The sequence below is a fragment of the Peromyscus maniculatus genome, chromosome 4 (genome assembly GCF_049852395.1).
Source record: "Peromyscus maniculatus bairdii isolate BWxNUB_F1_BW_parent chromosome 4, HU_Pman_BW_mat_3.1, whole genome shotgun sequence".
Taxonomy (NCBI): domain Eukaryota; kingdom Metazoa; phylum Chordata; class Mammalia; order Rodentia; family Cricetidae; genus Peromyscus; species Peromyscus maniculatus.
The window spans coordinates 3,415,260-3,487,348 of NC_134855.1; the positions used below are offsets into that span (position 1 = coordinate 3,415,260).

General features: G+C 39.8%; 2 protein-coding genes and 2 pseudogenes across 2 annotated transcripts; 1 reads left to right on the forward strand and 3 right to left on the reverse strand.

Annotated features, from left to right (window-relative positions):
* The first annotated feature begins 10,027 nt into the window (after positions 1 to 10,027).
* On the forward strand, positions 10,028 to 10,969 carry LOC102925667 (olfactory receptor 1J1). The gene has a single exon (XM_006996826.4). It carries the CDS (start codon positions 10,028 to 10,030, stop codon positions 10,967 to 10,969), a length of 942 nt encoding a protein of 313 aa, XP_006996888.1.
* Positions 10,970 to 28,176: 17,207 nt separating this feature from the next.
* On the reverse strand, positions 28,177 to 29,108 carry LOC102902881 (olfactory receptor 1J21-like; annotated as a pseudogene).
* Positions 29,109 to 34,359: 5,251 nt separating this feature from the next.
* On the reverse strand, positions 34,360 to 38,904 carry LOC102925349 (olfactory receptor 1J21-like). The gene is made up of 2 exons (XM_076568619.1): positions 38,736 to 38,904; positions 34,360 to 36,651 (listed from the first exon to the last, which is right to left on the reverse strand). Exon 2 carries the CDS (start codon positions 36,643 to 36,645, stop codon positions 35,704 to 35,706), a length of 942 nt encoding a protein of 313 aa, XP_076424734.1. The 5' UTR covers positions 36,646 to 36,651; positions 38,736 to 38,904; the 3' UTR covers positions 34,360 to 35,703.
* A 1,194-nt stretch (positions 38,905 to 40,098) lies between these two features.
* LOC102925046 (Y-box-binding protein 1-like) lies at positions 40,099 to 41,452 on the reverse strand (annotated as a pseudogene).
* Between the last annotated feature and the right edge of the window lie 30,637 nt (positions 41,453 to 72,089).

Here is a 72,089-nt window from a genome sequence, read left to right on the forward strand (position 1 = left end):
AATAGCCAAAGAGATCAGAGAACTAGTGAAGAGCCTTATCTTACCACCTCATCGGTTTCGCTTCCCCAGAGAGAACTTCTTACTGTGTAACCTGTGTTTTTATTGCCTTTCTGTTCTGCTGTCTTATTTACTCTAAGCCCAGCCACACGACTTCCTCATCACTGCCTGTCTATACAGACCTCCAGGTCTCTATGGTTAGTACTGGGATTAAAGGCTCATGTCATCATGCTTGGCTGGGTCCTTGACCACACAGAGACTCTGCCTGCCATGTGATTGGACTAAGGGCATGGGCTACCACTGCCTGACTTCTGTTTCTGGCTTGCTGACCTCTGATCTCCAGGCAACTTTATTAACATACAAATAAAATCACATTTCAGCACAATTAAAATATCACCACACTCTCCCACTCTGTCCCTGTTCTAGCTCAAAACTCCCATTCCCCTATGTTGTCATCACCAATCCCTTCCTGTCCATTACCCTCCCATCCCCAGTTTGCTCATGTAGTTCTCATCTATTTCTTTTTTACTAGGCAATTCTTGCCTCCTTCCTAGGGTTCAGTCTGCTAGCTAGCTTTTCTGGAGCTATGGGTCACAGTCTGGTTATCTTTTGCTTTACCTCAAGTATCTACTTATGAGTGAGTACACACCATGTTTGTCCTTTGAGTCTGGGTTACCTCAATCAGGATGATATTTTCTAGTTCCATTCATCTGCCTGCAAACCTCATGATGTCACTGTTTTTCTCTGCTCAGTAGTATTCCATTGTGTATATGTACCATATTTTCTTTATGCATTTTTTTTGTTTGAGGGGCATCTAGGTTTTTTTCAGGTTCTGGCCATTATGAACAATGCTGCTATAAACATAGTTGAGCATGTGTCCTTGTATTTTGATTGAGCATTCCTTGGGTATATTCCCAAGAGTGATATAGCTGGGTCTTGAGGAAGATTGATTCCCAACTTTCTGAGAAATGACCATACTGATTTTCAAAGTGGCTGTATAAGTTTGCACTCCCACTAACACTGTTGGAGTGTTTCCCTTGCTCCATATCCTCTCCAACACAAGCTGTGTTTAGTGTTTTTGATCTTAGTCATTCTGACACCTGTAAAATGGTATCTCAGAGTCATTTTGATTTGCATTTCCCTGATGACTAAGGATATTGAACAATTCCTTCAACATCTTTCAGCAATTTGATATTCTTTCATTGAGAATTTTCTGGATAGCTTTGTAGCCCATTTTTTAACTGTATTGTTCAGTATTTGATGTCTAGTTTCTTGAATTCTTTATATATTTTGGAGATCAGCCCTTTGTTAAATGTGGGGTTGGTGAAGATCTTTTCCTATTCTGTACGTGGTCATTTTGTCTTACTGACTGTGTCCTTTGTCCTACAAAAGCTTCTCAGTTTTAGGAGGTCCCATTTTTAATTGTTGCTCTAATTGTCTGTGCTACTGGTGTTATATTTAGGAAGTGGTCTCCTGTGCCAATGCATTCAAGACTACTTCCTATTTTCTCTTCTATCAAGTTCAATGTAATTGGATTTATGTTGAGGTCTTTGATCCACTTCGACTTGAGTTTTGTGCTTGGTGACATTATAGATCTATTTATAATCTTCTACATGTTGACATCCAGTTATGCCAGCACCATTTGTTGAAGATGCTTTCTCTTATTCTATTCTATAGTTTGGCTTCTTGGTCAAAAATCAGGTGTTCCTATGTGCATAGATTAATGTCAGGTTCTTCAATTTGATACCATTGGTACACATGTTGGTTTTTGTGCTAGTATCAAGCTGTTTTTATTACTGTAGCTCTACAGTAAAGCTTGAGGTCAGGGATCCTGATGCCTCCAGAGGTTTTGCTATTGTACAGGATTCTTTTAGCTATGCTGGGTTTTTTGTTTTTCCATATAAAGTTCAGTATTGTTCTTTCCAAGTCTGTGAAGAATTGTGTTGGGATTTTGATGGGGATTGCATTGAATCTGTAGTTTGCTTTTGGTTAGATTATCATTTTTACTATGTTAATCCTACTTACCATGTGCATGGGAGATCTTTCCATTTTCTGATATCTTCTTCAATTTCTTTCTTCAGAGACTTAAAGTTCTTATCAAACAGGTCCTTTACTTCCTCAGTTAGAGTCACCCCAAGATATTTTATATTATTTGTGGCTATTGTAAAGGGTGGTGTTTCTCTGATTTCTTACTGGGCCCACTTATCATTTGTATATAGGAGGGCAACTGATTTTTTTTTAGTTAATGTTGTATCCTGCCACATTACTGAAGGAGTTTATCAGCTATAGAAGTTCCCTGATAGAATTTTTGGGTTCACTTATATATACTATCATATCTGCAAATAGTGAAAGTATGACTTCTTCCTTTCCAATTTCTATCTCTTTGATCTCTTTTTGTTGTCTTATTGCTCTAGCTAGATCTTCAAGTACTGTGTTGAATAAATATGGGGAGAACAGACAGCCTTGTCTTGTTCCTGATTTTAGTGGAATTGCTTTTAGTTTCTCTCCATTTAATTTTATGTTGGCTGTCAGCTTGCTGTAAATTGCCTTTATTATGTTTAGGTATGTTTTTTGTATTCCTGATCTCTCTAGGACTTTTATTATGAAGGGGTGTTGGATTTTGTCAAAGGCTTTTTCAGCATCTAATGAGATGATCATGTGGTTTTTTTCCTTTCAGTTTGTTCATTTGGTGTATTGCATTAACAGATTTTTGTATATTGAACCATCCTTGCATCCCTGGAATAAAGCCTACTTGGTCATGGTGGATAATTTTTTGATGTGTTCTTGGATTCAGTTTGCCAATATTTTATTGAGTATTTGTGTATCAATGTTCATGAGGGAGATTGATCTATAGTTCTCTTTCTTTGTTGCATCTTTGTGTGGCTTGGGTATCAGGGCAACTGTAGCCTCATAAAAAGGGTTTGGTAACATTCCTTCTGTTTTTATTGTGTGGAACTATTTGAAGAGTATTGGTATTAGCTCTTCTTTAAAACTCTGGTAGAATTCTGCGCTGAATCTGGTCCTGGGCTTTTATTTTTATTTTTTGATTGGGAGACTTTTAATGACTGTTTCTATTTCCTTAAGGGTTATCGGTCTATTTACATAATTTATCTGGTTTTGATTTAACTTGAGTATGTGGTACTTATCCAGAAAATTGTCTGGTTCTTTTAGATTTTCCAATTTTGTGGAGTACAGATTTTTGAACCTGATGATTGTCTGGATTTCCTTGTTGTCTGTTGTTATGTCTCCCTTTTCATTTCTGATTTTGTTAATTTGGATGCTTTCAAGTTGAGGTGTGTTTCTTGTATGAAGCAGAAGGATGGATCTTGTTTTCATATGCATTCTGTTAGCCTGTGTCTTTTTATAGGTGAATTGAGACCATTAATATTAATGGATATAATGACCAGTAATTGTTAATTCTTGTTAATTTTGTTGGTGGTGTTGTGTGCTTCCCTTCTTTGGTAGTTGTTGGTGTGGGATTATCTATGGCCTTTGCTTTTATGGGTGTATGTCACTTCCTTAGGTTGGATTTTTTCCTTCTAGTACTTTCTATAGGGCTAGATTTGTAGATAGGTATTGTATAAATCTGTTTCTTTCATGAAACATTTTGTTTACTCTATCTATGCCAATTGAGAGTTTTGCTAGGTATAATAGTCTGGGTTGGCATCCATGGTCTCTTAGAGTCTGCATATCATCTGTCCAGGACCTTCTGGCTTTTAGAGTCTCCATTGAGAAGTCAGGTATTATTCTTATGGGTCTGCCTTTATATGCTACTTGGCCTTTTTCCTTTGCAGCTCTCAATATTTTTTCTTTATTCTGTATCTTTAGTGGTCTGATTATTATGTGATGAGGGGACTTTTTTGGATACAGTCTATGTGGTATTCTGTAATCTTCTTGTATCTTTATAGGCATTTCATTTTTTAGGTTGGGAAAGTTTTCTTCTATGATTTTGCTGAATATAGTTTCTGTGTCTTTGAGTTGATATTCTTCTTCTTCTATCCCTATTATCCTTAGGTTTGATCTTTTCATGTTGTGCCAAATTTCTTGGATGTTTCATGTTATGACTTTGTTAGCTTTAGCATTTTCTTTGACTAATGAATCTATTTCCTCAATGGTATCTTCAATGCCAGAGATTCTCTCTTCTATCTCTTGCATTCTGTTGGTTGTACTTGCATCTGTAGTTCCTTTCCATTTACTCAGATTTTCCATTTCCATCATTCCCTCAGTTTGTGTGTTTTTTATTGCCTCTATTTCATTTTTCAAATCTTGAACTGTTTCCTTCACCTGTTTAATTGCCTTTTCTTGGCTTTTAAACAGGGATTTAATGATTTCTTTCAATTTTTCATTTGTCTTTTCCTAGATTTCTTTTAAGGAATTTTTCATTTTCTCTTTAAAAGTCTCTATCATCTTCTTATAGTCATTTTATGGTCATTTCTTCTGCTTTTTCTATGTTGGGATGTTCAGGTCTTGCTGGTGTAGAAAGACTAGGTTCTTTTTGTGCCATGTTTGTCTTTATGTTGTTGACTATATTTTTGCATTGGCATCTACCCATCTCTTTCTCCACTCAGTGCAAGCTATTTCTATGTCTGAGGGAGCCTCTCTTGGTCTGACTGATACTCTTGGTCCAATGGGAGCTCTTGGTCCAATCATTGCTGATGGACTCGTGTGTCAGGGAGCATTTCTTAATCCAATTGGAGCTAGTGGGCTCTGTCTCAGGGAGCAACTATTCTCTTGGTGCAGAGTGGGCTTATGACTCAGGTTGTCACTGTTTCCAATCACTGCAGGGTGGGCTTATGACCTTTGGTGGGCTTATGGTCACTGTTGCTGCAGGGATGGTTGTCTTGGTGAGGCGTGGGGGAAAGGCAGCTGCCCAGTCCCTGAGGCTCCAATCGCTTGGTGGAGGGACACAGAATGTGCCCCCTGGGGCCTAGGGGCTAGAGACATAGTCTACAAAGTCTGGAGATGGCGCCTTCCCTGTTCCCAATTGGTGCAGTGTATGCTTATGGCTCTGGTGCTCACTGGTGTTGCAGGGGATGGTTGTCTTGGTGAGGGGGCAGGGGCTTATGCAACAATTTCTAAAAATATAGTAATACTATATACATCATTAAAATATGTTAAAGATGAAAGATTAAAAATAGTTTTTACATATATTCATCTTTCTGTAGTAAGAAAAGATTCTATTCCTCGGCACACATTTGTGTTCCCCTATGACTAGTAGAAGCTTTCCTCTCAGTTCCAAACTGAGTATAGAAGGAAGAATCCCATAGGCAACAAAGCCCACCTTTATAAGGGAGATATCACAGTATAAATGCACCTACATTTTCAATGTGAAGTTGATGCATCTGGATGTGAACTCACTTGAGAATTTTTTTTGACCATTCTCAAGCTTATTAAGCTGGACAAATATTACCAACCTCATTGTTATGATGTATAAATAAGCATATGGTTATAAAAATTTTAATAAGTGAATGAATCTAAAAATGATTACAAATACATACATGTGCTCCCAAAGGAGCTAGCTGTCTTTGTATCTAGCAAATGTTGTGTCCACAGGGAATATTAAGGATACAGTGATGACTCCCTAATTGTCTCTCACCAGAAACTGTGTCTCCTGGGTTTACAACCTCACTGATAAAGAAGAATCCTTCTCTTACTGCCTTGGAGCTGGTGAAGCAGAAAGTGTGGCTCTTCCTCGAGTTAGGCATGGTATTATGACTTCTCTCTCTGTTTGACTTTAAGTCTTTTTGAGGAACATGGATAACAAGTTCATGGAACTGGCAATATTTGAGTATCTCTCCCTGAGCTTGGTAAGGGCAGTATTTGTAGGGTTTTATCCAAGAACCTCTCTCTCTCTCTCTCTCTCTCTCTCTCTCTCTCTCTCTCTCTCTATCTATCTCTTTCTCTCTCTCTCTCTTTGTGTGTGTGTGTGTGTCTGTCTGTCTTCTGTCTCTCTGTGTGTGTCTATGTGCTTTCTTTTTTAATTTAATTTATTTTATTTTTAAATAAATTTTTTATTAAGAGATTGCCTATTCATTTTACATACCAACCACAGATTCCCCTGTCCTCCCTCCTCCCACCCCCAGCCTTTTCCCCCAACCCACCCCCCATTCCCACCTCCTCCAAGGCAAGGTCTCCCATGGAGAGTTAGCAGAGCCTGGTACATTCAGTCTGTGTGTTTTCTATAGCTGGTCCTAAAGGCCTAGGGAAGAAGTTGGGGGTAGAGAGATAGATCAGTGGTTCAGATCATAACCATTTGTAACTCCATGTGAGTGTGTTAATAGTCAGTTATAAAATCTTGCAGATGATTAATATAAGTGCACAAGGAAAATGTTCTCAATCTCACTTAACCCCAGTAAGCATAATAATAATTCTTTGTAGCTTATATTTTTCTGTCTAGTAAAGTTTTATACCTTTTTCCCACTTGTTATTGAATATTTGGTCTGAATCCCAGCTGTAAGAGCTTCAAAAATTAATAATCTGCTTTTTGTGAGTAGTTAAAACATACCTATATATAATGTTCTACAACATACTTTTTCTACAACTTTTCACATATTTATCTTATTGGCTACATATTACTTCCACTGGATTTATATTGGTCTTAAACTTCCCCCTTTTTACTGGAAACTAGATAGCCCATTGAGAAAATTGGGCAAAAGGCTGGAGAGGTGGTTCTGGAGTTAAGAGCACTTGCTGATCTTCCAGAGGACTAGAGTTTGGATCCCAGTACCCACATCAGGTGGCTCACAGCCACCTGTAATTTCAGCTCCACAGGACCCAACACCTTCTTCTTACTCTCATAGGCACTGTGCTTATGTGACATACATACAAACAGATGCACATACACAAATAAAAATAAATATTTTATTGATTGACCAGGAAATTTCAGTTTTCAGTCAGCTATCTTTGTAAGTCAGGTAGTGGACATCTTACACTCTCTGTTTATCACAGTGGGCTTATTAAAAATTTGGGAAATGTATCAATCCAATGGCTTTATAATGAGGAGTCTATTATATCCCTGTATGCTCTTCTAGAAGGGATCAAGCATGATGGTTGGGAGCGTGAATTTGTACTTAGACTAGTCTGGGATTAAATGCCCTCCCATCATTTTCAAGGCACATGGGCTTAGGTAAATTACTTAGACTCTTTCAGCCTAGTTTTCAGTTGGTTAAGCTAAAATCGTGTATTCAAAATTTTTTGTATTTTATTTTATGTGTGTGGGTCTTTTGCCTGCATGTATGTTAATTCACTACTTGCATGCCTGGTGCCCAAAGAGGCTGAAAAAATAGTGTTGTGTCCCATGAAACTAGAGTTACAGACAGTTGTGAGTCTCCATGTAGATACTGGAACTCAAACCCAGTTACTCTGAAAGAGCAGCCAGTACTTTTACCCTCTGGAACATGTCTTTTTTTGTAGTCATGTTAAGCTATGATAGAAACTGTATGTCATAGAGGTGGTCTATATTATGCAACAGAGTATATAATTAATAAATAGTTACTAAACTAATTTATTTGTATTATTAATTCCATCATCAAGGCACAAATTTTGAGTTCACAGATTTAACTGAACCTTAAATTCTCTGAACATTTCCTGGAAATCTTGAGTGTTATCAGGCAGCAATTGTGATCTTACTTGAGGATGCAGTTGCTGAAGGCTTTCTATGGGAAGACAGACAGTCCTGGGATTGAGCCATAGGTTCACTACAGGCTAATGCTGTAATATCATGAAAGGAAAATGTCCCAGTTTTTTTTCTGGAATGAGGCTTATAATGCCTGACGAGATTTGAATAACAAGTGAGTAGAACTTTAATAGAACCTGGTGTAAATTAAGTGTTTGTTATATTTTATCACCAGTGCAGCTGTTTCCACAGCTCAGTTCTGTGGCAATCATCTGAGCCAAACTAAGAAGATGGTAATATTGTCCTTACTCTCTGTGGCCTCTACTTTAATTTTTCCAATAACCCCTGCCTCTCTCTCCACTCTGCTGCTTACTTTTTGAAAGGCATTTCCATTGTTCTTCCATCCAAACCTGGCTCCACAAATGTACCATTCTCATCTATTCCATCTCAGTAGCAATGTGGTTCATCAGCCTGTCTCTCTCTAAAGGATATTTCCTTTAAACTTAACCTTTACTTGGAACATTAATTTTTTTTTCTTTTGCTGAAAGAATTTTGTATAACACCATCTTCCTGGTGAAGATGGTATTTGGGGCTGGGATATGAAAAACTCAAAGCTGCAATGGAAATTACACTACACAGGTGTGGTTTTGCATGTCTCCTTGAGGGAGAAAAACTGACTCAGATAGTCTGAAGAATTGAAAGAAGTAGGAAGAATGCTCCATTATTCATTTTCTATAATCAGTTAAAATTCCAGAGTCAGATTTGGATCCAAGATTTGAGAATCTGTGTAGAAAGCCTCAGCCTTGAGGCCAAAGTAACAAGACTCTGTCACTAACACGTTTCCAGGGGAGTAAATTGGAATGTTCGTGCATATTCTGACTTTGCCTCCATATGGCTTGTGGAACCAGTTGGCCACTTGAATGCAGTCACTGGAACTTTCTATTTTGACATGACTTTTCACTAACTGGACTATGTTGGCTCATAGCTCCACCCTTCCCTTCATTCAGACATAGCCCAGGGATCCAGGCTGCTTTTGAGTCCAGTTGACAAAGTAATGGCAGGGCCTCTGATCCTCTGAAATCTTGCTTCTCTAACTAACGTTTTCACCTATCTGGGGTTTTTATGTGGTGTGAGGTACATGTACCCCATCTGTATGCTGTGGATAGCCAACTGCCTCAGAACCACCTACCATGGAGTCTGTCCTTTATTTACATACTGACCTATAATGCTGCTTTTATCCATTGTGAATTCTTTACTGTAAGCTTATCTGTGCTTATGCTATCTTTCCCTCCACTGACTTATTGGTTTGCTTTTTTAAAAAATATTTATTTTTCTGTGCATTAATGTTTTGCCTGCATGTGTGTCCTGGAACTGGAGTTATAGACAGTTGTGAGCTGCCATATCATTGCTGAAGATTGAACCCAAGACCTATGGAAGAGCAGCCAGTGCTCTTAACCCTTGAGCCATCTCTCCAGCTCCTGTAATTATCTTTGTTTGTTTCTTATAGTAACTATAGTTGTAATGTGCATTTATACACTACACTTTCTTCTTTAAAAATATAGATTTTTATATTGATATATGTTAGGAAATAAATCTCTTATAGGTTATTTTAGGGATACTAAAATATTAGAATTTGTTTTACATTTTTCTTTTGGAATTTTTGATTGTAGTTCTTTGAAATTTGAGGGGCCCACTGTTATGAAGGTGAAGCCTAGCTGCTGAACTATGCATGCTACAAGCATTTTGTTGAAGCTACCATAGTCATTTTAACTGGGTATGACAGCTGTTTTACCAAATAATTGATATTACATATGAATTAATTGCCTGTGCTACATTCTAGACCATAGCTAGTGACCAACATAGAAATACTAATTATAAGCACAGACAATCAGGACTTAAAGAAGTGCAGAAATCATCCAAGCAGAATTAGATTTCAGACACCAGAAAAAAATTTCGCCTCAGGAGAACAAACTTGGAGTCAAAATACTTGGGGTTCAGGACCCCTCTTCTCTCTATCTTAGTTCTGCAGCTGTGAGAATATTTTCTTCAACCATCTATCTGTAGAGTAGAAATTATAACAGCATGTACCTAGGCCATCTATTTACAACTACTGAATGGGTTAGTATGCACACATGATTAGAATCATATATAAGGAAAACAGTAAGTAAATGTTGACTGTAACTATTATTATTTACAGAGACTGGGATCAGACTGGGAAAGAAAGCGGCTGCATACCTAAATCTAAATTTTTTTTTCTCCATCACATTTGCAGCAAAACATGGAAGATATAAAAGAAAAACATGCAATGGAAGACATTTCCTGAGTCTTTAACAAACATCTCTATCATCATATGTCACAATCATTTCTTATTTCTTCAACTTCCCCAGAAATAGCTGCCCCCAGCTGATACACAGTATGAGGCTCAAAAACCAGAGCAGTGTGTTTGAGTTCCTCCTCCTGGGGCTCCCTATCAGACCAGAGCAGCAGAATGTCTTCTTCACCCTGTTCCTGGCCATGTACCTGACCACGGTGCTGGGGAACCTGCTCATCATCCTGCTCATCAGGCTGGACTCTCGCCTCCACACACCCATGTACTTCTTCCTCAGCCACTTGGCCTTCACAGACATTTCCTTTTCATCTGTCACTGTCCCAAAAATGTTAACAAAAGTGCAGAGCCAGCACATAGCCATCACCTATGAGGGGTGTGTTTCACAGACATACTTTTTCATATTCTTTGCTGACTTGGACAGTTTCCTTATCACTTCAATGGCCTATGACAGGTATGTGGCCATCTGTCACCCTCTGCATTACACCATCATCATGAGTCAGAGCCTTTGTGCCATGCTGGTAGGTATGTCCTGGGTCATAGCTTCTGCTTGTGCTCTTTTGCACACTCTCCTCCTAGCCCAGCTTTCCTTCTGTGCTGACCATACTGTCCCCCATTTCTTCTGTGACCTGGGTGCCCTGCTCAAGTTGTCCTGCTCTGACACATCCCTCAACCAATTGGTAATCTTCACAGCAGGATTGGCAGCTATTATGCTTCCGTTTCTATGCATCCTCATTTCTTATGGCCGTATTGGATTCACTATCCTCCGGGTTCCCTCAACCAAGGGCATCTGCAAAGCCTTGTCTACTTGTGGGTCCCACCTCTCAGTGGTGGCTCTCTATTATGGGGCAATTATTGGTCTCTATTTTCTGCCACCATCCAACAGTACCAATGATAATAACATAATTGCTTCAGTGATGTACACAGTGGTCACTCCCATGCTGAATCCTTTCATTTATAGCTTGAGAAATAAAGACATGAAAGGGGCTTTAAGAAAACTCTTGAACAGGAAGACAGATTTTTCCAACTGATAATTTTCTTTTTTGCATCTATATGATCTTACTTCCTCAATAATAGAAATACAAATTATTAAAACTCTATCTCACTAGTCTCTCATTTACTGCCTTTCCTCAAAATGCTTTGCTGACATTATTCCTGTACCCATGAGAAGAAATGCTAAAAGAGAATGTTCTATGATTTTGTTATATTCATTTTATCAGATATTGGGGCTGGTATCAATAAATGGAAGGTGTTGATATTATCCCTTTCTCTAATTTTAAGTTTATTTTAAAATGTGCCTGGGTTTTCTACTATTACTTAAAAATTTACCAATTTTATGAAATTTGGTACAAGATGCCTAAGAACTTTAAAATTTTCTACAAGTTTCCAGGAGAATATAAGAATTTTAACTTGCTGGGCATTGGTGGCGCACGCCTTTAATCCCAGCACTCGGGAGGCAGAGCCAGGCGGATCTCTGTGGGTTCGAGGCCAGCCTGGGCTACCAAGTGAGCTCCAGGAAAGGCGCAAAGCTACACAGAGAAACCCTGTGTCGAAAAACCAAAAAAAAAAAAAAAAAAAAAAAACCAAAAAAAAAAAAAAAAAAGAATTTTAACTCCAATTACATAGGAATTAGTGCACAGCTTTCTTGTTCCTCTGGAATACAGTCACACTTGCATTCTCACACACATGTGTAGATATGTAGTGACAAATGACATTCCAGTTGTCTTGTGTTTTGTCAAATAGTTTAATATGCAATAACATTATCAAATTTTATCCAGACAACAACTATTAGTAGTAGTTTGGGAAAGCTAGAACCTTGATATTCCAAAGCAGTTCTTTGAGGCAAGACCTATAAAAGTTATATGGAATTCTATAGAAATCCATGGAGTAATAATTAACATAATCTTGAGGGGAAAAAACCACAAAACCTTTCTCAAGATGTGTATTTCACTTGAGTTATAAATAGGAATTATCCAGATACACTGATGTCCATCTTACACTGCTGATCAGATGGGAGCATTGTAAGTCTGGATTGAAATATATATTAACACAACTCAAGATTGTAAGACTCAAATTGAAGATATTTATAGTAAATGCCAGGGGATCCATTTTCTGACTCTTGACCGCCTCAATTTAATGGGCATGTAAAAATACTTAAGTATTGAGCAGGGCAGTGGTAGTGCACACTTTTAATTCAAGTACTCAGAAGGCAAGGCTGGCATATCTCTGTTGAGTTTGAGGTCAGCCTGGTCTACATTGTGAGTTCCAGGACAGCTAGGACTACACAGAGGAAGCTTGGCTCATAAACACCTGTAACTTCAGTTCAAAAGAATCTAACAACCTCTTCTGGACTCTGTAAATACACACACTTAAGCATACATATATACACAAAATAAATATCTTAGAAATAAAAACATCACTTCTCAGGAAGCAGCATTCTCTTTGTCCTGAGGCACCCTTGTGTTAGCAGCAGGTACCTCCTAGGACAGCTTTGCAGATCATGAATTTTGAGTGGAAGGCAATCTCTGGTGAGAGGTTTAGTAAACCTAGACAAAGGGACTTTATTTTGTTAGTGACTCGAGAATTTAAAACTGAAAGCATAATCAGATATAATTTTTCATTCACTACACTTGAAAATTCTGTTAATGTCAACTGTTGCATAAAAGGAAAAACACTTTTACTTTCATATTCTGGGGGGGGCTTGAATTATATCTCTTAAAAATTGTAGAGAATCTTCTTTTTGCAAGGGAATAAGAGAGCATAGAGTGCAGCGCTAAATGGACATTTATAATCCACCCCTTCTCCTAAGGCTAAGGAATTAATCATGGAAGAGAGAGCAGAAAAATTGTTAGTTGGTGGTAGTAAGTAACTACAACAAAACAGGCTATTTCAGATGTGAAATCAGTCAAAACCCTAGCAGAGAGGGGAGAGGGGGAAGCTACTGGCAACTGATAGCTGCCAGGAGATGGAGAGTTGATTTTCTTTAAGGGTGTGGTCCTTGATCTATTGAAGATAGTCTAGTGCATCAGTTCTCAACCTGTGGGCTGCAATCCCTTTGGGGGAGTTTAATGACCCATTCATAGGGATTGCCTAAGATCATCTGTATATCAGATATTTACCTGACAATTCATAACAGCAGCAAAATTACAGTTATGAAGTAGCAACAGAAATAATTTTAAGGTTAGGGTCACCACAACATGAGGAACTGTATTAAGGGGTCACAGCAGCAGGAAGGTTGAGAACCACTAATCTAGTGAATAGCCACATCCCTATAGGAATAGAGTCAGCAATAATTAGATCAGATGAATTCTTAAAATGAGGACACAAAATCTTATGGGCATGAAATGAGGAATGGATCTGAAAGGAGGTAAGTAAGGGGGTGAATACAATCAAAATACAATGTATGAAATCTTCAAAGAATTAATAAACATACATATTTTTAATGTTATAGAATAAGGCTACAGCAAAACTTCATATTTCTAATAGTGCCACGCCCTTTAGGGGCCTTTTTCTTTCAAACCACCACAATGAACAACTCCCTTCTAAATGAAAAATGGGTCAAGACAAAAATTAAGAAAGAAATTAAAGACTTTCTAAAATTGAATGAAAATGAATGTACAGTATATCCAAACTAATGGGACATAATGAAGGCTATTCTAAGAGGAAAGTTCATAGCACTAAGTACCTACATGAAAAAACTGGAGTGATCTTATACTAGCAACTTATCAGCATACCTGAAAGTTCTAAAATAAAAAGAAAATACACCCCAAATGAGCAGATAACAAGAAATAATCAAATTTGGGGCTGAAATAAATAAAATATAAACAAAAAGAATACAAAGAATCAATAAAACAAAGAGTTGGTTCTTTGAGAAAATTAGCAATATAGATGAACCTTTATCTAAATTAGCTAAAAATCAGAGAAAGCATATCTGAATTAATGGAGGAGGAATGGATCTGAGGGAGAAGGACTGGGAGTAGCTGGAGGAGTGGAGGGAGGTCCACTGTGGTGTGGATGTATGTATGAAATAAGGATCTACTTTCAATTAAATAATAAAAACAAAAACAAAAAGTCAAAAATGAAAAGACACTGAGAAAATCCAGTGAATCATAAGGACATACTTTAAAAAAAACCTATATTCCACCAAATTGGAAAATCTAAAAAAAAAAAAATGGATAACTTTCTCAGTAGGCATAACATATGTGGGAGGCCAACTCCCACATTTTAAAGGGTTCCTATAAGGAGGAGAGAGGGATAAGAAATTTTTAGATAGTAAGATAGAAGAGAGGAGACAGTCAGAAACACAGGAAAGCTTTGGGAGGACCTCCATCAAAATCCAACAATCTGCCTCCCCAAAAAGCCTTTTTATGGCAATGCCAAGGGTGGGGCAAAAACCTCCCCCTTGCTAGATCAAAGCATACTGCAAAGCCAAGTGTAGACCCTTCCAAACATCTGGTAACCACACCCATCATCAAATAATCCCCTTATGCAGGCCTGCTGGGTAAAGCAGGCTCAGATTCTCAGACCGTCCTTGAGATACACTTTCCATCAAGTGTACTCTGTCATTGGTTGGCAGCTAGCAAGAAGAACGTTATCCATCCCTGACTACCAGCCTCTGGCAGGGGGAAGTACAGAGCTTAACTCAGCTCTGAATCAGGTCCTTACTAAGAGCTTGCAAATAGTTGGAACAACCACAGCAATCCTCAGGACTGCCACACCGCACAGTAAAGGAGTAGAGGATGACCAAAATAGAATGTCCTTTTTGAGTGAGTCTAAAATGTCTATAACAGCCTTAGCTGTGCCAAGCCTTTTCTTAAATCAATAAACTGTTGATGCAAATGCATCAAATCAGTAAACTCTGGATGCAACTGCATCAAACTTAAAGACTCCCTTAGCTTCACCAAACCATGGTTCATTAATATCAACAGGTTAACATAATTCTAGTGTGAATATTACTATACATATTTACAACTAGCATGAATATTACTATACGTATTTACAATTTTACAAACTTACATTCAAAAGCAAACTCTCTATAGGACTATTTTACAAACTTTAGCAAACATCAAAAAGAGATTTCTTAACAGAACTATTTACATTTTCTTTTAACAAGACAGAGGGTACATGAATTGTGAGTCACCACAGTTAAAATTACAGGTGAATGTGAAACTGCTTCATTTCTGAAGTTTGTAAAACCTCAAAAAAGTTGGTTCTAATTATGGTCTTAAAGTTCTCCGTAAGCAGCTCTAGAGTCTTTGTATCCAGTTCCCTTGACCCTGGGACTCGGTGAGTGCCTCTGCCAGGGGACTGTAACACTTGAGATGCTGGTGCTCCCCTTAAGCCACCTTCCCTGTCAGGCCTTCCCAGCCATTCCAAAACCACTGGAAGTGCTCCCAGTGGTGGATTGTTGCTGGCTGGGAGCAGTCCCTTTACCCAAATTCATTGCAGTTCCCCTGAATGCAACAATTCAAACATTACTGAAACTTCACTCCCAGCTGCAGCAGCATTTTATGACAGTCTTTCCTGAGGAATCTTGCCTCGGAACAAAGGTACTTGCCATAGTAACTGAGCTCCTTTCAGAAAGCTTTCTGCACAGCCAGCAAACAGAAACTGTGTGACTTTGGTTGCTTTCTCCATTCAGCTTTTTTACTGTCCTAGTCTGTCTGCACCTCCCATTTCCAGGCCTGCCTGCCTAGAGACCTCAGTGTCCTGAGACCCTGAGGGCTCTCTTTTACCTCATGCTGCATGGCTGAATGCTGTCCCACTACTATGAGCTACAGTTTTCAAACAGCCCTTCTAAGTCCAGGAGGAAACAGCAGTGGCCAGTTGCAGCTGCTGCACCCCTGGCTCCATTTATATTACCCTGGGTGTCTGACTGTTTAATTATGGGGAACATTTGAAAGCCTTGTGCCTCTCCCCTTCTGATAGTTGACTCCTGAATACTGGCTTGAAAAGGAGACACAGCACTAGCATCAAGGGTTTGCCATGATCCAGGAGGTTTTTGTGCCATGGCAATTATGGGTGATCTTTCCATTCTGATAGACAACCCCACAGGTGAGTCTAATTCTGCCTCTACAGAAGGAAAAGAGACCTTGGAAGGAGAGACCTGAAGAGCTTCCAGATTTTGAGAAAAGGAAATTACTACGTTTTTCAAGCCCTTTCAATTCCTCTCTTGTCTCACTCCAAGACTTCTGTTCCTTAAACTCAGCTTCATGGCTAAGAGGGAACTGTATGTGATTGAACAATGTTGTAAAAATGTTCTCATATAGCAGCAGTTCCAGTAGAGTGGAAGATTTTGTTCCAATCATATCTACCTCAAGGAAAATTCCCCCTGCCAGTCAGAGCTTAGATCTAAGCTGTCCTGAATTAATGCCCACAGGCCAAAAGCTTCCATGGGAATCTTTTCCAGCTCATATTCCTCATAATATTTTTGTATTTTGACTCCAATTCTCCCCCAGGAGTCTTTGTCCAGAGTCCCATAGTTGGAGAAACAATGACACAGTTCCTCTATGAACTCCAAGAACCTCTGTACTTGTTGTGGGTCTACCTTAACTCCCTAGTTTTCAGACTTTCTACAAGTGAATATATAAACATCTGTTTACTCTTTCCCTGCCCCATAGCAGCTTTTCTTTCTCAGGTTTCTAAGTCTGCAGTGGCTGCTTGTTCCTGAATGCTGTTTTTTGTGCATCAGATCTGACACTAGGGAAATTCTATTCTTACCCTAAATTCCCTCTTATACAATATACCTATACCTAAACCTTATAATTTTTTTACCTAATTTGATAGATAGAAATGAACAGAGAGAAAGAAATCTAGATAGAGAGAGATACTTGCTGCTGCCTAATTTTTCTATATACAGTTTTTGCTCCCAAAGAATAAAAAACCACCATCTTAACCTTAATACAAAACTGGACATGCCCAATTGCTTCCCACAGTGTTTCCTACTCTCACTTACTTCCTCTGCACACAAGTCCCTGTTTGGGCACCATCTGTGGGAGGCCAGACCCCACCTTTTAAAGGGTTCCTATGAGGATAAGCGAGGGATAAGAAATTTTTAGATAGAAAGATGGCAGAGAGGAGACCGACAGAAACACAGGATAGCTTCAGGAGGACCTGGATCAAAATCCAATGGTCCCTTCTGCCTCTTCAAAGGGGCTTTTTATAACAATGCCAATGGGCAGGGCAAAAGATCTCCCCGTTTCTATATCAATTCATATCACACAGCCAAGTGTAGACCCTTCCAAATTCATGGTAACTATGCCCATGGACAAATTATCCCCTTATGCAGCCATGCTGGGTAAAGCAAGCTCAGATTCTCAGACCCTGAGTAAGTTTTTCACTAGGAAACCTCTGTGGGTCTCTACACACTTACCAAAGTTAAATCAAGATCAGATAAGCAACTTGGACATACCTATAACCCCAAGTGAAATAGATGAAGTCATTAAACATCCCCCAAACAAAAAAGCCCAGGGTCAGATTATTTTTGCATGGAATTCTAAAAGACTTTAAAAGAAGAGTTAACATCAATATTCCTCGAATTATTCCACAAAATACAAACAGAAATAACATTGTCAAATTCATTTTATGAGGCCATAGTTACCCTAATGCTCAAAACACATAAAGGCCCACAAAGAAAGAGGATTACAGACCAAATGTTGATATTAGATGTTAAGTCAAGATAACCTAGCAGAGGGTAGTTATTGAGAAAATGACTTGAGGGGACAGATAGATCTCATTAGAAAAGAAATAGAATAGATAATTATGGATTGATTGCAGTATCTGGAACAGCAGGATCAAGTGGGGTGGGGAGGGGAGGAGAGAGGGAGTTATGGGAGTGAATTCAGGTAGAGATAACTAAAATTAAGGAGTGTTTAAGGGGTAGTTTAGTGAAGAAGGCATGACCTCTACCTGCTCACAGATAGCAGTAGAGAAACCATGTCTTTTGCTTTATAAGGGAAAGACAAAACTTTGCTTTAAAAGGGAAGGACATGGAGGGAAGGACATGTCTTTTGCAGAGTACCTGTGGCCTCTTCCACAAGAATGGGTTCTATTGACTGAAACACAGTGCTCAGGATAAGGGTTTAGGGAGGAATCTTTTGGATAGTACGTGAGGCCTCTTTCCTGAGGATGGATTCTATTGACTGAGATACAATGATCAGGAGTCTGGGAAATTTAGGTGAGGGCTGGCTCCACATAATAGCAAAAGGTCATTGGGTTATTAAACAACATCTACTCTAGCCTAATTGTCATCAGAGAACCTTCATGCAGTAACTGATGGAAGCAGATGCAGAGATCCACAGGCAAGCACTGGGCCAAGTACTAGGATTCCAGTTGAAGAGAGGGAGAAAGAATTGTATGAGCAAGAGGGGGGGGGTCAAGATCATCATGGGGGTACCCACAGCGATAGTTGGCTTGAGCTAGTGAGAGCTTATGGACTCTAGACTCATGGCAAGGGAGTCTGCATGGAATCAACCTAGGCCCTCCACATGTGGGTAACAGTCGTGTAGCTTGGTGTGTTTGTAGGGTCCCTAGCAGTGTAATCAGGACCTGTCCCTGGCACATGAGCTGGCTTTTTGGAACCTATTTCCCATGCTGGGATGCCTTGCCCAGCCTTGATTCAAGGAGAAGAGCTTGGTCCTGCCACAACATGATATGACATGTGTTGTTGACTACCATGGGAAGCCTGCCTCTCTCTGAACTGAGGAGGAATGGATGGGGGCATATGGGAGGTGGAAGGAGGGATTAGGAATAGAGGAGGGAGAGTAAATTGTGGTTGGAAAATAAATGAAAAAAATAATTAAAAAAGACATGTCATTTGCAAGGGAGTTTTGATATAGTCATGCCTTAAGCATGTTGTGATAATTGTCATGAAGAAACTTTTCCACAAACTTTTACTGTGTTTAAATATGTTTTTTTTTAAAAATGTTCAGGGACAGACTCCAGGAGTTTAAACCAGTATGGCTAACTAAGTCATGATGAACCAGATTTTATTCTTGTCTATCTACAGATAGTTTCCTGCTCTCTGTGACACTTGTAGGGAACCCCACAGTTTGGAAACCAAATATAGTAGAAACTTCCTAAAATATATATGTATATGAGGGCAATCTAAATGAAATCACCAAATAATGGGAGAAACAGAATCCTCACTGGCCATCTCTTATCACCAAATGAAGTCTCTAGTACCAGGATTGGGTTACATCTAATTGAAGACCAAAGGGGCCCTATGGCTGCCAACTGAGGCTATTGTCAAGACTACAGGTTGTTCTCCACAAATGAATTTCTGCAAGGCCTAGTTGCTGAAGACAATAACTATACAACTTATTGAACATGGAGAAGTCAAGCTAGTACCTACATTGAGCCTTCCTCATCCCTAGCATCTTTGTTATAGGAAGATACTCTACATGCTACAATAAGAGAAACAGAAACAGCAACCTAGCCACAACCCCTTTGATCTAAAATAGTGTACTGCCTGCAAGATATGCTAGTGCAATGGTGGCACAAAACTTGCTGGAAGCAACCAAGCAATAACTAATTTGACTTAAGGCCCACTCCTTGAGATGGAACCCATATCCAACACTGCTTGAGTGACCAAGAACCAGAGAGTAGATAGCCAAGGGACCTAGGGTAAAGCCAAATACTACTGTTCTAAAAGAATTAGTGATAAAATTGACTCCAAATCACATTCTGCTATACTCATAGATAAGTGCTTTGTTCATTCATCATCAGAGAATCTTCCTTCTGCAGCAAATGGGAACAAATACAGAGATCCATAGCCAGACATCATGGAGAGGCCTTGAAACACTCAGTGCTAAATAGGATGTCTCTATCAAATCCCTCACCTCAGAGCTCAGGGAAGCCTGCAGAAGATGGGGGCAAAAGGACTGTAAGAGTCATACAGGAGGAAGGATACAAAAAAACAAGACCCTATAAGTCAACAGAGCAAATACTGGATAAATTAACAGAGAATGAAGCAATAGGCACAGAGTTGCATGAGTTGGCATTAGATCCTCTGTTCATATATTATAGCTTCCAGTTTAATGTTTCTATAGGGCTCCTGAGTGTGAATGAGTGGATCTCTGATTCTTGTGCCTTCTCTTAGGGCTTTTACCTCTGTTCATTTGCCTTGTTCAAATTTGGTGGGTTTTACTTTATCTTATTATATTTTATTTTGTAATGTTGTGCTGTTATCTCTGAGAGGCCTTTTCTTTTCTAATAATAGACAGAAAGGAAGTGGATCCTGATGAGAGGGTGGATGGGGAGGAACTGGGAGGAGTAGAGAGAGGGAAACTGTAATTAGAATACATTGTGGGTGAAAATAATCTATTTTCAATAAAAGGAGGAAAAAGGTAAATTACTCTACACAGTAATTGTTACATCAAAAGAAGGAGAAGAGCTGGGCATACATAACACTGACCAATGTACAACCATACCATCAAGTGTACATTTTACATCTGTATTCACATGGCTTCTAAGATCATTAATGCCTTAAGCAACACATCATGGAAAGAGTCTTCTGTTTCTTGATAGTATGCATGGAATACAGTAAGGGAGAAGGTGTCTCTAAAGACCTCTATATTGCATTGTGACAAATGGAAGAGCTGTAATCTCACAAACAAGTGATTCTAGGTCAATATATCAATATACTTTGGGTAACAGTTCTGGAGAAATTAGTGTGAGTTCAAATTTCTCAAAACTTTGAGAGGACCCAGAGGACAATTTACCAATAAACTGTCCCCAATTAGAGAAAACTGAATATAATTGTTATGTTGTCTCTCATTCCCCCAGGAATAGAACCATGTGTTGGCACAGACATAGGAGAGACTATCCTTGGAGAAATCATAGTGTAACCACAAGACAATGATTCGAGACATGGTGGCTCATGAAGATATTTGCTTTCCTAGTTCCCCTGAGAGAACCATGGTTCATAAGTTGGTAATGAACCAAGCTGGAGGTTGACTGTGATAACCAAAAATCTTGTTTCTGAAGCCCATGCTATTTTAAGAATTTTAAAAAGAAGATATAAATTTGGGTGAGGCCTCCAGGGGTATTAGAGAGGAGAGTTTAGAAAAATATACTCATAGTATACATGTATAAAAGTCCCAAAGAATGAATAAGAACTACTATAAAATTGTTGACACACTGAAACCCTTTAAAATCATTGTACAGAACTAAAACATAATTCTTAATTTTATGACCTTTTTAATGTTTCTTTTTTTCTTTTTTCTATTAAAGCTTTACAATATGTTTTGATCACAGTGTCCCCCATCTTCTCCCAGATCCTCCCCAATCTTATCATCCATCCAACTTTATTTACTCTCTCTTAAAAGAAAACAAATAGGCCCATAAAAAGCAAACAAGAATGGAAAAAATAAAAATAAAGTACAAGAAACACACACACACACACACACACACACACACACACAAGCAAGACCCATAGAAACACAGAATTGGAAAAGATATATAAGATCATATAAAAGATATATAAAAGATCAGTAAGTTAAAAGCCAAGCAATATGAGAAAAAAAACTACAAAAGCATCATAGAGTTCATTTTGTCTTGGCATCTACTGCTGGGCAGAAGACCTACCCTTATGTATGGTTTACAAATACAGTGAGACTCCATTGGAAAAAAGCTGATTTTTCCTTTACCAGCAGTAACTTTTAAAGAGAAGTCTGATTTGTTGCAAAGCTTGCCTTTTCTTTCTATGGCTTTCACAACTGAAATGTCTCAGTAATTATTTTAGTGAATACAAAAATATATACAGAAGTTCAAACTGGAGCCAAACCATTGTGTCTAGATATTAAAAACACTAAATTTAAGGTAGCTCTTGCTGATCATGACATGAGTGGAAATTTTGGTTCACCCACAATAGAGAAACAATGTAATATTATGATTTAACCATTGAAAATGTGAATTGATATGGGCCATGCAATTCTGGTGTCAGATTGATCCCTAAATATGTTTTACATGTTTAGGTAACATAAATTTGAAGGGCCATAGCAACATTTCATGAAGATTAAAAACATGGGAAAATATAAAGTAAGAAAAATTAGACTCCAATGGCATAATAAAACACATAAACACAAAACACATATTTTATGGATGACTGTGCCAAACCTCAAATTTGTATATTGAAACTACCCACTTCTAATATGGATGTTTCCAGAAATAGAAAAAAGAATGAATTAATGTTAAATGAAGTCATAGGTACCTCACTAGATGTTAATGATGTCATAATGATAGCACATTGATCCGAAAGGATTGAGGTCCTTTTAAGAAAAACGGTCTTCTTCTTCTTCTTCTTCTTCTTCTTCTTCTTCTTCTTCTTCTTCTTCTTCTTCTTCTTCTTCTTCTTCTTCTTCTTCTTCTTCCTCTTCCTCTTCCTCTTCCTCTTCCTCTTCTTCTCCTCTTTCATTTTTCTGTCTCTGTCTGCCTGTCTATCTGTCTGTCTCTATAATCTTTGTACCCTTCTGCTTCTGTCACATGAACATATAGAAAGGAGGCAGTTATTAACATCTGCAAGCTATGAAGAAACCATATCATCATAGATTTCTAGATCCAGAACTATATGCAATTGAATTTCTGTTGTTTATGACACCCATTCTCTTGTATATTGTTACAGCATCATTATTCAAATAAGTCCTGTTTATATATGAAAAAATCTATATATTTTAGAGGTTAAGACACATAGAAATAAACTATGTTAACAAAGGATGACTAGACTGCTACTCACAACTCCAGGGAGGCTACCTAGAAAACAGGACCCTAAGAAAGACACAGGGATCACCCAATGACAGAGAAATGGATGAGATCTACATGAGCAAACTGGACATGGGGGGGGGGGTTAATGAAGGGCAAGGGTTGGGGAAAGAGAGCTTAGGGGAGTGGGAGATCCCAGCTGGATCAAGAACAGATAGGGAGAACAAGGAAAAAGAGACCATGATAAATGAAGACCCCACAGAAACAGGAAGAAGCAAAGTGCTAGAGAGGTCCCCAGAAATCCAGAAAGATACCTCCACAATAGAATACTGGCAATGGGTGAGAGAAAGCCTGAACTGACCTACTCTGGTGATCAGATGGCTGAACACCCTAACTGTTGTGATAGAAATCTCATCCAATGACTGATGGAAGCAGATGCAGAGATCCATAGCCAGGCCCCAGGTGGAGCTCCAGGAAGCCAATCCGTGAGAAAGAGGAAGGATTGTATGAGCGAGAATTGTTGAGATCAAGATTGGAAAAAGCACAGGGACAAATAGCCAAACAAGTGGAAACACATGAACTATGAGCCAATAGCTGAGGAGCCCTCAACTGGAGCAGGCCCTCTGGATAAGTGAGACAATTGATTAACTTGAACTGTTTAGGAGGCCCCCAGGCAGTGGGACTGGGACCTGTCCTTGGTGCATGAGCTGGCTGTTTGGAACCTGGGGCCAATGCAGGGACACTTTGCTCAGCCTGGGAGGAGGGGACTGGACCTGCCTGGACTGAATCTACCAGGTTGAGCTAAATCCCCAGGGGAGTCCTTGTCCTGGAGGAGATGGGAACGGGGCAGGGTGGGCTGGGGGAAGGGTTGGGGAGGGAGGAGGGAAGACAGGGGAATCCATGACTGATATGTAAAATTAAATCAAATTATAAAATAAAATATAAAAGGGAGAAAGTAATGTGAACACACACACAAAAGAAATAAACTATGAGAAATAAACTAGATTCAATGGATTACCCATAATCATAGCACCACCATTTTTATCTTTACAAAATCACTTTATCCCTACTATTCTACACATCATACCCACTTGACCTGCTGAGCACCTACAGGGCTTCAGTCAAGTTTCAGTACACAGTTTGGAATGGTGGTCATTCTATCTCAACCATTGTAGAGTACATTACAGAAAATCCAGTTCAGTTTGTGACCAAATGAACCGTTTTTAGTGGAAAAAAAAGGCATGTGCTTGATTACTATGTCTCTGGGGATAGGGACAGCTTAAAAAAAAAGATGTGAGCAGTGAGATTATTCCTAAGAGAAGAGACACTTACCACCAAGCCTGACAATGTAAGTTTGAGCCCCAGGACTCACAGGATGGAAGGACACTAGCAATTCCAACATGTCTGACCTCCATATATAAGCACACACACTAAATAAATAAATACATGTAAAATAATTAATAACTAAAAATGCATGCTAAGAAACAGTAAACATTCAGAAGAACATGGGAGAAGGAGAACTGAAGAGAAGTTACTCTATGGAAGTTAAGTCTATTAGGCAGTAGGTGACTGTCCCAGTCAGGGTTTCCATTCCTGTGATAAGATCATGCCTGAAAGCAACTTCGGATGGAAAGGACTTATTTCGTCTTACACATACAGGTAACAGTCTATCATTGAAGGAAGTGATGGCAGGGACTTAAGCAGGGCAGACAAGAATCTGGAGGAAGAACTGAAGCAGGGACCATGGAGGGGTACCACTTACATGGCTTGCTCAGCCTGTTTTCTTATGGAACCCATGACCACCTCCCCAGGGATGGCACCACCAACAATGGCCTAGGTTCTTCCACATTAATCACTAATCAAGACAGTACTCCACAAACTTGCCTACAGGTCAATCTTATTGAGATATTTTCTCAATTAAGATTCTCTCTTCCCAGCTGTGTCTAGGTTTGTGTCAGGCTGACAGAAAACAGACAACACAGTGACCAGACATAACAATTATGTTCTGCATGCTTTAAAAAAAACCCAAAATATAAAATTATTATTAGTGTTTCCTATAAAGCAAGAGGAATAATGAAGGTGATATTTATACTTATCTTTACTTGAACATTGCCTAACTTACACATGCATGGAAACTTGAAAATATGTCTCAAATTTTTAATTATTAATTTTAGCTTTTATTTGTTCCTTGAAAATTTCATAAATGTGAGCAATGTACTTGATCATATTTATCCCTTCAACTTAGCCTAGTACCCCCCATCATATCTTCCTCCCAACTTCATGCCCTTCTGCTGTGGTATGGTCTGTATGTCAAATTGCTCTGATTGGTCAATAAATAATACACTGGTTGGTCAGTGGCCAGGCAGGAAGTAGGTGGGACAAGGAGAGAGGAGAATTCTGGGAAGCAGAAGGCTGAGGCAGAGAGACACTGCCAGCTGCCGCCATGACCAGCAGCATGTGAAGACGCCGGTAAGCCACCAGCCACGTGGCAAGGTATAGATTTATGGAAATGGATTAATTTAAGCTATAAGAACAGTTAGTAAGAAGCCTGCCACGGCCATACAGTTTGTAAGCAATATAAGTCTCTGTGTTTACTTGGTTGGGTCTGAGCGGCTGTGGGACTGGCAGGTGACAGAGATTTGTCCTGACTGTGGGCAAGGCAGGAAAACTCCAGCTACACCCTTCTTTTTTAGATTATTAACTTTTTTATTTTTTTAACCTCTGAGACCAACTAATGTTCCCCTTTTGTATGTAGGCATGGTGTCATCTGCTGGGAAATGGGGAGCCCACCACTGGCCATAGTCCTGAAGAAAAGTGACTCTCCCTCCCTCAGCCATCAACTGCCAGTAGCTCTTCAGCTAGGGGTGGGCATTTTGATCCACTCCCCTCTATGCTGGCATTTTGACTCTCTTGATCTAGTGAAGGCTCAGTATGGCTAACCATAGCTGCTGTGAGCTCAGGTGTGCAACAGCCACACTGTGTCCAGAGGACAGCATTCCACAGCCATTCCTCCCCAACTTCCAGCTCTTACGTTCTTTCCTCTATCATACATCTTTAGTTTTAATTAACACACTCCCACCTCTCCTTCCCCCACCCTCTTCACCCTTCCTTAATTTTTTATCTCCAAGTATTCTCCCTTGTTCTTTCATATCACATATGCTCTACTATCCCCTCTTCATTAGACTTAACTTGGATATCAAAATCATAGTTTCCCAAGCAGCGTCTTTGTACACACTTCATTTTGATTGTCTTCTCCTGTTCCCCATTTCTCCATACTCATCACTCCACTACATGCCTGAACATTTCTTACCCCAGGATTCCACCTCTTTACTTTACTTTCACCTACGTTCTAATATCCCTCTCCCTAAATGTATCCCCAGGCAATGGGCCATTTCTAGTTTCCTAGTTTCTATACATACTCTATGTTAAACACACAAAACAAAATAAATGAACTGCTGAGATGAAGCTGCATACACACATAGCCAAGAAGAATGGACAGCTGAATTAAAAAAACATCAACAATTTCCAGAATTTAAAATCCTGAATCATGACATGACACTAGTGGAATTCAGGTGTTTCTGGTATATAGACTGCTCTCACCCAATGTGAGGTTGAACTGTTGACCTTGTGTACATCCTACTTCACAAATGAGTCTGTCAGATACACTAAGCCTATAGGCTGAAGATGATGCCCCAACACTGCGGAGAAAACTCAGATGACTGTCCAAGCAGCTGGCTATTTCTGTCAACTCACAATTTTTTGGAAGTTGCTTGCATGTACCTCCTGTTTTTATTTTTGTTAGCTAATATTATTTCCTTCTTGGGTCTCTGAGGGAGTTGAAGATTAGTTAGTTATAGTTGAAGATTAATTAGGACAGAAAGTGAATTAGATACAATAGGATAGATAATGGAATTATTTTCTCTGAATTTGTCAAATACAAATGAACTAGACATTGTTTAGGTATTTATTACTTGTATATATTGTATATAGTTATTGTACTTTTGTACATAGTTTTTCTTATGTTAGTTATAAGCTTTTTCCTTTTTTCTTTTTATTAAAATAGAAAAAGGGGAAATATGGTAATATTTTATTTGTATTAAAATGTTATTTGTATGTTAATAAATAAAGTTGCCCGGGGGTCAGAGCTATTAGCAAGCCATAAGAAAGCAGGCCAGTGGTGGCGTATGCTTGTAATACCAGCACTTGGTAGGCAGAGCTAGGTAAGTCTCTGTGTGTTCAGGAATACAGCCAGCATTGGAGACACATGCCTTTAATCTCAATACCAATCATAGAAAACCTGGAGGTCTGCACAGACAGGCCGTGACAAGGTGGTCATGTGGTTGGGTTTACAACCAATGAGAAGGCAGAACAGAAACACTACAAAAAGACAGACACACAGGAAGTGGTTCTGGTTCAGAGAGGTAGAACCACCGCAGGAGGAAGGGTAAGGTTTTAGCTCTTAGCTCTGACCTCTTGGCTTTCTTCTTTGCATTGGTTCTGTGTTTCTTATTTAATAAGACTGTTGGTTACATCTACAATGAACCTAGGATATGAAACCTCATATGAAAGAGAACATGAGTCATTTGTCTTCCTGGGTAACCTCACTCAACTTAAGTTTTTTCATACATTTACCTGTAAATATCATGGTTTTGTTTTCTTTTTATGTACCATATTTTTTTGTTTTCCATTGGTTAGTTGATAGACTTCTAAGTTGATTCCATTTCCCAGCTACTGAGAATATAGCAACAATGAACATGGTTGTCCAAGTGTCTGTGTAGTAAGATATAAATTCCTCTGTGTATATTACTGGGAGTAACATAGCTGGGTCATATGGAAGATCTATTTCTGGTCTTTGAGAAACACCCACACTCATTTCCAGAGTGATAGCATTATATATTAATTTACATACCTATTTTTAAAATTCAAAAAAATTAACCCGGTGGTGGTGGCTCATGCCTTTAATCCCAGTACTTTGGAGGCAAAGGCAGGTAGATCTCTGAGTTCCATCCAGGACAGCCTGGCCTATAGAGTGAGTTCCAGGACAGTCAGGGGTACACAGAGAAATCTTGTCTTGAAAAACCAAAAACTGAACAAACAAACAAAATGAACTAGAGTTCTAACTGGTGTTACTCATGAAAAAAATTCAAAGTACATTGTAAAAATTAAAAATAAAATTAAACAATGCATACAGGAAAAATATGTCTTTTTTTTTCTTGAGAAAGGAAAAGAGTCTTTTGTATAGAAGGCCATTAAATTAGATAATAATAAAAGGTAAATGATAGGCATTATATAAAATTTTATGCTCCTCATGTTAGGACACACTGTTAAGGGGAAAACAGTGTTGAAGTGTTTATAAAACAAACAAACAATCCCCCAAGATGAACAAAACAATTAAGGAGAAACAAAACCTGTGACTGAGGTAAAAACATGAGCTTAAAAAGTACAACTTGAAGACTCACTGGAAAACACCAAGTCATAGAATGAGTCATGTGCAGGACTGAGTTCTCAAATACAGAAAGAGGGAAGACCACACCTATTACTATGAACAGACTCTCCTGATGAAGATATTTCTTAGTGCTCTTTTCATATCTTGATTCCTCAAACTGTCAATAAAGGGATTCAGCATGGGTGTGAACACAGTGTACATCACAGCTACAATGACATCCTTGTTATTAGTGTTATTGGAAGAGGGGAAAAATATAACCCAATAATGGCTCCATAATATAAAGAGGTGAGTTACATGTAGACAAGGCTTTGCAGATTCCCTTGGTGGAAGGAGTTCTCAGGATGGTGGCTCCAATGTGGCCATAAGAGACCAGAATGCATATGAATGGCAGGGTAATGACCAGTGTACCTAAAGGAAGGATGACCAGCTCATTGATGGTGGTGTCTGAGCTGGACAGCTTAAGTAAGGTCATAGAAAAAGTGGTTGGACAGTGTTGTCTCTAAAGAGAGAGAGAGAGAGAGAGAGAGAGAGAGAGAGAGAGAGAGAGAGAGAGAGAAGCAAAGAGAAGAGTGTGCATAAGGCCATTGGCAGAGGGAAATACCCAGGACAGTATCACTAGCAGGACACAGAGGCTCTGGCTCATGATGGCAGAGTAGTGAAAAGGGTGACAGATGGCCACATATCTGTCACAGGCCATGGAGGTGAGAAGGAAGCTGTCAATATACCCAAACAGTAAGAAAAATGTATCTGGGAAACACACCCAGCATATGAGATCGACTGACTGTGTGTCAGCATATTCATGAGCATCTTGGGAGCTGTGACTGATGAGAAAGAGATATCCGTGAAGGCCAAGTGGTGTGTAGAGGTGAGAGTCCAGCCTGATGAACAGGATGATGAGCAGGTTCCCCAGCACTGGTCAGGTACATGGCCAGGAAGAGGGCAGAGTACATGCCTTGGTCCTCTAGCCGGATGGGGAGCCCGAGGAGGATGAACTCAAACATGCTGCTCTGGTTATTCTTCATCATCATCTTTTCTTTAACTAGAGATGAAAAATGATGATATGGAGGAAGCAGAGGTCATTGCATCTATTACAGAATAATAGCATGCCTTTTAACTAACAAGGTTGTACACTCTAACTGGAATATCTTGAGTTTTTTGCCACATTGTTGGGTTAGTGATTGTGTGGCTAAATGTGTTATTTGCCTGTCTAGAAGCCAACTCAAATTGACTTAGAGGGGAAAAAAAAAGAAAGCGCCTGAGTATCAGATTTCTTCAAGTTCAACCAAAAGAGAGGTTAGTCCGTGGGGGAAAAAATCTGAGATTTCAATTGAGAGTGCAAGGCAGAGTCTGTAAGGAACAAATAGAAATCCAGCAAATGATTTCCAATGGCTGGTTGGGCTGGCTTACACTCCCCAACCCACCCTGAGACCTCTGCAATACTTCTCAGCTGTGCTTTATTTTCATTTAGCACAAGAATAACTATTAGGTGTGTGAAGCTCCAAAATACCAGAATCTACAGATTTGATGTGAATAGTACATATAGCAGGCCAATCTTGGGAGTTTCATAAGCTAGTGACACACTGGGATACTCCATCAATTCTTCCTTTTATTCTTCCTTTCCGATCCAACAGTTCAATCTTCCATCACCTGATACAGGAAAAAGGGGGTGTGCAACACGCACTTAAGAATCTTCTGTATAGTCTCTCAGCTCAAGCTGGACCATTCTCATTCAAGCACATAGAATCCCCAGAAATCCTTGATTTTACCAGTCACATCCAGAATCTACCAGAGAAGGGGTTCTTTGTGAATGTATATCTGGAATAAACCAGTAACAAGCTCGCCTTTACAGTGATTCGCAAGCTTGGTTTCTCACTGATGATTTTTAACTAATTTTTTTATGTATTCTAACATTTCTTATAATTTGTAAATATGATAATTCTTCCTCCTTCTCTTTCATATTTGTTGACTTTAGACCTACCTATTGTCACAATCATTTCATATTCAGGAAAGAAAATATCTGAAACAGCTACTAAAATGCAGACTCCATATTCTCTCACAAAATTTTTCACTCTGAATGTGTTAATTTTCGAGAATCACATAATCATCTTGTCCACCATTTTTTGAAGAGTTAACTAAAGATTACAGTAAAATATAAAGAAGTATAAACCATTTTACCTAATTGAAGTATGTTTAAAATTCACATATTACTTATCCTACTATATTAAAAGTCCTCTAAGTGATGCTGTTATGGAGATGGTCCAAGTCAGCAATTAGACTGAATATTCCTGAGGCCAACAGAGGCAGCACCATGTATTGTTTCACATACACCTGAGAAAGATCTTGCTTATATTCTAGCATCACCTGAAGGAAATCTGATTAGACTGATTGTATTAACAACTGAGTAAGACAAATGCCGCGAACATTCTCTGTGACCTGCAAATTCTACTGAAAGTTATACTGAGCAGCAGCACATGGGATCAAAGGTTTAGACACAAGAATGCATCACTGAAATAGCACTTTACATGGCTAAAATTGTAATCCACGTAGTATTTCCCAAAGCAAGGGGAGGAATAAATCATAGTGCTGTGTAGCTAGAGTTTTCCTGCCTTGCCCACAGTCAGGACAAATCTTTGTCACCCGCCAGTCCCACAGCCGCTCAGACCCAACCAAGTAAACACAGAGACTTATATTGCTTACAAACTGTATGGCCGTGGCAGGCTTCTTGCTAACTGTTCTTATATCTTAAATTAATCCATTTCTATAAATCTATACCTTGCCATGTGGCTGGTGGCTTACCAGCGTCTTCACATGCTGCTGGTCATGGCTGCGGCTGCAGTGTCTCTCTGCCTCAGCCTTCTGCTTCCCAGAATTCTCCTCTCTCCTTGTCCCACCTACTTCCTGCCTGGCCACTGGCCAACCAGTGTTTTATTTATTGACCAATCAGAGCAATTTGACATACAGACCGTCCCACAGCACTTCCCCTTTCTTTTTTTTAAAAGGAAGGTTTTAACTTTTACACATCTCCAAAGTCAGCTTGGTATATTTAGGAATTTGAGCGTAGCTTCTATTACTACTTCCTGCTGGAGGGGGGCGCTGTATCTTATGGGGACACAAAGAAAATTTTAGGATCATGGAGTAGTCCGTGAGACCGTATCGTCTGAGCCAGTTGCCTTGAAACGATTCTGGATGCTGGATCATCTGGGCCATGGTGTCATCGGAGACCTTTCAGGTGGTCTTGGCTGGTCAAACCTGATGTATCTTAATCTGGAACAAATCCATAGCCTCTGGCTTTCTGTGGAAACAAAAGCAGAGCCTCCTTTCCAAAGCAACATATCCTTACATCCAAATTTTGAAGTTAAGGTACCTTTAAAACACACATTTTGGCATAACTCAACAGCTTTTGCAATCAAATGTTTCTCTTCAGTTACGAATATCAAAGAGAACATTATCCAGATTCTCTGTGTGGTAGCCATCTTTATGTGGCTTATGTTTTATATTACCTTGAGCCTATTGCTTTAAACTGCAGCCTTCTAAGCCTGAAACGGCGCTGTGGCTGCTGGCTCCGCCCACTTCAGCTTCCCAACAAGGCGGTGGTACCTTTTCCGCCAGCTCTGGGAGCCATCCTGGGTCTATGCTTTTATCCAAGCAGTGTGTAGCCCAGAAACCTCTTTTTGTTTTGTACTAGCAAAGGCTAAATCCACCATGCAGCTTAATGTGCCACTTGCAGAGGCCTCATACCCGCCATACTGCAGATTGAGCACACACGCCAGGAACCCACCAGTAACTCAAACCGGCAGCTGCTGCTCATTTGAGAGAGACAATTAGGAAGCTGTTTTTAGCTCCGTTTTAGAATCTTTTCTCAGGTTTTAGGTGGAAACTCTTGCCCTCTCGTTGGGCGCCATTTGTAGATGTAACCAACCGTCTTATTAAATAAGAAACACAGAAACAATGTAAAAGAGAAAGCCGAGAAGTCAGAGCTCAGAGCTAAAATCTCACCCTTCCTCCTGCTGTCCCAGCTTCGCGAAAAGAGGCCCACTTCCTGTCCGTTCGTTTTTTTAAAGTATGTTGTTCTGCCTTCTCATTGGTTGTAAACCCAAACACATGACTGCCTCGTCACTGTCTGAATGTACAGCCCCCTAGGTCTTAAAGGCATATGTCTCCAATGCTGACTATATCCCTGAACACACAGAGATCTTATGGTATTAAAGGCGTGTGCCACCACCACCACCACACTCTTGCTATGGCTCTAATAGCTCTGACCCTGAACACACAGATATCTATGGGATTAAAGGCGTGTGCCACCACCGCCACACTCTTGCTATGGCTCTAATAGCTCTGACTCCCAGACAACTTTATTTATTAACATACAATCAAAATAATAATTCAGTACAATTAGATTACCACCACAGTGCTGGTGCACAAAAACCTTGCTCTCCTGGCCACACAGCAGAAGCCGAACAGTCGAGAAGCAAGGGCTGTGGTAGGGAAAGCACTCCATTGTAAACTAGCTGAAATCAGAAGATGGCAGAGACCAGCATCCCTGGGGACCACTCTGTAGGAAAGCTGATTCAGGGACAGCTTACGGAGGAGATGAGTAAGATGTCAGGTGGGTGGGTGCTGTTGTGGAGATGGACTACACTTTGTTATGTTACTTATTTCAAAATAATAAAAACTAATGTATCTCAATGAAAATGGTTGTTTGTAATAGTTTGTTATATGTTAATAAGTAACATTTGTAAGTTTTTAAGTTCTTTTGCACACTAACATATGCAATGTGTGCATGTGTGTAGAATAAATTTCTAAAAATGGAATTAGATAGCATTTATATTTATGATTTTGAGATATTGTCCAATTATAAAAAATAAAGAGACAAGGAATTCTATTCTTACATATTCTTTAAAGCAATCTTTAATATAAGAATCTTTCTTATGAAAATTATTTTTTATAAAAAAACATGCTTGGAGAGTACAGAGCAAGGGCATTTGAGGAACAGAGAAAATTCGAGACTATAGTCACATGGAAAAGATATGAATTAGACAACTCTCAGAAAGCCTGCATATATAAGATCTTTTCTGTCACATTAGAAATCATCATTCTGTTCTCAGAAACAGGACCAAGCAAAAGTCTAAGTAAAGATTTTTAGGTGCTTGCCATCTGCTCGTAGTAATTGAAACAGAATCAGTGGGAATTTGAATAGTTATTGCACTAACTTAGGTATAAAATAATTGCCCATTCGATGTAAACTGTTGGAGCACAAAAGAATAAAATTATATTGATTTAGTACAAAATTTGAAAAAATATCCAAGAAGATGATGGGCGTCAAAGAAAAGCAAAGGGATATATGCCCTACTTTTTTATCTCAAAATTAGATATAAAATCAGAGAGAATCTATTTGCATGCAAATTTGCTTTCACCCTACTCTTTCCAATTTTGAATAGATGATTAAGGTAAATTATTCTGTAAGGATCTATCTTTCCTAGTGTGTCATAAAGAAGGGTAGGCCCTAGGGAGAAGTAATGCACATTGCATGCCCATACACATAAGGACATCCAAGTTTGCACAGTTATCCTACTTCTTATAAATTCTATTTCCACTCTGACATGGGCCTTTGATAATAAGCACAGATACCTTATACACAAGATGTGGAGGCTTCTTCCATTTCTTTATGAAATATAGAGAATTTAGTGAAACTGGAAGAGTCTGCAAGGGGCTCGCTCAATGATCCACTGTGAGCAACAGAAGGTTTTCAGCATGCAGCCTGCTGTGACAGATACATGGATACACAGTTGTTTGTGGCCCTGAGAAATCAGTGTTGGTTTTAATCTTTTAGTCAATGATGAGGGCCTGGGAGTGATCCTCTATGCCTGGCTTCTGATTAAGGACAAGCTACATATGATTGCATAATTACCTTAGGCTTCTTCATGACAGAACTGTTTGCTGAAGAAGACACAAAAGATTTCACCTTGGAGGAATTGTGATTATAAGTGCAAGGCAACTAACAGGTGATGAACAAAAGTTATCACTTGCCATTTGAAGGAAAAACTATGGGTTTTGAGTTTCTTTTGCTATGAAAAAATATAAGCAGAAAGACTGGTACTGTGCTTTCTCCCATATGTGAAAACTGAAAGAAAAAGATACCCTGAAAATCAAATACAGTCTACTAGGGAAGAGAGCAGGTCGAGAAATTGAGATGATAAAAGATGTAAACAGAGCAGGTTGACTTCATCAAAGTGCTACGGGTGTGTAGGACAAAGTCACAATGAAACCCATTACTTTGTACATTGATGTGATTCAATATTTTTAATAAAAATACATTTTACACCAATCTGCTTAAAGAAGTGAAGTTAAAAACCCTTGTCTTGAACAGATGCAGTTTCACAAGGACTCAATTTTAAAATGCATTATGGAAAGCAATACATTTGAATGAAGGGCAGAGAAGTATCTTTTTACATTTTAAAAAACACATGACAACCGGTTACTGTACATCCCTGCGTGTGTGAATCAATTCAGATTGCCTAGACTTCCCAAGACCCTGGCAGCTACTGCTCAGCTCACATCTAAAGAGGTTGAACGTCAGGATGCACAGTGTATGTGCAGTCACAATACTCCCTGGAATGCTTTGGAAAGTCTCTCATTATTGTTTCACAAAGCTCCACCTTCCTGGCACTCAGAGATCTACAATAGGGGTTTTATTTACCAATTGAATCAATATTTAAATGTCACAGGCTTTTACAGAAAACTAATCTTGTTTCAATATGTGAACAGGCTCAGACACTTGGAAGAAAAAAAAGTTATTACTTAGTTACCTTCACACAAACACAACTAAAATGGAATGGGAATGGAACAGAGGCTACAAACAGGACAGAGTCAGAGGGAGGTTGGATAAGAGGTAGATGACAGTTAAATGGAAAAATTGCTTCTGATTACATGGTAGGGTGGTAAGTCTGGTAATAAGAAAATACTGTGTGTTTCAAACAGATGAGAAAAGGAATTCTGAGTATTTCCATCATAAGCATATGAAAAATGAGGAATTAAACATAATTGTCATGATTTGAACATATGAACTGTATACATGTATAAAAACAATACATGGTACTGAGTAACCACACACCATCTGCTGCCAATTAAATTTAAAAATAACAAGTGGAAATTAATTAAAACAAAAGCATAGCTACTTTTAAATTAAAGTTATTCAAAAATGAACACTAGCTAAATTATAAAATTAAATGCAAATAACAGCATGAATTAGTCAATCTGAAGAAATATTAGCATTTTTAAGAAAGAAAAAAGAAAAAGTCTTTACTACTTAAGGGCTTTAACATATCAAAAAACAATGAAAGCAGTGAAGACATGAAATCACAATTGTGGGAAAGGGTTCTATATGAATAGGGAGAATGTGTGGATATGTATGTGAAGATAATCTGTGCAGGACTATCAGGATCAACAAGACAAACAAAGAAAGGAAGGAAAAGAATAGGAAGATTTTAAACTACATACATGGTAAAGTGTGCCTAAAAAGACAATGCCCCAAATCACTAACAAACAGCTTTTCCCAGAGGAGAGGACACATGTAGAGAGTGGGGAGATCTCAACTCCCCTTAGTGAAGCAGAAAAAGCTAATCACATGGAAAAAGTTGCTCTTGCAAGCATATTCTTCAAAGCTCCTTTCATATCCCTATTCCTCAGACTGTAGATAAAGGGATTCAGCATGGGTGTGACCATAGTGTACAACACAGCCACAATGACATCCTTGTCATTAGTGTTGTTAGATGAGGGGACAAAATATAGCCCAATAATGGCTCCATAGTACAGACAAACCACAGAGAGGTGAGAGCCACATGTGGACAAGGCTTTGCAGATTCCTTTGACGGAGGGAGTTCTCAGGATGGTGGCTCCAATGCGGCCGTAAGAGACCAGGATGCATATGAACGGCACAGTGATGACTAGTGATCCCACAATGAGGATGACCAGCTCATTGATGGAGGTGTCTGAGCTAGACAACTTAATTAAAGCAGAGAGATCACAGAAGAAGTGGTGGAGAGTGTTACCTCTAAAGAAAGAGAGATGAGCTAGGAGGACAGTGTGAACAAGGGCACCAGCAAAGGATAAGAACCAGGATGCGATGACTAGTAAGATACAGACACTCTGACTCATGATTCTGGTGTAGTGGAGAGGGTGGCAGATGGCCACATACCTGTCATAGGCCATAGAGGTCAGAAGAAAGCTGTCAAGATCTGCAAAAAATAGGAAAAAATACACTTGGGAAATGCACCCAGCATATGAGATGGACTGACTGTGTGTCAGCATATTCATGAGCATCTTTGGAGATGTGACTGATGAGAAAGAGATATCTGTGAAGGCCAAGTGGCTAAGGAAGAAGTACATGGGGGTGTGGAGGTGAGAGTCCAGCCTGATGAGCAGGATGATGAGCAGGTTCCCCAGTACTGTTATCAGATACAAGGCCAGGAACAGGGCAGAGTACATGCCTTGGTCCTCTGGCCGGATGGGGAGCCCCAGGAGGATGAACTCAGATGCACTACTCTGATTTCTTGTGCTCCTCATCTTCTACTGAAAATGAAAAAGACATGGAAATGTGAGAACAGGAAATATTATGATTAGGGCACAGTGAAAGCAATGTTTTTAATTAGTGTATTCACTTTACCTGAAATTCTCAAACTTTTGAACACTAATGGGAAGTTGGAGACTTAGAAATCAGTTCAACATGTTTTGAAGAACTTGAAAATATCATAACAATTATCAGATAAGAAACGATCAGCTTTGAGAAGTCTCAGAATCCCAAATAGAATTCTGAGATAGGGAATGAAGTGAAAGGTCAGATCAGCCATTAATTGATAGCAAAGCTAGTCAATAATTTATAATAGTTTGCTAGCCTCTTGACCCTCTTCACAGCTTTAGAGGCATATTGGCTAATGTTTTGTATCTGGGGCTGTATTGAAATTGAAAGAACTGAAAGGCAGCTATAAAGCTGCAATATATAATTTAGAGACCTAAAGGCACAGATCTATATCAATGACTTGAAATATCATATGACATGTCTTCTACACACCCTTCACACCTTCCCGATTCTAACATCTCCAGTGGTCTGACTCTCTTTCTAAAGAAGTCCTCATGGAATATGTATAAAAAGTCTCTGTCTCCTTCAAGTTTTCTTGTGTGTTCTCTCAATCAAAACCTCATTTTGCTTTTTCAGGTTTTGTAGGATAACAGTAAATATTTAATTGCACTAGCCACATCTGGACTCTGCCAAGAAATCACTTTTTCCCTGTCTAATGTATTCCAATAACCTCCATTTTCACTGGTCTTAATCCAGATTTATTTTGCTAATGACTCTTAAATGATATTCTTTGTTGCATTTCTATCATTTCATTTATTATTTTCCCCTCTTTACCATTTGAAAACAGAACTGTTCATGTGAACATTCACAAAATAATAGTAAATAAAACATACTAATCTGTCTATTAAAACATAGATCCACATTTCATAAATAAAATCAATCTAAATATCTTCATGTTTGAAAGCTCAATTTGAACTATTGACTCATAGGGGAAGGGGAATTAAAGTTTTTGTTACTATTCCAATTCTGCCACCTTTATCGAAATGATCTTTAAAATCTCTACATTTTCCAGGCCACTCTATAAATACTCTAGTGTGATTTTCCCCCAGGATTAATTATTCATTCAGTTTTATCATTGATCATTACATCTGTAAAAATCAGCTTTTCACAATTAGCAATATTATGGACATCGAGTTTCATTATTTTTGCAATTTCCAGTATTACAACAAAAATCATTATTAAATACCTTTTTACATAAGCATATATGACAATTCCCTGAAGTAGAATTAAGGGTCTATAAATTTGCATGATTTTGATAGACAGCTAAACACAGGAGGCTGCAGTTGGTGGGGAAGGCTATTCTCACATGTTCTGTGAATGAAATCATGATAGTTGAGTGTTTGGAGAGGGCAGGGCTTGGGCATTGGGGGAATAGAGGAGATTCAAGACCATGGTAAGTCTGGTAAAGTCTATGGATTATTATTGAAGAACAGAGATACATAAGGCTGTTTATGCTATAATAGAAAGTTTCAATTCTCCACTCAAAGTATTAGTATATGCAAGGAAAGTTTTGAGTAAAGAAGTACCTGAATGCTTTTAGTATTATACTATTTAGTCAGCAGAAATGGGGTTACAGCAAAACCAGGTATCAGAAGGAGCTGAACAGGAGGCTGTTGCCACAGTTGAGATACAATATATTCACTGCATATACCTGAGTTTGTCAGTGGAGATGCATACAGTTACAGAAATTTGGAATAAAATTTGGAAGAAACTTAGCATGACTTGATGGAGGTTAAAGACATACAAAGAAACTGTGCACACACACACCTCTTCTTCTCCTGAATTAGGCGCTATATGAGTTTGAGATGAATTGTTCTCCATGGGGCTACTGTGCTATCCTCTCCTCTCAAACTTTAGATAGACACTCTATTCATGATAAGTAACTACGAGAAATACGGTGTGCTGAGGAAGAGCCTAGAGAGAGTAGGACACAACGCACACACTCAAACACTCAATCACTGAGGGCAAATTCTCCCCCTGCTTTGGCATGGCTCCCTTAGATGATAAACACAGATACCTTCAACTTCAAGGCACGAGAAAATCCCTCCATTTCTCTCTAGGAGGCCTGGGAGACAGTGTAATAAGTATGATCTCTAAGGGACAAAAGGTTCCATGGTGGCAGTCAGAATCCTCATCAGCTCAGAACAAAACAAAGTTAGATATACCAATGAACATATGCCTGCAGCTCTTGAGAATTTGGCATGAATTCTACTTTTACAAAAGATAGAGAGGATCCCAGGGGATAACACTGCCATCATGAGTCTAAATTAAAGCCACGGTATAATTGCTGCTTTTCCATTGCCTCCTTGGGGAAACAACTACTTGTTGAAGAAGTAAAAGAGAGTTTGCTCAGCTTTTGAGGAATAAAGCTGATAGTAACAAGGAAGCCTGTAGTAACTTTGAGGGCCACAAAACTTTTAGCATCTTATTTATCTTGGGTGAAGCAAACTAAGAGGTGGCTGAGTGTGGTAACCAAGTTCAGAATCCCACGACACTGCAAAGGGACACAAGTACACTTATATCATCATTCTGAAGGGAAAGGTAAGGAGCTCATATCTCACCATCACTCAGAACATGAAGAACAGCCTGGTTCCAAAATCAGTGGGGTTGGTGTTACATGGATGCAGTTTTCACATGTCTAGAAGACTGCCACCAGTACAACTCTCCACTCAGTCCCCTACAAAATTCATTCCAAATCAATCCTTATATCCCCAGTTCATAACAACAGAAACATGGAAATCTAAGTTCAACAATGTGTGGTATTTTTATTCAAACAAAATGTTTTTATTCATTCTTTGAGAATTTCATAATCCACACAATATTTTGATTGCATTAGTGTCCTTGCCCCTTGCTCTGGCTCCTCTGCCCTAACTCTCCCAGATTCACTCCCATCCCTTCCAAATTTCTGTCCTCTGCTTTTATTATTTTTTTTTTATTATTTAAGACCTTTATTAACAGGTGCTTGCCATTTGTTGATTTTTTAAAAAAAAAAATCAAGTTGCAAACTTTTATTACAAATTAAAAATGAAGTTCTTAAAAATCTCAACTTGACCAGATATGAAACAATTTAAAAACCATTAAAGGTGTATTGAGAAAAACCTTTTAAAACACACACACACACACACACACACACACACACACACACACACACACACACACATTTGTCATTACCAAAAAGAGACATCTTTAGGTAAAAATAATAAAAACCCCATGCTGCATAAATAATGCAGATAGTTCTAGTGTATCTGGTCAACGGGCAAAAAGCAAGCACTTAAGGTCTTCAGCTCCAATCTTTGTTGATTTCTTATTGCTGGAATTTCATATCATTTCTTCTTGTTGAATGACCAAACCGGATGATGGTAGAGATGATAAACAGGCATTTACTCAGCCCCGCCCTGCTCAGTCCTGGGAGCAGACGAATTCTCAGCTGGAGGATCGGCTGCTTTTGTCTCTGCCGTCTTGTGGTTTAGGGTCCTCCGGGCGTCTGTGTCGGTAATCGAAGTTGTGGCAGTACCAACGTTGAGGTGGGTGCTGACCTTGGGTCTCATCTCCTTGATTTTCCTTGTCTTCTTCATTGCCATCCTCTCTAGGCTGTCTTTGGCAAAGAGGGAACCTTGCGGAATCGTGGTCTGTAGCCCCGATACATATTCTATCTCACTGGTCTGCCTTGCCCTCCTGCACCCTGGTTGTCAGCACCCTCCATCACTTCTCCTTGCACAGGAGGGTTGGAATACTGTGGTCGACGCCCATAGGGTCTCAAGTAGTAAGGTGGGAACCTTCACCTGTGATAGGGCCAGTGTTGTTGGGCTTGGCCTTCAGGAGTGCTTTCTGATCCCTTGCTCTTTTCCCCACTCTCACTATTCTGGTAATTTTGCTGGTAATTGCGTGGAGGACCCTTACGACGTGGATAGCATCTATAATGGTTACGGTCTGTAGCTAGAGTTTTCCTGCCTTGCCCACAGTCAGGACAAATCTTTGTCACCAGCCAGTCCCACAGCCGCTCAGACCCAACCAAGTAAACACAGAGACTTATATTGCTTACAAACTGTATGGCCGTGGCAGGCTTCTTTCTAACTGTTCTTATAGCTTAAATTAATCCATTTCTATAATTCTATACCTTGCCATGTGGCTCATGGCTTACTGGCGTCTTCACATGCTGCTTGTCCTGGCAGCGGCTGTCAGTGACTCATGACTCAGCCTTCCTGTTCTCTCCTTTCTCCTCTCTGTTAGTCCCGCCTATACTCCCTGCCTAGCCATGGGCCAATCAGTGTTTTATTTATTAACCAATCAGAGCAACACATTTGCCATACAGAACATCCCACAGCAACGGTCTGCTGCGTATTTACTGCCTTGAACTGGAACTCCACCAGGTCCTGTACCATTTGCTGCCTCCGCACCCTTTTCTGCTTCAACAACATCAAACTCCGCAGTCTCTCCATCTCCTACACTGCAAAGGTACTTCCTGGGGTTATTCTTCTTTGTGGCAGTCTGGTGTACAAATACGTCTTCCTTGGTGTCATTGCTGTCGATGAAACCGTATTCGTTCCTTACATTGAACCATTTTACTGTTCCCAAAACCTTCGTTGTGATGACCTTCTTATCCCCGCCAGCAGGTGCCGCCGATGTGAGGCCACCCGGGCTGCCACTCCCTGCAGAGCCGGGCTTGGTGTCAGCAGTGCTGAGGGCAGGGACGGGGGCGGCGGGCGGCTGCTGGGTCTCCATCTCACTTCTCATGGTTGCGGCTCCTCCCAGTGTGTGATGGTGACTAGGCCGGCAGTGGTGAGGCTCTCAGGTCTCTGGAGTCCGCTCTCTGATCCTGCTACCAATCGAACTCTGCTTTTATTATTTTTATAACCCAGGTCAAGTTTATGTTGTCCACAAACTCCCAGGGTTGGCAACATCCACTGGAGCTTAGTGGAACAGCAGAAGCCACACCCTTAAAGAAAAGTTACTCACCCTCCCCCAGAAGCCATCAACTATCAATAGCTCCTCATGGGACTCATGACATAATAAATTTGGGGAAGCAATTACAGGCCATAACAATCATCTGTTGGGGGATGGTAATCATTGAAGAGAGACCTGTAACAATAAAGCAAAAAAATTTATGTATGTCTTGTTTTAATGGAATTTGTGTCCTGTACTGAAAGATATTTGTTGAATCCCTAAACTTTTCTGTTCTTTCATTTGTTTGGGTATGAAATGTCCCCACAAAGACTCATATTTAAGGCTAAGTCTTCCACTTGCTGATCCAATGATTAAGAGATAATTGCGTCTTAATGGCCCTGAGACAATTAGTGAATGAAATATTAACTTGAATAAACTTTAGAAAGTAAGAGAAAGTGTAGTTGGGACAAAATCAGAAGAATCGTGTTGTGGAATATTAGTTGAAGATATGTTACATTGTTTATGCTGGGGAACATTTATTTGATGATGCAAAGATCTGTTGCGTTCTTTTTGTTGCATTTGTTTAACTCTGTGAAGCTGTGTTACTTTGCCTGTCTAAAATACATGATTTGTCTAATAAAAAACTGAATGGCCAATAGCAAGGCAGGAGAAAGGTTAGGCAGGGCTGGCGTGCAAAGAGAATAAATGGAAGGAGAAAAAGGAGAAGATCTAGAAGCAAGAGAAGACGGAGGAGGACCTTGGGGAGCCATCCACTCAGCCACACAACAAGACCCAGAATAAAAGGTGAAGAAACATAAAAGCCCGGAGACTAGAGGTAGATGGAATAATTTTAGTTAAGAAAAGCTGGCTAGAAACAGGCCAAACTAAGGTCACCAGGCATTCATAAGTAATAATAAAACTCCATGTGATTTCTTTGGGAACTGGGTGGTGGGCTATCCAAAGAGAAAAGAACAAAAAAATATTGGTGCCCAATGTAGGACTTGAATATCCACCTTGGTAGAGCCCAAGAAATTGGGAGGGGGGAGATATGGCTCCTTTAAGAAACCCTGCCTTACAGCAGAGCACTTAAACAACCTTTTCCATGCTAAATAGAAACAAAAATCTAAGTTAAAAAAATGCCTGCCACAGTGCAAGGCACTGGCATTCCATAGCTAGGGGATCGAATGTAGTCTGGGTCAAACACACCTCCAACCAGGCTGTGAGCTTTAGGCTTGGCTTCCACTGACTGAGAAGTGGGTGCAGCCAGCTGTGAGAGCAGCACAGGGGACCTGCTGTAGCTTAGCAGTTAAAGGCTAAACGGTATGCAACCAACGTGGTCCAGATGGGAAAAAACTCTACAATGTGCGCAGGCTTAAGAAAGAAAGAATATGGGTATAAAAGGTCATAGGAAGAAATAAGTAGTTTAAAAATAATAAAAGAGAGAGTAAAAGTAATATAAAGAAAAAAGTCACATAAGATGGGAAATATATAAGAATTCTGGACCTTGTATGTTATTTATTGTGTGATTTTTTAAGTTTTTGCTGATAAGCAAAAGACAACTGCTAAGAGACATGGGATTGAAAGAGGGACTGATGAAATAAAAGAGCCTATATACTTTAGGAATGCCTTGACATTAAAATGGGAGTTAAAAATTTGTCAACTGGAATTTAAAGATGGTTTATATTTTTGGTTGTGAGCCTAGCCTTTAACGGCTAAGCTATCCCTCCAGCTCTAAAGATGGTTTAGAGAAGAGGTTTTGCTGGTATTTCCACAGGAAAGGAGAGGCTGTGGATTCCTTCTAGGTTAATATGGATCAAGTTTGATCAAGGGAGACCTCCTAAATGTTGACAGATGATATATATGAACAAAGGTTACCACTGGTCTTCCCAGGACTTGGCCATTATCTCAAATTTCTCAAATACACCTAAAGATGCCTTCACTGACAGACAACAGGAAGCAGTCTGGATAACATGAGTCCCACATTCCCAAGAGATGAGATGGGTGGTCTTTTGTTATTTGGTGGGCTATGGATGTTTGTTATCATTTAGGGGAATATAGAAATATAGGATAAAAAGAAAACTACTAATCTTGATATTTTGCATTGGCATGGATTTTGGTATATTAATATAAATTAAAATTATTATTCTTATACTGTATATATGTCTCTACTCTTGTTTGGAGTATTGTGTTTATGCAGCATGTTTAAAAATGCAATGTATAATTAAGAAATGAGCTTAGTAGTTAATCTAGAATGATCAAACTTGTAATCATATTAGATATGTTTTCAAGGTTAAACAGGTATATTTTGGAAATATTGATGATCTTCAAACACTTTAAAGACCTACATAATATGTAATTTTAAATGTTTTGTTAACATATGGCTTTTCATGACACTAAAATATCTGCTGGCAGCACTAGTTTACTTCATAAAAAGATGATGGTCATCAAAGAAACTCCATATGGAATTTGCTTTCAATGTGGCAAGGCTAGCCATTTAGGCAAGAAACTGCTTTGCCTTGACTGCTGACAGTTTGATATATAGGCTATATATGCAGGGTCCTCAAGAAAGTGACTGCTGAACTTTGCCAAAACAAGGCAGGACAGTCCTTCAAAATTTCTGCCTGTAGGCTGAAGATAGATGCCCCAATGCTGCAGAGGAATTTTGGATGAATGTTGTATATTTTGTTTGTGTTTTAACAAACAAAGCTTGCTTGAAGTTAGAGGACAAAACTAGACACTAGTTAACCATAGAGGTCTGGAGGTCTGTGCAGAGAGGAACAGGAAGTGATAAGGCAGGACAGAGGTGGGGTCTTGGCCCTTTTGAACTGGAAGAATGGAAGAGAAAGGAAGTGACTGTGGCTGCTCTCCTGCTTCTCTGATCGTTCAGATCTTATCCCAATATCTGATTCCTGGTTTTTATTGATAAGACTAATTAGATTTATGTTTCATCTGTCATCCAACTTTTGGGGCATGAATTCACACTAACAAAAAAAGCCACTTGCACATGCCAAAGCTACACATGGGAACTGTGTCTGATATAATCACCACACCACCAGCTGGCTTTTCCTTTCTTTCCCAAGCCCTCTGAGCAAGTCTAGAATTTTTCTGTTGCAGCCTCTCTACAGCAAATGCCACAAATGCTTGGGCTCCAAACGCCACCTGAGTCAGCCCCTCACCACCAGCCAGCTCTGCCTTCAGGCAGCTCTGTGCTTTCACTTCCTGCTGGTCACACATGCCTCTTTCACACATTCCCCCATGCAGATGGCTGACTCTTTGGCTCCTTTCCCCCCATAGGTTTTGGGTTTTCCCTGGACCCCCTCCTCAGGCTGCTGACATGCAATCAGGCACAGCTGTCCTCAGCCATACTGTGCACCACCTGTGTTCTCTGTTCAGATGTGCTACACAGCAGTAGTAAGCCTCACACTTTACCATCATCATAAGTATGGTGAGTCAGTTGGGAATTCTTAAAGTGGAGAATTAGTTTTAATGGACAGAGAGAGAGAGAGAGAGAGAGAGAGAGAGAGAGAGAGAGAGAGAGATTACCATGTTAAAAAAAAGGGGGAAATAGTATTACAATGGAAGGAGTTAGTTCTCTGTGGTTATACAATGGATGGTTTGAAAATAGAACAATTAAATAAGGGGATAATTGACTTAGTTGGGAGACATTAAATGATTATGACCCACAATTGGAATAATACCTCAAGAACTGAGTAATTTATTTCAAACTTTACAAGGTGATAAGGACTTAAATAGTTCAAGAAAATTATCAGCTAAGGCTAAGAAAGAATTGGCTCTGGTAGATAGGGAATGAGAAGATGCACATGTTTGGATCCATAGTTTTATTGCATTCTTGTTATTTTACCTTCTAAGCATCCCCCTACAAGAATTTTAATACAGAGAGAAAATAATATCTTAGAATGGATATTTTTTACCAGACAGAGTGAAAAATTAAAGACCTATGTAGAAAAGGTTTCTGAGTTGATTCTAAAAGGAAAATTGAGATTTCATCAATTAGTAGGAACAGACCCAGCAGAAATTGTAGTACCTTTTACTAATGCTGAAATTTCCTCTTTATGGCCAGAAAAATGAACATTGGCAAAGAGCTTGAAGTAATTTTTTAGGAGATATTAACAACAAATGTACCCAAAGCCATAGAATTCTGCTTATAAAGAGAACTAACTGGGTCCTTCCTCACATTGTACAGAGAACACAAATTTCTGGAGGCCCTACATTCTATACTCATGCAAAAAAATCAGAAAAGGCAGGTTATAACTCAGGAAATTTGAATAAAGTGCCTCAAAGCCCTTATAATTCTGTTCAAAAGTGAGGATTATATGCTATTCTCAGGGTATTATTAGATTTTTCTAAAATATCTTAATATACTTACTGACTCTCACTATGCAGAGTTGTTTTATGTACTGAAACTGCTGAATTTATTCCATATGATACAGACTTGATTTTGTTATTTATTCAGTTACAAGAAAAGATCAGAAATAGAAATCACCCCTTATATATAACACATATTAGATCCCATAAAGGTCATCCAGGCTGTCCAGTACAAGGTAATGATGAAATTGATCAACTATTGGTAGGAAATATGCTGGAAGCCTCAGAATTTCATAAAAAAAAAAAAAAACACCATGTCAATAGCAAGGGTTTGAAAAAGGATTTTTCCATCACTTGTCAACAAGCCAAGGAAATTAAAAGAAAATCTCTCACTTGTTTCTTGTATAACCAAACTCCAGTACCTGCAGGAAGTAACCCACAGGGTACTCAGAGAAATGAACTTTGGTAAATGGACATATTTAATTTTGCAGTTGGGGAAATTAAAATATGCACACCACACCATTGATACATGTTCAGGATTTCAATGGGAAGCTGCTTTGAGTTCTGAAAAGACTGATTCTGTAGTCATCCATTTGTTAGAAGTTATGGCCATCATGGGGATACCTGTGCAAATTAAGCATGACAATGGTCCAGCATATGTCTCTAGCAAAATGAAACAGTTTTTTGCATACTACAACATAAAGCATATTACAGGTGTACCACACAACCCTACAGCAGTTATAGAAAGATCTAATCAAACTCTAAAATATATGCTTAATAAGCAGAAATGGGTAATAAAGACACCCAGAGATAGATTGTGTTAGCATTCAGACCCCCTTCTAGTCTGCCCAGCATCCTAACTATGTCATCCTATGTAAAGTCCCCTTTAAGAAAAAAAATCCCACCTCTCTCTCTCTCTCTCTCTCTCTCTCTCTCTCTCTCTCTCTCTCTCTCTCTCTCTCTCTCTCTCTCTCTCTCTCTCTCTCCCTCTCTCTTGCCATGAGGTTGCACACACCTCAAACCTCTCTCTCTTCCCTTCTTTCTATCTTTCCTTCTCTTTCCCTATCTTTCTCTCTGCTCCTCTCTCTTTCCCTCTCCCTTCCCCCTTTAATAGTAAACTCTCCACATGAGTGCTATTCCACGATGTGAGTGACTTTCATCAGTGCTCCCTTGACTACCACCCACTGTGTCTGCATGGCATGTCTCCCTCACCCTCCATGGGGCACCTTGGCTCAAAACCACCAAGGCCATCCTGCATCATTTTTAAAATACAGCATTGGTGCTGTGAAAACTCAGCAGTTCCTCCTGGCAGTTCCTTAGTCTAAAGCATGCTGGGACCCTGGATTGGATTCAGTCTACCTGCAACAGGCTCCCCTTTCAGCTCACCAATTACTCACCACCCCATCCACCAGTGGTAATTGCATAAGTTTTAACTGGGTCTGCCCACAATCTCACAGCTCCTTTAGGCCCTTGTGGCTTTTATAACACCATTCCTGACATTTTCCTATGAATGAGATTCCTCTTAGAGCTCAGTTTTTGTCCTTGCCTCCTGGCCTCTATGAAAAACCTGGTACCAGGTGCCAAGACTCCTCTGGCTTAGCCAGGCTAAGCCCGACCCCCATGGAGTGTAGAGATGACCCTCTGAACATCTTGGTCCTTGTTCAGTCCTCCCCTTAGTCCTGGGGATTCCCATGACTACAGGCTGTAGTGACTCATTTTTCTCCTCTCATCCATGGCAACCATGCTATATTTTTCAGGACATTTATGACTACTGTGAGTGATCAGGGCCTGCTCCTTCCAAGTCCCCGCTCTGATGTGGGCTTTCACTCTTTTTTCTCTTCCTCCCTCAAACCTCTTGCAGTAACTCTGCGGCATGTGGCATGTTTGTTTAGTGGCACACCCTGACAGGGCCTGTCAAAGGCACCCACTTCATGCCAGGACCTCACCTGCCTGCTCCACCCGAGGCAGATCTGCTCCCTCCCTCCTCTAACAAATCTGCTTTCTCATTCACCAGCAGCTTTGCCTTCCATTCAATACCAGTACTCAGGTTTCTGGTGGGGCTACCCACCTCTGACTATACCCCTGGATGTGAGAGTGGCCTCAGTATTTCTTGGGGCCAGACAGTTGGAGAATCAAGAAAGAATTCTCCACTTTTTCTCTTCTCCCTTTTTTCTTATTTACTCAACCCTTGTTTAACATATCTGTATATGTATATGCGTGTGACTTGGATTTACCTATAAAAAACAAACAAACATGCTTTGAGCATCAACCACATGGCTCTCCTCCATCTTGGCTGATGACCTCATCATGATGTATACAGCCATGTAGCTGGCAGCCATCCTTTACTAAGGTTTATTAAGGTTAAAAAATGCATTTAGTCCTGATGACCCCTGTGTTCATTTTATCTCCTTCTAGAGTAAAGAAACAACAAGCCTCAAATATTTTGGATTGATATGAACTTTTTATATGATGATAGAGATGTAAATCTATATTTGATTCAACACTGGCTTATAGTACACTCTATATGACAATAGGAATTTAAATTTATAAAGATCTATTCATATTAACAAAAGCTAACTTAGTGATTCACACCTATGTCTCTGACAAATTTTTAACTCCAAGCTTCTAGAAAATTTAAATAAATGATGTCATATGTTTGATAAATGAGGTATCTGATAAACAAGATATATATTTTTGATGGAGTTTCTGTTCCCCCAAGAATGTCCTTTACTCAGAGTTGGGCCACACCCCAAATCACAAGCCCCTTTTCTCCTGTTCCCATTTGGCCCTGGGATCTTTCCCCCATCACTCTCCTTTGCCTTCTCAGGAAACAGTAAGTCCTAGTCAAATGAGGGCTGCTAACATATTGGAGACTGTTAGGGAATATAAGCTGATAGTCAGTCATTCATACCTAATAGACACAGTCCTCAAATGTTCAGAGATCTGCAGAATATAGCATTTAAAATGTTTAATCAAAAAAACCTTTTGTGATAGAGAGACATGCTAGCTCCTGGCAGCACCTTTATTTCCTGCAAAGAAGATGGATGGGCACAGAAGAACCTCCAACTGGAACTTGCTCCAGAGTGGCAGCACCAGCCACTGAGCAAAAACTGCCTTTCACCTCAACTACTACCTTTCACCTTGACAGCTGCCATGGTCTTCTTCAGGCCATGGACAACAGGACTCTGGGGAATACATTGCCTCACTTTTGCTTAGTCAAGGTAGGCTGGTTCTCCCCACAAGTTTCTACCCCACAACTGTTGGATCTTCTGAGGTCCGGCAAGCCTATGCCTGGTAGCTGAAGACTGATGTTCTTGCCCTGAGACCTCTGCCCTCAATGACCATGGTGGACCCTGGGGTGGCTGTCTAGGTAGCCAGCAGGTAAGTCTGTCATTTTCAATCACTAACTCAGGTAAAATTTATCCTTCTCAGATCTCTGATGCAGTTTGACGACCAGGCTTTGTCAATTCAACAGCAGCAACCAAGGCTTCAGGTGCCTTCTCAGTTGTCTGTGTAAAAATCACAGGCCTCATTCTCTTAGAGCTATAGCAAGTCTAAACACAGTTCGCCTTGCTACCAGACTCAAAAAAGGGATCAACTCATTTTGCAGTGACTGCTCTCAATATCTCCTGGTGATTTAGATAAAAAGAAGGTGCTTTAAGGTTTGTTTTTGTGAAGATGGAAAGCTGTCTCTCTCCTGCTCATTTACTTATTCTTTTTATGTCTGATGGTGTTTGTGACCAGTACTAATAGATTTACCAATTAACAACCCTCTCTCCCAAACCCATCTCTACAAACACCTTCATAGCTCATTAGTAAGTTTCCTGTTAAAAGTACAGACAGTTATGCTTCATTCATAGACTTCATGATACAGGATAAACTGGTTTCAGGGGTAATGTTAGAGGTTCAGAGGTTTTTTTTTTTTTTTTTTTTTTCATTTTTTCTTTATTAAGAAATTTTCTACTCACTCTACATAACACCCAGAGATCTCTCCTTCTCCCTCCTCCCACCATCCAGCCCTGTCTCCCAAGCCAACCTGCATCCCCACATCCCCCAAATCAAGATCTCCCATGGGGAGTCAACAGAGTCCAGCACACTGAGCCTAGGCAGGTCCAAGCCCCTTCCCACTGCACCAAGGCTGCACAAGGCATCACAACACAAGCACCGGATTCCCAGAAGCCTGCCAGTGCACCAGGGACAGATCCCGATCCTGGGTGCCTCCCAAACAGTTCCAGCCAAACAACCATCTTCCATATTCAGAGGGCCTAGGTCCAGTCCCATGGGGGCTCCACAGCCACCAGTCCACAATTCATGGACTTCCACTAGTGTGGCCGATCATTTTTGCACGTCTTCCTATCATGATCTCTATGTCCCATGCCTGCAGAATCCCTTCTCTCTCATCAAATGGATTCCTGGAGCTCAGCCTGGTGCCTGGCTGTGGATCTCTGCATCTGCTTCAATCAGTCACTGGACAAAGGCTCTATGGTGACAGCTAGGTTATTCACTAGACCGGTCACCAGAGTAGACCAGTCCAGGCACCCTCTGGACCACTGCCAGCACTCCAAGGTGGGGTCATCTTTGTGGATTCCTGAGAGCCTCCCCAGAACACTATCTCTTCCTATTCCCATGATGACCTCATCTATAATGGTATCTTCCTCCCTGCCCTCCCACACTGTCCCTGTTCCAGTTTGACCCTCCCACATAAAGATGTTTCGTTATGTTCTCATCCCACATGCCTAGCCCTCTGCCACCCCCCCCCCACAGTCCACTCATGTAGATCTCATCTACTACTCCTTCGCAGGGTCATCCATGTGTCCCTCCTAGCACTTTCCCTGTTTGCTAGCTTCTCTAGAGTTGTGGGTTGCAGTCTGGCCATCCCTTCCCTCATATCTAGTATCCACTTATGAGTGAGTACATACTATGTTGGTCCTTCTGAGTCTGGGTTACTTCACTCAAGATGTTATTTTCTAGTTCCATCCATTTGCCTGAAAATTTCATATCATTGTTTTTACTGCTGAGTAGTACTCCATTGTGTATATGTGTCACATTTTCTTTATCCATTCTTCACTTGAGGGGCATCTAGGTTGTTTCCAGGTTCCGACTGTTACGAATAATGCTGATATGAACATAGTTGAGCATGTGTCCTTGTGGTAAGATTGAGCATTCCCTGGATATATGCCCAAGAGTGGTATAGCTGGGTCTTGAGGAAAACATATTCCTAATTTTCTGAGAAGCTCCCATACTGATTTCCAGAGTGGCTGTACCAGTTTGCATTCCTACCAACAGTGGAGAAGTTGTTCCACATCCTTTCCAACATAAGCTGTCTTCAGTGTTTTTGATCTTAGCCATTCTAACAGGTGTAAGATAGTATCTCAGAGTCATTTTGATTTGCATTTCCCTGGTAACTAAGGATGTTGAGCAATTCCTTAAATATCTTTCAGCCATTTGAGATTCTTCTGTTGAGAATTCTCTGTTAAGCTCTGTAGCCCATTTTTAATTGGATTGTTCAGTATTTTTAAGTCTAGCTTTTTGAGTTCTTTATATAATTTGGAGATCAGCCCTCTGTCAGATGTGGGGTTGGTGAAGATCATTTCCCATTCTGTAGGCTGTCATTTTGTCTTATTGACCATGTCCTTTGCTCTACAAAAGCTTCTCAATTTCAGGTGATCCCATTTATTAATTGTTCCTCGCAGTGTCTGTGCTATTGGTGTTATATTTAGGAAGTGGTCTCCTGTGTCAATGCATTCCAGACTACTTCCTATTTTCTCCTTGATCAAGTCCAATGCAACTGGATTTATGTTGAGATCTTTATCCCCTTGGACTTGAGTTTTGTGCATGATGAGAGATATGGATCTATTTGCAATCTTCTGCATGTTGACATCCAGTTATGTCAGCACCATTTGTTGAAGATGCTTCCTTTTTTCCATGGTACAGTTTTGGCTTCTTTGTCAAAAATTATATGTTCATAGGTGAATTAATGTCAGAGTCTTCAATTCAATTCCATTAGTCCACATGTCAGTTTTCATGACAGTACCAAGCTGTTTTTATTACTATATTTCTATAGTAGAGCTTGAGGGCAGGGATGGTGATGCCTCCAGAGGTTGCTTTATTATACAGGATTCTTTTAGCTATCCTGGGTTTTTTTTTTCCAGATGGAGTATTGTTCTTTACAAGTCTGTGAAGAAATGTGTTTGGATTTTGATGGGGATTACATTGAATCTGTAGACTGCTTTTGGTAAGACTGCCATTTTTACTATGTTAATTCTACCTATCCATGACCATGCGAGATCTTTCCATTTTCTGATATCTTCTTCAATTTTTTCTTCAGAGACTTAAAGTTCTTATCAAACAGGTCTTTCACTTGCTTAGTTAGAGTTACCCCCAAGGTATTTTATAATATTTGTGGCTATTATAAAGGGTGATGTTTCTCTAATTTCTTTCTCAGCCCATTTATCATTTGTATATAGGAAGGCTACTGATTTATTTATTTAATCTTATATCCTGCCACCCAGTGTACTGAAGGAGTTTATCAGCTGTAGGAGTTCCCTGGTAGAATTTTTGGGGTCACTTATGTGTACTATCATATCATCTGCAAATAGTGAAAGTTTGACTTCTTCCTTTCCAATTTGTATCCCCTTGATCTCCTTTTGTTGTCTTATTGCTCTAGCTAGAACTTCAAGTACTATGTTGAATAAGTATGGGGAGAGTGGACAGCCTTGCCTTGTTCCTAATTTTAGTGGAATCGCTTTGAATTTCTCTCCATTTAATTTGATGTTGGCTGTCAGCTTGCTGTAAATTGTCTTTATTATGTTTAGGTATGTTCCTTGTATTCCTGATCTCTCTAGAACCTTTGTTATGAGGGGGTGTTGAATTTTGTCAAAGGCTTTTTCAGCATCTGATGAGATGATCATGTGGTTTTATTTAAGATTGTTTATAGGTGTATTACTTGACAGATTTTCATATGTTGCTGTGGGATGGTCTGTATGTGAAATTGCTCTAATTGATCAATCAATAAAACACTGATTGTCCCGTGGCTAGGCAGGAAGTATAGGCGGGCCTAACAGAGAGGAGAAAAGAAAGAACAGGAAGGCAGAAGGAGACACTGCCAGCCACCGCCATGACAAGCAGCATGTGAAGATGCCGGTAAGCCACAAGCCACTTGGCAAGGTATAGATTTATAGAAATGGATTAATTTAAGCTATAAGAACAGTTAGCAAGAAGCCAGCCACAGCCATACAGTTTGTAAGCAATATAAGTCTCTGTGTTTACTTGGTTGGGTCTGAGCGGCTGTGGGACTGGTGGGTGAGAGAGATTTGTCCTGACTGTGGGCAAGGCAGGAAAACTCGAGCTACAATATGTTGAACCATCATTGCATCCCTGGGATGAAGCCTACTTGATAGTGGTGGATAATTTTTTGATGTGTCCCTGGATTCAGTTAGCCAGTATTTTATTGAGTATTTTTTGCATCAATGTTCATGAGGGAGATTAGTCTGTAATTCTCTTTCTTTGTTGCATCTTTGTGTGGTTTGGGTATCAGGGTAACTGTAGCCTCATAAAAGAATTTGATAATGTTCCTTCTGTTTCTATTGTGTGGAACAATTTGAAGAGCATTGGTATTAGCTCGTCTTTGAAAATCTGGTAAAATTCTGTGCTGAAACCATCTGGCCCTGGGCTTTTTTTTTTTTTTTTTTTTTGGTTGGGAGATTTTAATGACCATTTCTATTTCCTTAGGGGTTATTGAACTATTTAAATAGTTTATCTAGTCTTAATTTAACTTTGTTATGGGGTACCTATCCAGAAAAACATTCAATTCTTTCAGATTTTCCAATTTTGTGGAGTACAGGTTTTTGAAGTATGACGTGATGATTCTCTGGATTTCCTCATTGTCCATTGTTATGTCTCCCTTTTCATTTCTGATTTTGTTAATCTGGACACGCTCTCTCTCTTTTTTGGTTAAAATTGGTAAGGGCTTGTCTATCTTGTTACTTTTCTCAGAGAACCAACTCTTTCTTTCATTGATACTTTGTATTGTTCTCTTTGTTTCCATTTTATTGATTTCAGCCCTCAATGTGATTATTTCCTGTCATCTGTTTCTCCTGGGTGAGTTTGCTTCTTCTTGTTCTAGAGCTTTCAGGTGTGCTGTTGAGGTGCTAGTGTGATATTTCTCCAACTTCTTTATGTGGGCATTTAGTGTTGTGAATTTTCCTCTTAGCACTGCTTTCATAGTGTCCAATAAATTTGGGTATGTTGTACATTTGTTTTCATTGAATTCTAGGAAATCTTTAATTTCTTTCTTTATTTCTTCCTTGATTCAATTGGGCATTATTCAGTTTCCATGAGATTATAGGCTTTCTGTAATCTTTGTTGTTGTTGAGTCCTAACTTTAAGCCATGGTGGTCTGATAAGAGACAGGAGGTTATTTTGATTTTTTTTTTGTATCTGTTGAGATTTGCTTTGTGACCAGGCTTTATAGTAGAGCTTGAAGTCAAGGATCATGATGCCTCCGGAGGTTGTTTTATTGTACAGAATTCTTTTGGCTAGCCTGGGTTTTTTGTTTTTCCATATGAAGTTGAGTATTGTTCTTTCCAGGTCTGTGAAGAATTGTATTGGGATTTTGATGGGGATTGCATTGAATCTGTTGATTGCTTTTGGTAAGATTGCCGTTTTTACTATATTAATCCTGCCTATCCATTAGCATGGGAGATCTTTCCATTTTCTGACATCTTCTTCAATTTCTTTTTTCAGGGACTTAAAGTTCTTGTCATACAGGTCCTTTGCTTGCTTAGAGTTACCCCCAAGGTATTTCATATCATTTGTGGCTATTATAAAGGATGATGTATCTCTGATTTACTTCTCAGCCTGTTTGTCAATTGTATATAGGAGAGCTACTGATTTTTTTTAGTTAATCTTGTATCCTGCTACATTGCTGAAGGTGTTTATAAGCTGTATGAGTTCCTTGGTCAAATTTTTGGGGTCACTTATGTATACTATCATGTCATCTGCAAATAGCGAACGCTTGAGTTCTTCCTTTCCAATTTGTATCCCCTTGATTTCCTTATGTTGTCTTATTGCTCTGGCTAGAACTTCAAGTACTATATTGAATAAGTATGGGGAGAGTTGACAGCCTTGCCTTGCTTTGGATTTTGGTGGAATTGCTTTGAGTTTCTCTCCATTTAATTTGATGTTGGCTGTTGGCTTGCTGTAAATTGCCTTTATTATGTTTAGGTATGTTTCCTGTATTCCTGATCTCTCCAAGACCTTTATCATGAAGGGATGTTGGATTTTGTCAAATGCCTTTTCAACATCCAGTAAGATGATCATGTGGTTTTTTTCTTTCAGTTTGTTTATATGGTGTATTACATTGACACACTTTTTGTATGTTTAACCACTTTTGCATCCCTGAGATGAGGCCTACTTGATCATGGTGGATAATTGTTTTGATGTGTTCTTGGAGTCTGCTTGCCAGTATTTTATTGAGTATTTTTGTATCAATGTTCATGAGGGAGATTGGTCTGTAGTTCTCTTTCTTTGTTGCATTTTGTTTGGCTTGGGAATCAGGGTAATTTTAGCCTCATAGAAGGAGTTTGGTAATGTTCCTTCTGTTTCTATTGTGTGGAACAATTTAAAGAGTACTGGTATTAACTCTTCTTTGAAGATCTGGTAGAATTCTGTGCTGAAATCATCTGGTCCTGGACTTTTTTTGGTTGGGAGACTTTTAATGACTGATTCTATTTCCTTAGGGGTTATTTGACTATTTAAATAGTTTATCTGTTCTTGATTTAACTTAGGTATGTGGTACCTAGCCAGAAAATTATCCATTTCTTTTAGATTTTCCAGTTTTGTGGAATAGAGGTTTTTGAAGTATGACCTGATGATTTTCTAGATTTCCTCAGTGTTAGAGAAGTACACACAACACCACCACCAAAAGATAACAGGAATTAACAATCACTGGTCATTAATATCCATTAATATCAATGAAGTTAATCTACCAATAAAAAGACACAGGCTAACAGAATAGATATGAAGGCAGGACTCGTCTTTCTGATGCATACAAGAAACACACCTCAAATTCAAAGATAGACACTACCTAAGAATAAAAGACTAGGAAAAGTCTTTCCACTCAAATGGTCTTAAGAAGCAAGCTGATGTAGCCATCCTAATATCTAGCAAAATAGACTTCAAACTAAAATCAATCAAAAGAGATCAAGAAGGGCATTACATACTAATCACAGGAAAGATCCACCAAGATAAAGTTTCAATTCTGAACATTTATGCCCCAAACACGAGGGCACCCACATATGTAAAAGAAACATTACTAAAGCTTAAATCACATATAAAACCCCACACATTAATAGTGGAAGACTTCAACACTCCACTCTTACCAATGGACAGGCCTGCCAAATCGAAAATTAACAGAGAAATAAAGGACTTAACTGATATTTTGACTCAAATGGACTTAATTGATATCTACAAAACATTCCATCCTAAGAGAAAAGAATATACCTTCTTCTCAGCACCCCATGGAACCTTCTCTAAAATCTATCACATACTTGGCCACAAAGTAAATCTCAACAGATACAAAACAATTTGAATAACTCTTGTGTTCTATCAGACCACCATGGTTTAAAGTTAAATTTCAACAACAACAAAAACTTTTCTTAAGGAATAAATATTATCTCAAAATTTATAAAGTTACTATATATTTAAACTTTTGTCATGATATTAATGGTCATATAGAGTACTAATTCTAGAAAAAGTCTTCATCTAGCCTCCTGTACATGATTTTAGGTTTGAGTCTCTACCAGGCAACTAGAAATTAAACTTTGTACTCTGTATGCACATAAGAAATTATAGTCCTTTAACTTCTTTTGGATCTGCTGCATATGACTTTTAAAATGTTTAAGTTTTCTGCAGTGAACCATGACCATGCCTAACAGTGACTTTTGAAGTCTCCAAAAGGATAATGATGATTCCACCTGGACTATGGTAATGCCACCAAGTTGACAAACATCATCTAAAGATCAGCTTTGGACTACAAACTGCTCAGGACAATTTCCAGATAGCTAGCTGAGATGGTCCAGCCTCAGAGACTACTCTATCCAGAACTTGACATAGCTCTGCACTTTCCCATTATACAGAGACTGGACAAGAAGTTATACAACTAGCTTTCCCAGGACTTGACAATTATCTCAATTTTTTTCAGGGCACTCTAAAGCAGCAGGTACCCTGAAGTCCTTGCCCCCAGACAGCAGGAAGTAATTTTAAGAACATGACACTCATATTCCCAAGAGGTGGGGTGGGTGGGTTTTGATCATTCAGAAGCTTATGGATATTTGTCATCATTTGGGGTGATTAGTTTCAAGTTGTTATTGTTAATAGTCAGGAAAAAGGCTGAGCAAAGGAGATTAGATTCAAGAATCTTGTTCTGAAAAGGAAAAGGGGGGGATATAGAAATGATAGGATAAAAAAGTGAGATTGTTGAATCTACCCTTAAACCCAAAAAGAACTACTAATTTTAAATATCTTACATTGGCTTTGATTTTTGTCTATTGATACAAATTTGAGGTTATTTTTGTTATGCTGTATAGCTAGAGTTTTCCTGCCTGGCCCACAGTCAGGACAAATCTCTGTCACCCGCCAGTCCCACAGCCACTCAGACCCAACCAAGTAAACACAGAGACTTATATTGTTTACAAACTGTATGGCCATGGCAGGCTTCTTGCTAACTGTTCTTATAGCTTAAATTAATCCATTTCTATAAATCTATACTTTGCCATGTGGCTCATGGCTTACTGGTGTCTTCACATGCTGCTTGTCATGGCGGTGGCTGGCAGTGTCTTCCTCTGCCTTCCTGTTTTCTCTGTTCTTCTCTCTGTTAGTCACGCCTATAATTCCTGCCTGGCCACTGGCCAATCAGTGTTTTATTTATTGACCAATTAGAGCAATTTAACATACAGACCATCCCACAGAATTGCTGTATATACATTATAGAATGATAGGATAAAAAGGTGGATTGTTGAACCTACTTTTAAACCAAAACAGCAACTACTAGGCTTCAATATTTTAAATGAGTATGGATTTTTGTTAATTGATACAAATTTGAGGTTATTTTTGTTATATTGTGTATATATATATATATATATATATATATATACTCTTGTTTAAGATATTTTTGTATATAGATACAAATTTAAGGTTATTTTTGTTAGAAAATAATATATATACATTTCTACTCTTATTCAAGGAATTGTACCTATACAGCTCATTTAACAATGTAATGTAAATTTCTAATCCTTGAAAGTTATTAATACAAATTATTTAGAATAATAATAAATGCAGGTTATTAGTTGTCACTTATTACAGTCAAACTTGTAGTCATGTTAGGTATGTTTTCAAGGTCAAATAGAGCTACATTTTAGATAGACAGGTGGTCTTTAAACACTTCAGAAGTCTACAGAATATAGCATTAAAAATTTTTTATGACATAGGGTTTTTTAATGACAATGAGACATGTCTGCTCCTGGCAGCACCAACCTACATCAGAGAAGATGATGGGCATCAAAGAAACTCCACATGGAGTTTACTTTCTTTGTGGTAAAAATTAGCCACTGGGCAAGAAAGTACCCTTGCCTAGACTGCTGTCAATAGCCTGTCCAAATCAGACAATCAGGGCATGAAAGGAAGTGACTGCTGAACTTTGCCAAGACAAGGTGGAATAGTCCTTTAAAAATCCTGCTTCTCAGAAAAATCTGTCAGAAGTTCTAGGCATGTAGGCCAAAGATGTATGCCCCAATATTACAGAGGAAACTTGGGTAACTGTCCAGGCAGCCAGTTATTTCTGTCATTTCTTAATTTTGGAAGTTGTTTGCTCTGTACTTCCTGTTTACTCAGGTAATATTATATCCTTCTCATGTCTTTGATAGAGGTGAGGACTAGATAGTTATAGTTTTCGTTGTTATCAAATTCAGAAAAGAAACTCACAAAAGAGGTGTAAAATGTATTAGGTTAAGAGATGTAAAAAGATAGTTTTGGGTTGGTAATACAAATTAGGATAGAAAGTGAATTAGGTAAAACACTTTGGACTCACCAAGATAGGATAGATGATAGAGTATTTTTTCTAAATTTTTCAAATTCTATTGGACTAGACATTGCTAATATAATTATTGCCTGTATATATTTGAATATAGTTATTGTACTTTTTGTATATAGTTTTTCTATGTTAGTTAAAACCTTTGCTTTTATTTAGACAAAAAAAGGGAAAATGTTCTGTGATATTTTGTTTGTGTTCTGATAAATAAAGCTTGCTTGGAGTCAAAGGGTAGAGCTAGCCACTAGTTAACCATAGAGGTTTGGAGGACGGTAGAGAGAGGGACAGGAAGTGATAAGGTGGGGCAGAGACAGGATCTTGGCCCTTTTGGACTGGAGGAACAGAAGAGGAAGGAAGGAACTGAGGCTGCCCTCTACTTCGTTGATCTTTCAGGTTTTACCCCAATATTTGACTCCTGGTTTTTATTGATAAGATTAGTTAGATTTATGCCTCAGGTGACTGTCCATGCAGCCAAATGTCTTTGTGTGGGAGACCAGCTCTCACATTTATTTACTCCAGGGACTCTTGAGGAGTGAGGGATAAGAGGCTTAGATAGAAATACAGAGGGGAGAGAAGCAGATAGAAACACAGGATAGCCTCAGGTGGGCGTGGATCCTTATCCACAGGCCCAGAATTTTATTCAAAAGGGCTTTTTATAACAGTGTCAAGGGGAGGGGCAAAAGACCTCCCCTTTGCTAGATACAGCCAAGTATAGACCATTCCAAACACCTGGTACTCAGGCCCATGGTCCAATCATCCTCTTTTTTTTTCTCCAAATTTTTTGCCAACTTCTTTCTTTTTTTATTATTTTTTTCTATTATTAGCTTGATACAGTACAAATTCTTATCCTAATAGTGAAATGTTTCACTGAGGCTTGCGCAGTGATTGAGTAATATCAAAACAGTCATCCTAGGGTCCCCCACTGCTATGTAGCCTCCCTGGTTCTGTGAGTTGCAATCTGATTGTTCTTTGCTTTATATCTAGTATCCACTTAAGAGTGAGTACATACCATGTTTGTCCTTCATGGGTTTGGGTTACCTCACTCAGGATGATATTTTCTGGTTCCATCCATTTGCCTGCAAATTTCATGATGTCATTGTTTTTCTCTGCTGAGTAGTACTCCATTGTGTATATGTACCACATTTTCTTAATCCATTCTTCAGTTGAAGGACATCTAGGTTGTTTCCAGGTTCTGGCTATTAGGAATAGTGCTGCTATGAAAATAGTTGAGCATGTATCTTTGTGGTATGATTGAGCATTCCTTGGGTATATGCCCAAGAATGGTATGGCTGGGTCTTAAGGTAGAGCGATTCCCAATTTTCTGAGAAACCACCATACTGATTTCCACAGTGGTTGTACAAGTTTGCATTCCCATCAACAGTGGAGGAGTGTTCCCTTTGCTCTGCATCCTCTCCAACATAGACTGTCATTAGTTTTTTTATCATAGCTATTCTGACAGGTGTAAGGTGGTATCTCAGTCGTTTTGATTTGCATTTCTCTTATGACTAAGAATGTTGAGCATTTCTTTCAGCTATTTGAGATTCTTCTTTTGAGAATTCTTTGTTTAGTTCTTTTGTCCATTTTTAATTGGATTGTTCAGTATTTCAATGTCTAGTTTCTTGAGTTTTTTATATACTTTGGAGATCAGTTCTCTTTCACTATTTGCAGATGATATGAAAGTATACATAAGTGACCCCAAAAATTCTACCAGGGAACTCCTACAGCTGATAAACTCCTTCAGTAAAGTGGCAGGATACAAGATCAACTCAAAAAATCAGTAGCCCTCCTATACACAAATGATAAAAGGGATGAGAAAGAAATAAGAGAAACATCACCCTTTACAATAGTCACAAATATTATAAAATACCTTGGGGTAACTCTAATTAAGCAAGTGAAGGACCTGTTTGATAAGAACTTTAAGTCTGTAGAGAAAGAAATTGAAGAAGATATAAGAAAAAGGAAGGATCTCCCATGGTCATGAATAGGTAGGATTAACTTAGTAAAAATAGCAATCTTACCAAAAGCAATCTGCAGATTCAATGTAATCCCCATCAAAATCCCAACATAATTCTTCACATACCTGGAAAGAACAATACTCAACTTCATGTGGAAAAACAAAAGACCCAGGATAGCTAAAAGAATCCTGTATAATAAAGCAACCTCTGGAGGCATCACCATCCCTGACTTCAAGCTCTACTAGAGAGCTATAGTAATAAAAAACAGCTTGGTACTGGCATAAAAACCAACATGTGGACCAACAGAATCAAATTGAAGACCCTGACATTAATCTGCACACCTATGAACATATAATTTTTGACAAAGAAGCCAAAATTGTACCATGGGAAAAAAAACATCCTCAACAAATGGTGCTGGCATAACTGGATGTCAGCATGCAGAAGGCTGCAAATAGATCCACATCTGTCACCATGCACAAAACTCAAGTCCAAGTGGGTCAAAGACCTCAACATAAATCCAGTTACTCTGAACTTGATAAAAGAGAAAGTAGGAAGTACTCTTGAATGCATTGGCACAGGAGACCACTTCCTAAATACAACACCAGTAGCACAGACACTGAGAGAAACAATTAATAAATGGGACCTCTTGAAACTGAGAAGCTTTTGTAGGGCAAAAGACAAGGTCAATAAGACAAAAAGACAGCCTACAGAATGGGAAAAGATCTTCCCTAACCCCACATCTAACAGAGGACTGATCTTCTTATTCAGTCCTGCTGGGTAAAGCCACTAGTAAAGCTCAGTGGCCTCCAACAGGCCCCCCTTAATCACATTTTAAAAGGGCTCCCCATTAAGAGCTCACAACAATCTACATGGCTGTCACACCTCCCAGTGAAGGAGTAGAGGATGATAAAGATGGAATGTCCTTTTTGGAATTGGTCTAAGATAACTACAGCAGTCTTAGTTGCATTAAGCTCCTTTTTTAAAACCAAAAACTCTTGATGTAACTGCATCAAATAAGTCAAACTCTTGATGCAACTGCATCAAACATAATGACTCCTTTAGCTTCATCCCTAACATTAACAGGTTAGCATAATTCTAACATAAATATTGCTATTCATAATTATAATTCTCTCAAACTTACATTGAAAGCAAAGTCTTAATAGAACCATTAACACTTTAAAAACTTCAGCAAAACATCCAAAAGCAATTTCTTAATAGAACTATACAAACATAACATTAATCCACTCAAGTAACAAGAAATATTTTAAAATTATATAGACTGAGAAATATTAACTCTGCCTTTTCATTATAATTTTTTAAACTAAATCTCGAGCCTAGTTAGAAAAACCCCAAACTTCTCCATTTAAACAGTTTCTTTCTTTCTTTTTCTTTTTTTTCTTTCTTTTTTGGGGAGGGGGGTTTCAAGACAGAATTTCTCTGTGTAGTTTTGGTGCCTGTCCTGGATCTTGCTCTGTAGACCAGTCTGTGGTGATATTTTATTTGTGCTGAAATGTGATATTTTATTTGTGTGTTAATAAATAAAGTTTGCCTGGAGATCAGAGGTCATAGTCAGCCATAAACAGAAGTCAGGTGGTGGTAGCACAGGCCCTTAATCTGATCACATGGCAGGCAAGAATTCTACCACTGAACTGCACAAGAAAACTTCAGCTACACCGTGCTTGCCTCGAACTCACAGAGATCCACCTGTGATCTGCCTCCCAAGTGCTGGGATTAAAGGCGTGCACCACTGCCACCTGGCAAATAGTACCACTTTTAACATAAAACCAGTTCATAAATCATCACAGTTAATAGAATCTATATGCATAAGTAAATTCAAAATTGTCCAATTGCAATGAAATCACTCCTGTCCATCTCATTTCTTAAGTTCAAAAGAATAAATTCTGGTACCAGTCTTCCAAATATGAAGAAACATTTCTTACAACCAAAATCTTTTTGCACTTAACAATTCTAGTTCAAGAAAGTGTTTCTGCAACTTTTCTTCTCAGGCACAGAGGCACTTTCAATTGCAACAGCATTTTATGGCAGTCTTTTTCTAGCAAACTTGCCTCAGGCTATTAGCTCCACAAGAGCTGGTTGATGCAAAGTCCTTTCTTATAGCCAGCAAACAGAAACTTCAAAGCTTTTGCTGCTAGCTCTGTTTAGGCTTTTACAGCTTTCACAATCCTAGTCTGTCTGTGCCTCTCATAACCGGGCCATTCCCAGGACCCCTGTGTCCTGAGGCTAGAGGGCTCTCAATCACCTCATGCCATACAGGCTTAAGGTTCCTCCAACTGCTATGAGTTGAGCTGTGGCTCTCCTACAGCAACCCTGGCTCTGGGAGGAAACCCAATTGCTATGAACTGTGGCTTCCTTGGGTCCCATTACCTGCTTCACTGGTGGTCCCGTGCTCAGCACCCTGGGTCCCAGAAACCTCCATCTGCTGTCCTGCTTCCACAGCCAAATGTAGCCCCAGGGCAACTCCATGGTTCCAGCCACACCTTGCTTCTGAGAGCTTGGTCTGTATCAGTCTCAGCAGTTCCCACAGAGTCTGGCTGTTCAACCTGGAGCACAGCTTTCACCTCCACAGCTCGCTGGGCTCCAGCTCTCCAGCTGCCTTCTCTGCTCTCAGTCTCTCCCATGGCACCTTTGCTGAGCCACCTGCTTGGCTCTCTGCATCTCCCCTGGTGTCTCAGGCTTTGGCCACCAGAAAATGTTGTACCAGGAGACACACCTGCTCTGGCAGCTGGTGTCTGAAGTCTTTGCTGCACTCCAAGACACACTGCCTGCTGTTCACCTCTTTGATGGCATAGCTTCTCCATTCCTCACAGCAGCTTCCTTTTGGCAGAAAGCTTGCAGACCCTTGGGCATCTGCCACCTGTGCTGCACTGATATTCCTCACATCTCAGCTGCAGATGCCTGGTTGTGGCCATTGTGCTGGCTCCAGCATCCACTGTTGTTGGCAGCTACTGGAGCTTCTTTAGCCACTCAGACTGCCAAGTTTGCAGTCTGCTATGGATGCTGCTTTCTGCATCCCAGGTTCCACTTGTACTGGGGATGGGGGGGATACTCTACACTAAATTTCTATTATACCTAAGTCTTACTTAAGCCTACACATTATCCTTATGCCTAAAGCTTATTCTACTCTAATATATCTAAACCTGCATTCCTCAAACTAAACTTATGACTTACTTTACTATATATATTTACACTTCTTATTTAAACTTACATTCTATAGGACTACTTTATAAACCTTAGCATCTAGAAGAGATCTCTGAACTGTTATCACTTTACATATTTTCATTTTTTACAAGCTTACTTAAGAGAAAACTAGAACTATAAGAAAGACTCTCTTAACAGAACTAACTTACACTAGAAAGAATCTCTTAGTAGAACTTAGCAAACATCTGTAAGTGATTTCTTAACACCTAGAAAATGTTTATTGGCTAAACTATTAACATGACCAGAAGTACACAAATCATTTCCAAAGTTCAGAGTTTACAGTAAAGTTCAGAGTTTATAGAAAGCTTTGATACCATTCTGAAAGTTCTCTTGACAGTTGGAAATAAATAAGAGTCTAATTTGTCAATGGCTCTCCCTCAACCCTGGGATTTAGTGAGCTCTGTCACTATGGAATTGTAATGCTTGTTGCTAGGGGGCTGTAACACTCTCAACAATGCCACTCCCCCAAAGTCAGCTTTCCTGCCAAGCTCTCTCAGCTGTTCTGGAACCAGCAGAGATGTGCTCAGTGGCAGACGGTTTCTAACTAGGGGCTGTCCATTTACCCAACTCATTGCTGCTCTCCTGTGCCACAACTCAGACAAATGTCTCTGCTACAGCAGAACTTTCAGTCTGCTCTACCGAAAAGCCTTGCCTCAGGCTGAGGGTGAAACTGCCATATTGAACTGCTGTAAAACTCTTAATGAAAACTCCTGGTGCAGCTATTAAACATTGTCTCAACTCTCATTGATTTGCCACTACTCAGACAAAAGTGGTGTGGCTCTGAATTCCATTTCTTCTCAGCTTTTCATTGGAGCTGATATTCCTCTGTTCCACACTCACCACAAAACTCTCAATTTTCCCTTTTAATTTTTTTTTTTTTTTTTGGTTTTTTGAAACAGGGTTTTGTTGGTTAAGCAGCGGCACTCATGGCCGCCCGCGGCAGCCATGTTGGCAGAGGAGAGTGCTGATCAGAAGAATCACAAGCCATGGTTACCTTTCTAGAACTTTATTAGAAGAGAGAGGGAGAGGGGGAGAGAGAAAGACCACGCGGGGGAGGGGGTACAGAAGGAGGGAGTGTGGAAAGGAGAAAAGGAAGGCACAGAGGGCACGCCCACTTTTTAGGCTGGGATGCCATCTCAGGCTGGTGACATAATTAAGGACAGATTCCTTACATTCCAGACTTTCACTTATTATTTTAAAGCAGCGGGTGGATGGGAATAGGGGTGTCATTTCTCTCAAAAGCTGCTTCCAGCTGACTATTGGACGTCGGTTGGCTCTTGGGGGAATGGGGAAGGGGAGTCTTCCGAGGTGGACAGGCATTGTGGGATGCTGTCTGTCATCCGTTGTTGTGGAGACATGTATCCCTCTTGGCTGTGGCTGGGAACCTTTTGTCTGACAAGATGCTGGTGACATACAAAAAAGCTTAGAGAGAAAAGAATCATTATTATTATATGTTGGTAGATCCGGCCTGTCCAAATGGATTTTGAAACATGTTAAGCTCTATCAGAGACAGATTATTTTAAAACACCTATTTCCTTCACTAGTTTGGCATCCAGGAGACAGGTGATCAATTGTTAAAAGCATCTCACAGAAATAGATGTTTACATTAAAGTCTTTTTTGTATGCCTAGACACTTTTGGGTCTGGGGGTGCAAATACCTTTTAGCTGTTACCATTTTTTACTTGATGATCTCTGGACTCCAGCTCTGTAGTGGTCCTGTACCTTTAGCTGAACAGTGAGTTAGAACAGGGAACTGAGAAAAGAAAAGCTTGTGGTGCATGAGAACTTATTTTTTGGAATTAGGGACAAGGCAAAGGTCAGGGCCCTGTCTGTATGCACATGAGAAACACAGGCAGTAACTCTAAAGGTGCAATTAAACCTGGTGAGGTGGGTAAGGCTGACCTCTGTACCTGACAATAAAGGAGAGGTGACATCCCAAAACTCCCAGGACTGAGTCAGTGGCTCTGGTGTCCAGAAGGAAAGAAACAGATCCTTCCCTGCTGCATTCTGGGTTCCCTGTCAAGTCTGTAGCCAAGCCTAGGTCTGCTGGAGGTCTTAGCTTGATGTATCCATGTGTCTTGGTGCCTGAGGGTGGTCAGCTGACTGGTTGTCATTCTAGGTGGCACTTTTAACAAGGCTGTTGATGGCCTGGCAGGGCATTCACTAGCCCGTGGCCTTTTCCTCACTTAAAACAAGGACCCAACTGCTTTTGGGAGTCAGTGAGTGCCAGCACTTGGCAATTTTGTTTTCTGGCTTTTATCTCTTCCCTGGCACACCTTAAATGCCACAGATGACTCTTTTGCCCGTGGGGTCAGGAGCCTTGCTCTCCAGATGCATAAGTTTTAGTCAGGGAGGTCTGGGGAACAACAAACGGATTTTATTCCGTGTCCTGAATTTTTTTCCTGATGATTGGTGACTTAAGGACAGCTTTTGGAAGATCTGCCAGGAAGCAGACTATAAACCGATCCTTTTGGAAGACTTGTCTGAGGCTATAAGCTGATTTTTGGCTTAAGAGCCATCCTGACTACTGTAAACTTATTTGTATGGATCTTAGCTGCTTCCAGACCTGTCTGTGTCTCTCAAGGCAGTTGAGAGTGGGTGGGTGGAGTTAAGGTGAGTTAGGCCTCCCAAGCCCGCCCACTGCCGGCAGAAGTCAGACAGAAAAGGTTGCACATGGCAGATGCAGAAGTGGGGAAGGACACAGGTTCAGAACTTTAGCAGAAAACTTGGAGATAAAGCAACTCTTTTATTTGCCTGTTCACTGACAGAAGTTCCCGAGACTCTGTTACGCGGCCAGATTTACTGGTACCCACCCCTTTGTTCTATGGCTTTAGCTGAGAGAAAAATAAAAAATTAAAATAACAAACCGGGATCAGATTCCAATCTCAAGCATCCCCGACAGTGAAGAGAGATCTAAGAATCAGCTCAAGTTCGCCATTCTCTTCATCAAGGGATGGGAAGGGCTGTGACTGTGCTGCTGTTGGTCCACGGTGGACCTGAGACAGCATTGACCCCCTCCTCAGGAGCAAAAATGTGCTGACTGCTGCCAGCACAGCCCGAGGACAACCCCCGGGGTGTCTGTCGCAAAGAATATAGCTCAGACTACAGCCTTAAGAACTGCGGACTCACTGTGAAGAATCATAGCGGTAGCAGTAGTGTAATCTGTGGGGGGGTCCAGCGGAGGCGAGGGACGAGTGTGCACTCATGGTCTGTGGTCTCGCCGGATGGGGGAGGAGGTGGCAAGCAGCAGCGGTCACAGCAGGGCTCAGTGGTGTATCTGAGTCTGAACGGCACCAGTGTTGGTTATGCTGCAGCACTCAAGGCTGGCTGCCACCCACGGCAGCCATATTGGCAGAGGAGAGTGTGATCAGAATCACAAGCCATGGTTACCTTTCTAGAGCTTTTTTGAGAGAGAGGGGGGGGAGAGAGGGAGAAGAGGGAGAAAGAAAGACCACGCAGAGGCGGGGTATGGAAGGGGAGAGTGTGGAAAGGAGAAAAGGAAGGCACAGAGGGTGTGCCCGCCTTTTAGGCTGGGACGCCGGCACAGGCTGGTGACGTAATTAAGCACAGATTCCTTACAGGTTTCTCTGTGTAGCTTTGCGACTTTCCTGGATCTCACTCTGTAGATCAGGCTGACCTTAAACTCACAAATATCTGCCTGCTTCTGCCTCCCGAGTGCTGGGATTAAAGGTGTGCGCCACCACTGCCCGGCTCCTTTCTTAATCTTTTAAAAGTTGTTTTTTAAGTTTACTGTGAGCATTTTTTTAATGATAACAATTTTTCTCTTGAATCTTTGTTCCGGAAGCAATCTCCCAGTGTAAGGGCCATTTTCCCTTGTTTTATAAAGGGTTTCAAAAAGGCTTGTTGATAAACAGTATTAGCACTTTAATAATCTCCTTAGAGGCAAGTTGTTCACCTGTTCTTGGTTCTCAGGAGGTAAGATTGTTTTCTAACATTGGTTTGAAAAGAAACTGCATTCTGAACTGAAAAAAAAAAGTTTTTGGACAGTATCTCCATTTTGAGCTGAGAAAAACTACATTTCCCATGGTGCACTTTCTCTATATTACCATGCTGTTCTGAAAGGAACTACTATTCCCAGACTGACTTTTGAACCACATTTCTCAAGCTACATTTTTAAACAACATTTCCCATGATACCTTTCAAACATGCCACTTCCATTTCCCTTTACACAGCTAAGTCAAGTTTCTGTTTTAAGCACCAGTGCTTTGAGTCAAGATTTTTGCTTTTTCACCATGGGAGATTGAGATTTCTCTTCTCCCTAAGCTGGTATTGCTAGGTGTTTTCTTTCCTGACACTGTTCCCAGAACTGAGTCATACCTGCTCACTTTCGTATTTGGGAAGGTACTTTTGTGCCTGAAGAAAATTCCCTTGGGGCTTGCTCTTCCCTGTTACCGGGTCAGTGAGGAAAAACAAAAGTACTAAAGATAAAGCTTTTTCACCTTCAGAGAGACTTTTTCACTTTGTCTTTGATCTTTGTCTCATTCCCACTTGTCTCCTCCTCAGACACAGAGTCCCAGATGCCACAGCAGCATCAGCCAAGGCTCAGACTTACTGCTTCTCCTCATCAGCAGCCCCTCCTGTCAGGGAGGAATCTGCCTAGCTCAGCTTTCTGCAGCTCACTGCCTGCACTTTCCTGAGAATCTATGGCTAGGTTCTAGCTGCACTAGCTGCAGGGGGATTTCTTGCTGCTTTTTTTTTTTTTTTTTTTTTGGCTTGAGGGAAAAGCTAGGAGAGAGGTTTTGCCCTGTTCCAAGAGATGTGTTTTTGTTTTTTCTTAGAGTGAACCACAGGTGATTTCCCATACTAATATCTCTAGGAACCCTAATTTTGTCCTTACAGAAAGAGAATCTGAGAAATAAAGTTCTGAAAGGCTTTTAGTTTTTTAAAGACAGATTAAGTTTTTCCCAAGAAACCATTCAGTTTTTGAAAGAGAAAGACCACCAAGTTTTTCCAAAACTTCTGTTCTCTAAACTTTGGTTTCATGGCCAAACAGAAACTAAATCTAATGGTACTGTGGTGTTTCCAAACAGTGGCAGTGTCAGCAGAGTGAAAAGTTTTATTTCATCTGAATCCACCCCAGGGAAAATTCTTTCCCTGCTGCTTGGGACTTTGAATTAAACTGTTCACAGGCCAAAAGCTTCCATAGGAATATTTTTTCTGCCCATTTTTTCTTTTCCTCTTATTTTTCCCAGCTTGCATCCCTAGCCCCATAGTTGGAAAATTAAGGACATTGTTCCTACATCTTGTTGCTTATCGTATTCTAAGTTTTCTTTATGCTATATTCCTACATTCTACTTTTCTAAATTTTTTCTACAATAGTTCCTTAATTTTTATAGATAGAATTTTAAGAGATGGAGAGAGAAATGAAGAAACCGACATAGAGAAAATTCTGTGCTGCAGCCTTGGCATTTCACCTCCTGACCTTCACACCCAAGAATGAAATACCATCGCCTTTCTCAGATCCTTTTCCAGCATGCCTTACACTCACGACGCCCCAGTCACCCCTTTCACCAAGTCCTTGGGTCCCTGATCAGTGGTGCCATCTGTGGGGACAAGTTCGCACATTTATTTAGTCCAGGAACTCTTGAGGAGTGAGGGATAAGAGTCTTAGATAGAAGATACAGAGGGGAGAGAAACAGATAGAAACACAGGATAGCCTCAGGTGGGCCTGGATCCTTGTCCACTGGCCCAGAATTTTATTCAAAAGGACTTTTTATAACAATGTCAAGTGGAGGGGCAAAAGACCTCCCCATTGCTAGATATAGCCAAGTGTAGACACTTCCAAACACCTGATACTCAGGCCCGTGGCCCAATCATCTTCTTATGCAGTCCTGCTGGGTAAAGCCATGAGGAAAACTTAATGGGATCCACCATCTTTGTAATTTCTAGAGTTTTTGGAAATGCCATACATTTATTCAGTGTGCTTTGGTTTTATCCACTTCCCACTATGTCTCTCTATCTACCCCCAGGACCACCAACTCATCTTTCTCACGGATTCATGTCCTCTTGATGGTGATGATGATGATGATGACGATGATGATGACAATGATGATGATGATGATGGTGGTGAAACCTCCCCCACCCCAAATCCAATTAATATTGACTGTGTATGAACAGATGTAGGGCCATCCTCTGTAGTATAGATAACCTACAAGTAGTCATACACATCCCAAACTGTGACTCTCCTTCAGCAGTCATCAACTGCCCATAGCCCTTCAGCTAGCTGTGGGCCTTGAGAGTCCCCTCCTATGTACATGCTGGAAGGTAAACTTGCTTAACCCACGCAGGTCTTGTGCAGACAACCACAGCTGCTGTGAGCTGATGTGTATATCAGCTATGCCATGGCCAGAAGGCAGTGTTTCACAGCTCTCTTCCCCATTCTCTGGCTCTTACATTCTTTCCACTCAATGTTCTGTGATGATTCCTGAGCTTTGGATGGGGAGAGGGCAATGCAGATAAGCCATCTGTGGCTGAACACCCAGTCACCTACTCATAGCACTTTAACCAGTTATGAGTCTCTGCACTAGTAACTACCCACTGCACAGTGGAGCTTCTCTGACCAAGGTTGAAAGCAGCAAAATCCCAGCTTCTAGTTTTCTTTTTCCTTTTGGTGGAAATTGTGTATCCCTCCATATCATACTTCTGAGTACATATCCAAAAGAATGAAAGTCAGCTTACTATAGTGATGCCTACATAATCACCGAGGTACCTACCAGGTAATAAATGGGTAGATAAGATGTGCCATACATTCTTATAATTATACATGTAATATTTGTCCATAAAGAAGAACTACCAACTTCAATTTTCAAAGATTTCTAATTTGTTATTAATTCATAAATTGTTCAAATCAATAAAATTCACTGTAATATCACCACAGCTGCATATCCTATGCATTCAGGACACACAGTTGTAGCTAGATTTTTCTTGCCTTGCCCACAGTCAGGACAAATCTCTCTCACCCGCCAGTCCCACAGCTGCTCAGACCCAACCAAGTAAACACAGAGACTTATATTGCTTACAAACTGTATGGCCGTGGCAGGCTTCTTGCTAACTGTTCTTATAGCTTAAATTAATCCATTTCCACAAATCTATACCCAGCCACTCGGCTCGTGGCTTACCGGCACCTTCACATGCTGTTTGTCTTGGCGGCAGCTGGCAGTGACTCTTCTGCCTTCCTGTTCTTTCTGTTCTCCTCTTTGTTAGTCCCGCCTATACTTCCTGCCTGGCCACTGGCCAATCAGTGTTTTATTTATTGACCAATCAGAGTAATTTGACATACAGACTATCCCACGGCACACAGTCTTGGAATGTCCAGAAATATGTAAGCTGTTAGTCACAAAGTGTATGTGTAATCCTGTGTGTGTTTGTGTTGAGCTGGAATTAATTTCAAATTATGATAGGATCAATTATACTAGAGTATCCTCCTGCTTTTGCACACATAACCTCTGAAAAAAATGCAAGTCTCCCTGTCTGTCACCTCTGTACTTTTTCTAATGTTACATCCCTTACTGACTGTGAAGAAATCAGAATGTTTGTGTATCATGAGGGGATTTTTCTCAATAAAGTAGAGAACACAAATTTTCTTCTTTTTCTTTAATCTATGCATCTTTTACATCATGTTATCTTTTAAAATTTATTTTATTAACTTTTTTCATTTTTTATATAACAACCACAGTTTTCCCTCCCTCCTCTCCCCTTGTTCCCTCCACTCCAACTCTCATCTCACCCTCCCCATCAACTCCTCCACAATCTCCATTCAGAAAGGGGTAGGCCTCCCATAGGCTTGCACCAAAGCATACATCATGTATCTTGTTTCCATTCATTTCTCCATCCCTTTGCATCTGCCATCCACTTCTGTACTCCCCACACAAAAAAAATT

Coding starts and splice junctions, on each gene's coding strand:
- LOC102925667 (XM_006996826.4), top strand. CDS start 10,028: ATGAGGCTCAAAAACCAGAGCAGTGTGTTTGAGTTCCTCCTCCTGGGG.
- LOC102925349 (XM_076568619.1), bottom strand. CDS start 36,645: ATGAGGAGCACAAGAAATCAGAGTAGTGCATCTGAGTTCATCCTCCTG.